General features: G+C 36.8%; 2 annotated features.

The window, feature by feature from the left end:
- Nucleotides 43773-44427: an enhancer, noted in NCBI's record as "OCT4-NANOG hESC enhancer chr8:123139098-123139752 (GRCh37/hg19 assembly coordinates)". NCBI's record gives its function as "activates a minimal SCP1, AML or CMV promoter by ChIP-STARR-seq in naive H9 embryonic stem cells {active_cell/tissue: H9 hESC(naive)}" and the evidence as "EXISTENCE:reporter gene assay evidence [ECO:0000049][PMID:30033119]".
- Nucleotides 64337-64837: an enhancer, noted in NCBI's record as "H3K27ac hESC enhancer chr8:123118688-123119188 (GRCh37/hg19 assembly coordinates)". NCBI's record gives its function as "activates a minimal SCP1, AML or CMV promoter by ChIP-STARR-seq in naive H9 embryonic stem cells {active_cell/tissue: H9 hESC(naive)}" and the evidence as "EXISTENCE:reporter gene assay evidence [ECO:0000049][PMID:30033119]".

Below are 72089 nucleotides of genomic sequence, written 5' to 3'. Positions count from 1 at the left end.
GTAATATATATTACTAAATTCATTTGCGGATTAAAAAGACAGTTTGCATTCAGTTCTGCATATCTATGGCAGAATCTTCTATACCTACCACATAACTATTTTTAATTCTAAACAGAAGTGTGTATGATATCCTGCTATCAAAATTCTTCCTGTAGAATACTTCTTCAAAAAAAAAAAAAAAAAAAGACAAACACCACTTTCTAAATTTTAATGGAAAAATGCAGTGGAAGTTATGTCCTGGTTGTAGAATGAGCTGCACTTTGAACAAGTCAAATTTAAGAAGGCAGAGAAAAAATGTAAAGTATAGATAAAAATTAAGTATTTGGGGACCCAGTAGACAATCATTTGATTAGAGTAGAAAATTAACTGGGGAAATAGTGTGAGACATAGTTGCATTGACTGTGAAAAAAGCAATTAAATACATTTCTCCTGCATACTTGTGTGATTTATTTTCTACCCAAAAAAAGCATAACAGTAATTACAGATATAAAGGTATTCCACAAATCCTAAACAGGGATTACAATCAGTTTGGTATTGGTTTTTCCATTGCAATGATGCCCTCCCACTTTTCATATGGCTATATGTATCATAGGCTGGCAATGTTAGAAATTTCTTACTCTCCACATGGAAATACAGTAGCTACAAATCTTACAGAACAGGTACTCAAAAACCAGATCCTACAGTGAGTTGTAAAAGCCACAGAAATATTAGAAATAGAATTGTGCATCAGTTAAGCTTCTTTATCTCTATTTTGACAGGAGAGTTGTTCTGGGTTTATAGGAGCCTGAAAGTCTAGAAAAGATTAAAAGCCGCTGTTTACCTCTGTTAATCTTCCTAATCAGCAAGTACCAGGTACCTTATGTAATGGAACTGAGATTTCTAAGGCACTGCTTCTAAGTAGGAATCACACTGCAGTGGGTTAGTGACACCCTGCTCAGAAATGGTGCCTGTGCAAAATGTTTCAACTAGCTCCCAGGAGAGCAAAGTCAGCTAGTGTTCACAAACAAACAAAAAAGATTAAAATGTATCCTGAAAGTAGAGCTATGTTTTTCAAAGTCTGGTCTGGGGACCACCTGATTTAGACCTAGAGCAATGGTTCTTAAATTTTTGTTTAGATCCAAAACATGAAGAGAGTTGTAACATCCACCCTTTTCGGGATCCCATCCTCAGAAAAATAATCTACATTTTGGACTATTGTATGATATTAATACAAGTGTGATTTATAGTATCACACTTTGAGAAATACTGGCCTACAGTTAATTGGGGTACTTTGTTCAAAGAGAATCAACACTTTCTGATTCATCAGATCTTAAGCTTGTCCTCAAAATTTAACAACTTAGGAAATACACCCATAACTTATACTAATGCAAGTCAAGTCTTTCATGAAGAGGAAGTTTCTTTTTAAAAGGCAACTCAGTTTTCACCTTAAAATCAATATGTGAGAATGCATTATTAATTCCTTTAAGTCATGATATTTTGAATAAATATTAATCATCTTCACACAAAGAAACAGTTTATGTATATATTTTACATTGATATCAATATTTTGATGTAGGCCTGCAACTCTAGGTAAGTTATTTAAATTATTTGATCCTTAGTATTTTAGGGCAAAATGAGATATTTGAACATTATTGCTGAAAACCCAAACTTTCTTGTTTTTTAATTTATTTTGTTTGCTTTTCAAATTATCTTAAAAGGAAAACATGTTAGAATTCACTTTATAAACTGTTTCTCATTACTGAAAAACAAAACAGATTCGATCAGTGGCAATCAACTCTTGCCACTTATTATAATCATGTGGGGAACTGTTAAAATAATATCTGAGTTTGGGCCTCACACCAGACTAGTTGAATCAGAATCTCTAGAGATGGGATCAGTGTATCATACTTCTTTTGTAAGTCTCTAGATGATTCCAGTGAATGACCTGCATTGAGAATTGCTGGCATGGTTTATTGGCAAGACAACTTTTGGTTCTAAGATTAAAATTTACCTTCTGCATTGAGCATTGTTTACATTTCTATCCCAGCTAAAGCTTGATTTTCAGCTCATCTTTTCTTTAGTTGTATAAAATGGTTCTTTTTTCTCTATTTGCTGGAAATAGACACTAATGAAAGAGAAATATCTAAATCAGTATTTCATAAGTGACAAGCTGCAGTTATATGACAAAATATTTAGAAGCCTACTATGAGAACAGAAAAAACTAGAGTGAAACAGTTGATTTTTCCTGAAATCCATTTTTTTTTTGTCTGAAATAACTTTCTGGTTTTTTTTGTTGTTTGTTTTGTTTTTGAGACAGAGTCTTGCTCTGTCCCAAAGGTTGGAGTGCAGTGGCACAATCATCTTGGCTCACTGCAACCTCCACCTCCCGGGTTCAAGGAATTCTCCTGCCACAGACTTCCGAGTCTGGGATTACAGGTGCCCACCACCACACCCAGCTAATTTTTTTGTACTTTTAGTAGAGACAGGGTTTCACCATATTGGCCAGGTTGAGGTCGAACTCCTGACCTCAAGTTGTCCACCCTCCTTGGACTCCCAAAGTGCTGGGATTACAGATGTGAGCCACAATGCCTGGCCAACTTTCTGTTATTTTGAGATAAGCATTTGTTTTTACTATTTTGATGTTAAAATGTTTTCTTAAGGAATTGATGGTGAAAGTGGATGATTGGTATCTTAATTGCTTAATTTAGCAAAATACACTTTGGCAACTCTATGTAGGTTACTATTTTGTTTGTGAAATTTTCTTTTTCTTTTTTTTTTTTTTTTTTTTTTTTGAGACAGTCTCACTCTGTCACCCAGGCTAGAGTACAGTGGTGGGATCTCTGCTCACTGCAACCTCTGCCTCCTGGATCCGCCTCCCAAGTTCAAGTGATTCTCCTGCCTCAGCCTCCCAAGTAGCTGGGATTATAGGCACGCACCACCACACCCAGCTAATTTTCGTATTTTTAGTAGAGATAGGTTTCACCATGTTGGCCAGGCAAATCTCAAACTCCTGACTTCAGGTGATCCACCTGCCTCATCCTCCCAAAGTGCTGGGATTACAGGTGTGAGCCACTGTACCCGGCCTGCTTGTGAAATTTTCTGATCAATGAAACCCAAAGATTTGAGAAGCATTGACTTAAATAACTGAACCAGCACCCAATCCTAGTTTGACCTGCAGTGATTAGAAAGCTGGGACTAAAATATAAACTGTTCTTATTTATCTATTGTTCTTAAGTATGGTACTTATTTGTTATTCCTGTTTTTTCACTTCACAATAATTAGAATAATATTTTTATAATATATAATACATATAATTATATAGCATGATAATATTCTATTATTAATATATTTCACATGTTTGCATTTTGTGCCAATATAACATTTTCAGTCAACATCCAATTACATATATGTTGTTGCACATACACAAGTATTCATATGAAGTACATTAAAAATATCCCTTTAGAGAGAGACCATTATTTTCAAAAAGTCAGAATTATTTTTTTAACAAGAATTTGTTAAAGTTCTTATTCTCTCAGACCCTTATACTAGATATCACCAAAATTTTTCCTAGAATTCTAACAATTTGATAAAAGAAAATTGCATCCAAAAAATTCATCTCTTGTAATTTATGTATTTGATTATTTGCCATCTTTCCTCTGAGAACCGTATGTTTTTACACTTTTTCCTTTTTGTGATTGTTTTTCTGAATCTGATTATTTTTCTCTACCATTCTGATGAGAAAAGGGATATTTAAGAGATTCATTGCTTCCTCCAATATTATACACATAGCTAGTATATTGCAAAGGTAAGATCTAAGCCCAAGCAGTCTGGCCCATCTTCAGAACCCGTTACCACTCTGCAGTGATATCAGCAACCTCCGGGGCTGGAAAGGGCAAAGCTGACAAGTGGAGATAAAAGAACAAGTTAGACAGTCATAGAAATAAAGATTAGGTTTCAGAACTTGTTCTGGGAGAAGCCGTTTGGTCAGAAATCTAGATAGGAAATGGTGAAATCAGAGACTAATTGGTGCAAAAATTCCTGGGTGACTGTGTTATATTAAAAGTCAACAGGAACAAGAAAATAAATAAACTTGGGAAATGAGGCTTGAGTTTTAGCGAGTTCCCATGGAGTTTGTTTTACTTCTTGCTTATGGAAGACACTTAACTCCATGCAACCCAGCAGGGTTGGGTTAGAAGGATGTGGTTCCGCATCACATTCAGGCACAGTTGATTCTTGCCAAATGGTCCTGTCTGAAGATTTGCTCTTCTCCTTGTGGTTCTGCTGTCACTTCCTTAGTATGTTACTCACCTAATAAATCCACATATCATTTCCTTCTGGGCAATTTTTTAAAAGATTTTACAGTAGGATTCATATTCTGTGGTTGGCTCTGCATGTTTTAAAGAGAAAGATAAAAGGGTTTTACATTTCTAGGTTTGTCCATACCTTACATTTGGTGACATCCAAGCCAAACAATTTAACCTTTAAAAAGCTTCACACAAGAGCTGGACGAAGAGTTGAAAGGAAACCCAAATTCCTGAGTAAACCAGCTCTATGGTTAGGGTCTAGCAGGCTACACCCAGAGTCCCTATTTGAAATGAAAAAGCAATCGGAAATTCTAGCAAGGAAAGAGGCAGTTTGCCTGTCAGAGAGGAAGCCCAAATGAAACACTTGTGAAAAAGATACCTCATTGTCCTCTAATTAATGTCCCCTAATACTAATCTTGGTATTAGGATTTTCATTTTATTATTTTTTCTCTTTATCAACTTAAAAGTTAACACACACTTTCAGCACTGGTACTAGCTGTACTTAAATTTATATTTAACTTAATCAAATTTATATATAACTTTAAAAAACAGTTTTAGTATTATTTCAAATCATACAAGGATATTAGAATAATGTGGGTTGTATTTTCTCCTGACTTAAATGTTACTGGAATTGAGACATTAAGTTCCATCTTATGATATGTGAATCCAAAAATTAGATATCATTATCATATTTATGACTCTTGTTTTAATATCTTGATTTTTCTTGAATTACTCAGGTATACTCTTTTTGCCCTCATCGTCCTTTCTTTTTTTATCTCTTACCTTTACTCTGACATTATTTTTCTTTTTCCCCAAGCATATTTTTAAATTTTTATAGTGGTGCCCGGTATTAGCAAACCTTTCCACGTTTTGTATGTCTGAATTCTTTTTTTTTTTTTTTTTTTGAGACGGAGTCTTGCTCTTTTGCCCAGGCTGGAGTGCAGTGGCGTGATCTCGGCTCATTGCAAGCTCCGCCTCCCAGGTTCACGCCATTCTCCTGTCTCAGCCTCCCTAGTAGCTGAGACTACAGGCGCCCGCCACCACGCTTGGCTAATTTTTTGTATTTTTAGTAGAGACGGGGTTTCACCGTGTTAGCCAGGATGGTCTCGATCTCCTGACCTCGTGATCTGCCCGCCTCGGCCTCCCAGAGTGCTGGGATTACAGGCGTGAGCCACCGCGCCGGCCTGTATGTCTGAATTCTTAATTCACTCTTGAAATGTATCTTAACTGAGAGTTGTTTTTGTGTCTCATATTGTAGACAGTATTAGACTTTTTTAAGGCTTTTTATTTACTGTTGCAAAATTATGTCTCATTCGTGGCAAGTAAACTATTTGTTTTTAATTTTTGACTACTTTTTTGTTCATCTCTTTAATGTCATAATTCTTTGGTTTATTCTAATATTTTGACGCATCAAATTTATAATATCTGTGGTTTCTGAATACAATGAACATATATGTAATCCTGTCTATCTTAAAGAGAGGACAATGTACAACCCTATATCAAATACGTCCTTTACTTCATTATTCTGACTTCTGGGATTTCAATTAGAGAGATGTTTTAAAAATGCATATTCTATTATTATCTAGTTTAATATTTATTCCATAGTGTCTATCACTTAGTCTTTCTGTGCTGCATTGTTTTGTAAAAACCTATCTTCAAATTACTCTTTATTCAATTGTGTTTAAACTGATGCATAACCAATGTGTTGATTTTTTTTTTTTTTTTTTTTTTTTGAGACGGGGTCTTAATCTATTGCTCAGCCTGGAGTACTGTGGCGACCACTCTAGTTCAAGTGACTCCTGCCTCAGCCTCCCAAGTAGCTGGGACTATAGATGCATGCCATCAAGCCTGGTTAATTTTTTTACATCTTATTTTTTGTAGAGACAGGGTCCCACTATATTGCCCAAGCTGGTCTGGAACTCCTAGGCTCAAGGAATCCTCCTGCCTTGGCCTCTCAAAGTGCTGGAATTACATGTGTGCGCCACTGCACCTGGCCTCTAATTTAAATTCTTCTGTACTTTTAAACTTTCTTGACTTTTCTGTTTAGTTTTTCAAAAGGTTAGAGTTGATAGCCTCTGGTTTAGCTAGGTCCCCTGTACAAACTTTTAAAATATTAAAATCAATTATTGTATATCCTGTATCTGATACTTCCAACATCAGTGCGCTTTTATCTCTGATTCTGTCGTTCAATATTAAAACTTAATCTTGGTTCTGTTGGCATGTGTCTTATGTATCTATTGTGAGTTAATAGTCTCTGAGATTTTATCTTTATATTCTGACTTTGAATTTTATTTCCCCACCAGCGATTTGTGTTTGCCTCTCTAGGTTCATATAGGCATATCTCTAGGGTCCCTTTAATCTAAAAGATCTACTTTCTGTATTTTCAACTAGTGACGAGATTGTGAATTCTCTCTCAAAACAGGCATGAAATCAGGTTTATAGTTAGAAAAATCTTAGGGGGGGTGGAAATTTTTATTCTTTATTTCTACTACTATCCACATGCCTAAACATAGTTACATCCTCCTCTGAGAATAAGCCCTTTACTTTTGTTTTTGTGCTTTCTGGTTTATTCTCTATGGGCTGTCTCTCTGAGGGTTCGGGTTTCTTGCAGGGGTCTCTGACCGGAGAGACATCTTATTTTGCATGGGCCTTAGGCTTTATTTCTTATTTCTATTTCCTTATTTATTTTTCTTATTTCTTTATTTCTTATTCTAGATTGATAGTCCGTATAAACCACAGTTCTAAACCACAAAGGACAATCTCACATCCTCAAGAGAAATGTAAGGTTTAACGTCTGTTCACCTGTCTCAATTAGTCCATTTCATAATTTTTTCCCTCTCGAAGCATTTTTTCTGCTAGGTCAGCCATATATTTCAAAATGTATATTTTAAACATTTCAGGTATTCTATAGCTAGAAAGTTTCTCTGAATATCTAGTCTGTATTACTAGAAAATATAACCCCTGATGTATTTGTTTCTGATTTGGAAAATGCAAGTTTCTAAAAATGTCAGTTTACTCTGTCTTTATGCATAAATTAAAAGTAAACTCACTACAGCAAGAAATTTGGAGAGCTATTTGATAACATTATTATTCTAAAATATACTTGTAAAAATAAGTATGAAATTTAAAAAAATGAAGACTTGAAAAAACTAGTAATAAAAGTAGAAGAGCCCTGCCAAATATTGACATATTTCAGAACTTCCATAATTGTGAAATGTAAGGTACTGGCACAGGAAGAAACATGCAAGATCATTAAAACAAAGTGTAGTTAAGCATTAGACCAAAATATATGGATGTGAAAAGCAAAATTCCAATATAATGTAGAAAAAGTGAATTACACAATAATTAATATTATAAATGTTGTCTGGCCATATAAATAAATACAGCTGAATCTACATAAGCCAAAAAATCCATATGCATACAATGATTAAGATAAATATTAATATTTAATTAATATTTTGCCATAGAATAGGAGATTTTTCTAGCATATCTTAAAACCCAGACTTCAAAGACAAAAATGTTAATAAATTTCATTTATATATACAACACGGTGATTAAAAGACCAGAAGAGAAAAAATTATGAGAGCTGGCAACATGGTAGATAGAAGCTAGAAAGAGTTGGAGAAGGTTGGAAAGAAAATATGATAAATAATTAAAACAGGCATATAATAGGCATATAAAAAGTGACTTAACCAAACTTAGGGATCAGCTTCTCCAGGAAAGGTTACTTGATTACTCTGGCTGACTTAAGCATTCATCTTGTTTGATTCCATAGCATAGTGTGTATACTTTATTTCTTAGCATGTATCAGGTTACTTTAAAATAATCTATTTCAAGTTCATTGGGTTTTTGTGGACAAAGAAAGGGTAATGTTTTATTTTTCCAAATATCCTTAATATTTAGGCTGGGAGTCAAGAAACATTTCCCTGTAAATGATCATATGGTAATATTTTAAATTTTGCAGGCCATTCTCAACTCTGCTGTTGTAGTAAGAAAGCGACCAAATACAATATATAAATAAGCAAGTATGGCTGTGTTCCAATAAAACTTTACTTAGAAAAATAGGCTGTGGGCAAGGTTTGGCCTGTGGACTATAACTTGCCTCCTCCTGGCCTATGTGAATGTCTAGCAAAATGTAGACGGTGAATCAGGGCATCTAACCCCCAACATTCTGCCAACTATTCACATCCTTACAGCTCCCTCACTGTACACAAGTTAGAATAAAACTGGTTTTAGTTTGTGAAGAAACGATCTGCTTTCAAATCCCTTCTGCTTCTTTTCTCCCCATCACCATGAAACATACGTACTCTCATCCTAACAAGAGGAGAGTGTATTGTCCCCGCACATTTCTTCTAATGAGATCACCAGTGTCCTGAGGACCATCAGGGTGGTGACAATGCAATGTGAACATGGCCTGTGAAAAGCTGGTTTTCTCTTGAAGCCATGCCTATTTCCTTTCTCCACTTCCATACTTTCTTGACCCATATACATCCAACTTTCTTTTGCCTACAACTCAGGGCCCAGAGAGTATGCAATTTGGGGACAGGTGCTAAATGATGATGGTCACCAAGACCTCTGAATGCATGTTTAACTGCTGTTCTTGAGTAAGTTACATAACTCTGTTCAGAAGAAGGGAGCATTTGGCCCAGTTTCCCAAATGAGGTGACCACAAAAAGGAGAAGTTCCCACATTCTGATATATTTTTATTTCTAGTTCTTTCTGACATGGCCCTTCATCCTCTCTCTCCCCCAAGCACGTCCTTGTTTTGTCCTTCTATGGCATTAAGAAATGCAGTGGCATTTCAGGATACGTGGAATATTTAAGACCCTGCCATAATAGCATCTTTGGGAAAGAGGCCCCAATCAGCTCAGGTGTCTCCTTTCAATACAATCTCGTTTTGAATTAAAACACTAGGGTTTGCTATCCTCAGAAGTCTGTCTCCATGGCACTTGCCCAGATGAATGAGTCAAAATTTGGCAGCTACTAGATCTAAAGTCCCCCAAAGCCAAATCTCTACAAGGGACACAGTGGGAAGTGGAAACTTGGTAGTTTATCCACAGTCCTTTACTGAAAAACCCTGAGAAAAAGTTGTAGTTTTTTTTTTGTTTGTTTGTTTTGCTTTTGTTTTTGTTTTTTGGGAGAATGAAAATAAACATTTTCTCACTTCCTTGATTGGTTCTCACGCTTTCTTTTCTAATATTTAGCTTTGCTTATTCTTATAGAACTGCATTTGTTTAGGTATTCAATTCATGTCAACTTTTTGCAGTTAAGAATCATTTCATGATTTGAACTGAGTATATGAATTTTAAATGTTGTTCAAAGTGCCTTCCTCAGAAAAGACAGTTTATTTTATTCAACAGGTTGTAACTGAAGCCATTTTCTTATGTCTTTAGTCAGAGAAAGCCCAAGCTCTGCATTTAAGCTTTCCAATTGATTAAGTCAGCTCCATCCAGATTATCCAGGATAATCTCCTTTACTTAAAGTCAACTGATTAAGGGCTTTAGTTACATCTGCAAAATCTCTTCTCAGCAACACCTATATTAGTGTTTGGTTGAGTAACTGGAGACTTTAGCCTAACCGAGTTGATACATCCAAAAAGCTGTCACAATTATAATCCTCAATTACTATTTTCACTCTACTCTTCTAGCTCTTTTCTGTCTTCTGTTTTCCTTTCCTCTCTCTCATTTCTTCTCTCTTCCTTTATTCTTCCCATTGAAGTCATTACTTATATTCACAAATACTCTTGTTCCCCTCTTTGGACATGTGATGAGTTTCGCTTCTTGTCCTTCTGATGGTTACACTGGATCCTGGGTCCAGTTCTGGCCAGTGAAATACGATGGTGTCACTGATGAGAAATCCTTTAGCATTATCACAGGTACAAACTATGACTTACATAGGTTGCAGTCAAGATGGGAAGATAAGCTATACAACCATAAACTATTGACCAATAAGTCTAATTAACTTATAATAACTCCTAGAGGGCAGCAGAGTTCAGAGAAGGGAGATATCCCAGTCAAAGTATAGGTGCGGCTTACCTGTGTAATGGAATATCACAAATAAAATGGGGGCAGTGGAGGAGAGAACAGAAAATATGATCACTGTGAAGCACACCTAGTTCCAATTCATTTTATTGACTTCTTCCATTTTTAAGCGTTCATTTCTTCGCATTTTCTGTGCACCTAACTTACTCTAGTTATTCCAAATTAAGACCCCATCCCCATAGAGACTGTGGAATAAAATAATAAATGTATCACATATTGTGATAAGTATTAAGTAACAGGTTGCTGAGAGGGTGAAAACTCTTTTAACCACTTTTTGATAGATAGTTCAAAGAAGGCCCTCTGAAATGTTGGCATGAAACTTAAATTTTGAGTAGGGGGAAGAAGTTGGCTGTATGAAGAGGCAAGAGAAGAGAAGAGAAGATGTAAAGGCTGTAAAGCAGGAAAAGTCTAATGTGGAAAGCTGGTGTAATGTAGTAAGAAAGGTAAACACTGGTATAATAGGACGGGAGACATAGGCAGTGGCCAAATTTATTTAGAATCATGTAGGTCACACAAGTCAAGGTAAAGACATTTATTTTTAAAGGCAAAAGGAATCCTTGCGACTAATATAAGGAGATTCAGTCTCTGAAACTCAGTTTTCGCATATTTAATATAGAAATACCTCTGTAAAATCAATGTAAAAATCAAATGAAAACACCTCTGTATAATCAGTATAAAAATTAAATGAAAATACCTCTGTATAATCAATATAAAAATTAAATAAATGAAAATGCCTCTGTATAATCAATATAAAAATTAAATAAATATGTTACAATGTAAAAATTGTAACACAGTGCTTGACCATTTAAAAGCAAAACTCATACTAGAACCTCGTTGTTTTCCTTAGTAAATATTACCCTTTTATAATTCTAGGGTAGCTTAAAAGAGAAAGTTGATCTAGTTTGTGTGGGAAAATCTTAGGGCTTTTAAAAAAAAAACTATGGTTAAAAAGCATTAACTTTCGTTGTCAGGTAATATCTCAGCTTATAACAAATATAGGAGAACAAAGTCCTTATGAATATTTTAACACTAAAATATTATTGTGTTTTAACTTCTCTTTTTAAGTTGCTGTAGAGCCACATACAAAAAAAAAGAACCTAAATTTTTCATGTCATTTATCTCCACTAATGTTCAGTGATTTGTAAGATCCAATAAGTTCCACATTGTTTATAAAATAAGTAACCTAAATTTTGTGGGTGACTGAGGTGTATTGATCAAAGATAGGAAATGTATAAAAGGGTATAGAATGAAAGCTATATTTTAAATTACTTCAGACAATAAATAGAAAAAAGAGAGAAAAAATCACCATGCAAATATATGACCATTTATAATTTTCAAGGACATTGTGGTTTGGGAAAACAATATTAAAGAATGGAAGCAGACATGAAAATTGTTTTATTTTTCAGAGTTCATTTCTTTTTGTACTTTAACATAATACCTTTATAGAATACCATTATTATGTTTCAATAAGACTCTGCTACAAATCCACTGTGGAATTTGACAGCTGATATTTCAACTCTCTCAGCCCTAGATTCATTATGTGTAAAATGAGACAGTTGGATGAAATGATCTCTAATGTCATAAAAAAATTAGGTCTCTCATTTCGTCAGTTCCCAGAGAGATACGTTCTGCTGCAGTTTAATTTGGGAAGTAATTTGACAGTCAATTCTCTTTGATGATATCTTATCATTGTTGGGGGAGTTCACATAAGAGTGGGAATCTTAAGTGATAGTAGCAAAAGCCAAAATGCACTGATTACTTCCTTCTCCTCCTTCTTTTCCTCTTTGTCTTCCTGTTCTTCCTCCTCCACATTATTTATCTTCTTTTTCCTCTTTTCCCCTTATTGTCATCGTCACCATCACGAATTACACAATTCTATCCATAAATGTTCCATTGCATAGATAAAACTCTAGAGCTAATTCATATCCCTTAAATATGCATAAGCTAAAACAAAATGGAGGACACATTTATTGTCTTTAATATATGTAGGTAGATCTAGGTCTGCCTTCACTGAGATTCAAGAAATACGTGACTGATTTACCAAGAAATGACTTCTAACAATTTCATTTAATTGCCATTCATATTCCAGGTCAGATGTAATTCCCTCTACCAAAAGCCTTTTAGAATGCCCCCAGTACCTCTCTTGTTACATGTTCCTTAGGGACCTCTCTTGAAAAGGTGAAGATCCTGTTTTTTTACCTGTCATAATCACCACCACATCACCCTAATACAATTTCAAGCACAAAGTAGTTTCTCAATAAATATCTAAATGGGCAAATGTTTTACAAGTGAAAACCACCAGTTCACATACCCAGATGATCACACAGACTATGCTCTAAATATAATTGTATTTAATTAATCTTTGTAGACATGAAAATGGGTATCAATTGGAAATAAATTTTCTTTTAAACTTTTTGACTCTTTTTTAATAACACCTAACTAACACATACAGTTGTACAAAATATTTCCTTTCTTTATATTGTTATTCTATTAACATTTTTCCTATTAATTTTTTTTTTTTTTTTGAGATGGAGTCTCGCTGGGTCGCCCAGGCTGGAGTGCAGTGGTGCGATCTTGGCTCACTGCAACCTCCGCCCCCCATGTTCAAGCAATTCTCCTGCCTCAACCTTCAGAGTAGCTGGGACTACAGGCGCATGCCGCCATGCCTGGCTAATTTTTGTATTTTTAGTACAGACGTGTTTCACCAGGCTGGTCTCTAACTCATGACCTCAGGTGATCCATCTGCCTCCACCTCCCAAAGTGCTGGGATTACAGGTGTGAGCCACCACACCTGGCCTTCCTATTAATTTTTTAAAAACCTTTTGGCTAAAAACTAAGGCACACTTACCTGTTAGCCTAAGACTACACAGAGTCAGCATCATCAATATCACACTGGCTTCCATCTCCACATATTGTCCCACTGGAAGGCCTTCAGGGGCCGTAACATGCCATGAAGTTGTCTTCTCCTATGATATAGCAATGCCTTCCTCTGGAACACCTTCTGAAGGACCTTAATGAGGATGTTTCACATTTAACCTCTTTTTTTTTTTTTATGAGTAGAAGGAGTACACTCTAAAATAACAATAGAAGGTATAGTACAGTAAACACATTAACCAGTAACATAGCCATTTATTATCATTATGTACTGTGCCTATTATGTACTGTACCTAATTGCATGTGCTATACTGTACCTAATTACATGTACCTAATTGCATGTGCTATACTTTTATATAACTGGTAGCACAGTAGGTTTGTTTACACCAGCATCACCACAAACACATGAATAATACATTGCATTAAGACGTTATGAAGGCTACGACATTGATAATAAAAAATTGTCAGATCCATGTATTATCTTGTTGGAGATCATATATGTGATCTGTCATTGACTGAAATGTCATTATAGGGCATATGGTTGTATTTATCAGACTAATTAGGACTTACGTAAGTAGACATTTATTATACATGTATATATATTTTTTACCTAATCTTTAACTGCTCTCCACATGAGAGGCTTGGATGCAGAGGCATGGAAACATGAAAAACAGCTCTCTCTTGCTTTTTCTTCAGACGTCTTAGATGCACACTGATTTTCTGAATGTAGCTGAATTGTTTTCTGGGGATTTCTTGTCTTTAGAGACCTAGGAGTGTTCTGAAGAACCAGTCCTAACATTCTGAAGTGTAAACCTTACCCAAATATAGCTATATATTTTGTGAAGGAAAAAATGATTTATTTCACATCATTATCCCCTACTTTCTATTTACCCATGTTAAAACAATCTCTTCAAGAAACTTCTGAGTTTTCTAAAGATTAAGGGGGTTTTACATAATAGGATCCCCAAAACACAAATAAATGTTACTGGCAAATCATACTTAAAAGTACCTTCAGTTAGTCCTTTAACGGAAATTTTCACAGGTGGTTTCCAGAATCTTCTTTCTTGTTAATAATTCTCATTTCTTCTTCTGTATCCCCATTTTCACCCCAGAAACTCCCAAATTCTCACTTTTATTTAAAACCTTTCAGTTCTCTTTAGTATTGCCTGACATGCTTCACTTCAGAATACTTTCTTATATCCAAATCTGTCAAAGTGTACACTAAAACAAACAGCCTTCCTTTTTCCACGATCTGCCTGTTTTAGAAAGTAATGGTATCCAGCAATATATGCCTTTTCAGTTGCACTAAGCTGCTGTTACTCATCTTTGAATTGGAGACAATAATACTTACCTGTCTGTGTTCTGGCATAAATCAGATATGATCATGTTTGCCTAAAACATTGCAGGGGAGGAGATAGACAAAACCCTCAAAAACTAAGAGGATCCTGGCTATGACCGAATCACCTTGAAGATTTTCCCCTCACATAGAGTTCAGGGAATTTTAGATTACAGCCCTCGAGTCTAAAGCATCATTTTCAGGAGCTTTTCACTCCCAAATCAAGTATGGGCAATTATTTATGAGCCTGCTTCATGATATTTCCTCTCCATATGTAAAAGATAGAGGAATCCTCTGTTGTCCAGGGCCTCCTGCGTGCTTACTGATGGACAGCTAGTGTTTCACAGCTTCATGGTAGTTTTGACAATTGGCTCCCAAAGTCTCGTCTGAACGATGCTATACAAATATAAGATCCAAATCTACATTCTTCAGCTCTGCCTGCTGAAGTCTGGAGGGTCTGTGGTCGCATTGGGTTACCTGCCCTCTAGTGAAGGTAAATAACAATCCGGATATGCCCACATCCATGCAGAATGTGTGCTCTCTAGAAGGCTAATTCATGCCCAGTGTAGCTGAAAGGATCCCCGCTATAGAAAGCTTCCTTCACTCCAAGGCCCTCAGGCTGAGAAGCCAGCCTAACATTTTGTTTTCTTTGTCTAAGCAAAATGAAAAGCTTGCTAACTTAGGTCAGACTGTGACAACTCTATTTCTGAAAGAATCTATTCATTACTCACTGAGCCAGTGTTAATGTGAGAATTTCCCAGGAAGTAGAGCAAAAAGAAGCATCAATTCTTTTCTTTCCCTGTACAGCCTTGGATCTGGCACTAACTAGATCTGTGACTGTGGGGAAATCTCTGAACTCTTTGGGCCCCGATGTCCTCATCATTTTTAAGTAAGAACAAAATCACCCATCAAAGGAATGTGGCATAGTTGGAAACATGCTTTGTAATTTACTAAAAGTCTAGAAATGTGAAATGTATTTTGGCTTACCAAAATCTCTAAAGTAAAAATAATATGTTTCTATAGACTAAAACAGCAGATATGAGAAAAAGCAAGGTGTCTGAGGAAGAATTAAGCTCTGAACTCTGACTTTTAAAAAATATTATAAATTTTAAAATGTATGCTTCTACCCCAAATTAGGCACACAATATGTGTTGCATTCATTACTTGATTTTTCTTTTTTTGTTGTTTCTTTTTTTTTTTTTTTTGAGATGGAGTCTCACTCTGTCACCCAGGCTGGGGTGCAGTGGTGTGATCTTGGCTCACTGCAACCTCCGCCTCCTGGATTCAAGCAGTTCTCCTGCCTCAGCCTCCCGAGTAGCTGGGATTACAGGCACACGCCACTACGCCCGGCCAATATTTTTGTATTTTTAGTAGAGACGGGGTTTCACCATATTGGCCAGGCTGGTCTCTAACTCCTGATCTTGTGATCCACCTGCCTTGGCCTCCCAAAGTGCTGGGATAACAGGTGTGATCCACCGTGCCCGGCCGATTTCTATCTTAATTATCTTCTATCCAAACCCATCCTTATGTTTTCTTTTACATATCCATGCATGAAATATAATAACAATTTGGTGCTATTTTTGCTTATCAAATGGATGAGAAGTTAACAAGCCAAAATGGCCAGTGTTGTGCAAAAAACATGCATTCTGAAACATGGCTGTTAGGAGTGAAAATTAATGCAACTTGCCAGCAATCGAATTCGACTCTATGGACCTGTAAATTTTATACTCTTTGATGTGGCACTTCTAGAACATTATTCAAAGGCCAGAATAGGGGTTAGTTTAAAAAGATTCAGCTAGCAGGAGAGTGATCACAACATCATATAGAATAGAATAGGGTGGTAAGGGAATGGGCGGGAGGGCGGGATGGGGTGGGGAGAGAGAGAACCAAAATGTTGGGAATTTAATATTGGTTAAGCAAAGCAGTAGCATACAAGTTAACCAAAAATTTTGTTGAGACAATTATGTATGAGGGAGAAAATAGCAGGTGAACAGGAAACTTCTCAGGTAGTCAAGGAAAAACCTAGGAAGTATGAAAAAAAAGTTATTTGAAATCATTCTAATTGAAATCAGAAAGTATTATGAATTCACCTTGAGCACTGAGAGACAGAGTGTGTGTGTAGATGGGAAATATGATGAAAATGTCTCCTTGGGTCAGAGTTATTACTTTGCAAAAAAATTAGGGTGAAATTGTGTTAATTAGACACAATTTATTGTATCATGTCAGTTAGGTACATTTTAGAAGACATGTAAGGCTGTAAGATACATGGTTTCAGTAACTTTAGGAAAATGTACAACACTTCCCAGAGTGGAAACTCCCCCACAGATTCGTCCCACATTGATGAAACACTGCACCTAACTTTACCTCATTCCCTGCACAAAACCAGCAGAAACTGGGCAGAAGAAGTCATTGATTTTCAGAGAATTCCAGCAGCTCTGAAGATTAAAATTTTGAAAAATGAATAGTAAGTGGCAACTGGAATAGTATTTTTTTCTGACCGAAGATGTGGCACATCTCAAAAGAGACTCTAATACAAGACACCAAATAGGAAAGAAAATATCAGAAGACTGCAGGTCATGATGAATGAAGGGAGAGAGTTAGGGACCAGGAGATCCCCCGTGTGGACCTCCTCCAAGGATTTAAGCAATAGACATTCTCACTTTGTGGGGTAACAACTAATAAGATAATTAGACCAGAGAGTTAATATCTTATTTCCTTCCCCTATCCTGCTGGTAGTACTATTTGAACTTTCTTTCCTTTTTTTCTTTTTTTCTTTTTTTGAGACAGAGTCTTGCTGTGTTGCCTAGGCTGGAGTACAGTGGCATGATCTTGGCTGACTGCAACCTCCGCCTCCCGGATTCTCCTGCCTCAGCCTACTGAGTAGCTGGACTTAACAGGCACCCGCCACCACGCCCAGCTATCTTTTTTTTTTTTTTTTTTTTTTTTGGATTTTTAGCAGAGACAGGTTTTCACCATGTTGGATAGGCTGGTCTTGAACTCCTGACCTCAAGTGATCCACTTACCTCGGCTTCCCAAAGTGCTGGGATTACAGGCGTGAGCCACTGCGCTCAGCCTGAACTTTCAATAAAAGACTGCTTTAACCATCATCAGAATCCTATTTATCTTTCCGGGAAGGAGAAGAAAATAGTATTAAAAAGTAATAATTGGCTGGGTGTGGTGACTCATACCTATAATCTCAGCACTTTGGGAGGCCAAGATGGTGGGATCACTTGAAGCCAGGAGTTGGAGGCTGCAGTAAGCTGTGAGTATGCCACTATACTCTAACCTAGGTTTCAGAGTGAGACCCTGTCTCAAAAAAACAAACAAACAAACAAACAAAAGTAGAAAAAGAGAAAAAAAAGTAGTAAGTGGTAACTAGGACTTCCGGATGTCAGTAGCAGTGCCATTGTCAACCTAAATATATATATAACTGGTATTTCTAATTAATAACATGAGTGATTTTATTATTATGTGCTCTCATTTCCATTTCTTACCATTTTTGCCTGTATTTTTTTTAATGACCATGTACAACATTGTATTAAGAAAAAAACATGGTCAGTTTTACTCTAGGGTTATGTTCCCAATTAAGGTTGTAGGTTAGAGAGAAAATGTAGAAGGGGAAGTCACAATACTCAGTTATAGCCAAGATTGAGGCAGGGCACATGGAAGAATGGGGGGGTGCCTTATAGATGACCAATGATATCAGTGGTGACAGCATGTTTAAAATGATTGTGTCAACAGGATATGTGAGTTAGAATGGAACTTACATTCCTCAACTTTAAAACTTATACTTTTAATAAAATCTGAAATTTACCCCAGGATATTGCCCTTCCTTATATTTGGTCTCTCATACACTATCTGGCAAAGAAGCATTTAGAGCCTGTGTAGTGGAGGTTTCTGCCAACCACTGGCACTGCGAGAAACAGCCAGGACTCTCCTTCCCGTGTGAGTTTTGTAGCAGAAATCTGGGAGGCCTGAGAAGAAATATTTTGTGCTCCCCATATACTTCACTTTGTCCAAACTTCACAACCTACTTTGTACCTCAAGGATACCCTGGCAGGAGGTCTGAAAAACTGGCAGATTTACCTAGATTGCCTCCCAGGGAAAGGTTCCCACTTCATTTACCATGAGCACGTGGCTTCTGTCTGAATTAACCCCGCCCCTTTATTCCCATGTGGGAAAGATGGGGTGTGTGTATGGTGGGGGGTGGAGAGGGAGGGTACTTGGAAATGCTCAGTTCAGGCCCAGTCACAACCTTTTCCTCTATTTATTTTCACATAAGAGGACTGCTCCGGGTGAAGATGCTAACATTTAGGTGGTCTCTGCTTTTCTTCTCCCAGCCTTTGTGTAGTTGTGAGTGGTTGGACTGAGGTGGGTTCCTTGCATAAGGAGAAGAGACAATGCTTGAGTTGATTTTCCTTTTCCTTGGGAAGGGGGTGACATGAATATGACTATACATACCATGTAAAATGGAAATCACACATCCTACTGGATTGCTTATATCCAAAGTAACATGGCACAGATCAACAGAACTGATTTTTCTAATAGTTTTTTGGAATGGACACTTGGTAATTCTATTGTTCAAGTTTTGGATGTTTGCTTTTCAAAATTACTTTCAAGTTTGCCGTGTGTGTCTTTTCCTTTCTGAGCCTTTTATTTCTTTTCTACTAATTGACTATATTTAAAAAACTTCTACTTGCCTGGATTGTTTTAAGGAATAGATGAAAGAATCTTTGTTAACTGCAATATAGAAGCTCACCATAGTCGCTTCAATAGACTTCTCATGGTTTGTTCCTTGGGAATTTTCTCCTGATCCCCAGATTGGCCTGAAGTTTGGTCTTTTTTAAAGGACCATGACTCTTAATGATCTTTTAGGAGAAACACATGCCTTGTGGTATCTGTGACCACGTCCATGCTTTATCTTGTTTACTGTCTTCCTTACTGTTAGATTAGAAGCTCTTTGAGGATATGTGTCTGTTTTAATTCTGGCACATAGTAGACACACAGTAAATATGTTTAATAAGTAGATGAAAAGATGCATTTAGATTCAATGTGATGACTGCACTGTAATAGATGTAAGCAGAAAGTGCTCCAGGAACCCAAGGGAGGAAGAATTAACTCAGCATATGAGAATCAGAGTATTCCTGCATATTATTTTGGGTTATTTTGTTCTAGGACTCTATCACCCTGTGATTGCAAAGAAAGTGCTCTCCTTTCCTAAAGACTGATAAGAAGAAATGTGCCAGGTGGAGGGATCGGTAAAGCATCCGGAGTATATGTGGTCCTATTGTCACACTGGGCTATTTTCAGTATTCAGGAAGCTGTATTAGCTCACCTTCTGATTGGAAAAGCTGCCTCAATAATAAGAGAGGTGCTGTGATACTAGATAAGGAGAGGGTAAGAAGCCTGTGAATGGAGCTAAAAGTAACACAAGCTAAAAAGCAAAAGGAAGAGTAGAAAAGATAGTAGTGAAGGGCATATGTTTTGTTGTTATTAGAATGAAAGTGGTAAATTATGTGCATGCAAACACACACACACACACACCAACGTGGTCAAAAAAAAGAACATTATCTTGAACATTTAATTTTAAAAGGCCTGTGAAATGTAATTTTCTCACTGAAGATAGGTTAGGGAATCTCAACTTTGGTAAAAATTGGCTTCGAAGAGCGTGATACTGGATAAGGCATGGTACTTAGAAGAAAATTTCCCATTATGCTTTTGACGGGCCTTGGGAGCTTAGACTAAATCTCAGCCTGAAGGCCTGTGAGAAAAATTAAAATGAAGTAACAGAAATTAATGTTATGTTTTTAAAAGCACATCAAAAATCAATAGAATATTTCTTTTCAAACTGAGTGCTATATAAAGGAAGTATAATATAGGGTGGATATAAGTGGATAGAACATTATTTTTAATATTGCACTTATGAGAAGGTGCCTCACAAAAATCAGTCAGATTATATCAAATATTAGGGGCTCCAGCCAGAATTAGAATACTGAGGCCACATATATCCAGCAAAATTAGTCAACAGTATGAATTCATGAACCCGTTGCTTTGGAAACTATTACGAAATGGAAACAGACAATGCGGGTTAAATTCCCACTGCATCATAAGCAGGAACTATACAAAAGGGCTGCGTATTGTTTGCTCTGATACTTGGATGTGATTGCAGTAAACCTAGCCAAAAAGTCTTATCATATTGCAGTAACTTTTGCTCAAAAAACCAAACTTCTGTATCAGCAAACATTTTTTTCTCATGTACTTAAATTTTAGAAGGAAAAAAAAGTATGTGTACTATAAAACAGGCTGTCAGAAAATTATTTAATTATAATAAAATTTGCCCAGCAAATCCAGATGCAACTTTTACCTGAAGCCAGGGTCTTACACATTGAAGTTACTAATCAGAAGCTGAACCATGATCACCTCAAGATTCTAAACCAGCTAATGGCTAAAATTGTTGAGTATTCTCTTAGGCAGAAAAAAATAGTGATGAGCTGAAACAAAAAGTAGATTTGGAAAAACACTAAATTAAAATTTTAAGTTAATCAGTAACTTCCCATAATAATCATTATTTCAACTATTTTATTTTTCATGTTTATTAGTTGATTTTTACAAGTATTTAATGTTAAAAGAAGTTTTTCCTAACAAAGTATGTGATTTTTTTCTCAGGCTTTAGAAGTGTGGTAAAGGTGATTTTAGTGAAAAAAGACTTATTTGTTTTAAAATGCCTAGTTAATTAGGTGAATTTGGTGAGAATAAATCTTAATTTGAAAATAAATTCAACTGAAATAGAACCCTACATTTTAATTTAGGAGAGGAAGATGGCATGATATTATAAGTTTACATACGATAGAAAAAAAACCCATACAATCTTAGAGGTGAAAGTCTAAGAAATAACAGAGATTAAAAATGAGAAAAACTGATTACAAGAATATGTATAGCAAAGGAACAAGTTCTACCATGTGCAAGGCAAATTAAGAATCAGGACATTTATCTAATAGGAGTTTCATTGCCCAAGTATGATTTTGTTTTAAGATGAGTGACATTTTAATTCACTTAGAATCCCAGTCATCCAAGAGAACTTGCCAGCATCAGTGACTGGCCCAAGAGTCATCTCGTCCATCAAGTCCAGACTCAATGCTCTCTGTAGCTTGGCATCTCAAATGGAACAGCTGGCTGGGGCCTGACCATGCTCTCTCTCTCTCTCTATGTCTATCTCTATCTCTATCTCTATCTCTGCATAGCCTATGTCTATGGCTACCTTGGGTTTCTGCAGAGCATTACAGTCTTAGAGGAGTTAGACTTCCCTGACAGCAAGTGTTCCAAGAGATCCAGGTATAAGTTGCAAGGCAACCTAAGACCTAGTTTCAGAAATCATGCCTTATCTATTCCACCACACTCCATTGTTAAAATCAGAAGACCAGTCAAGATTCAAGCGAGGGAGACTATACAAGGATATAAATATAGCATGGATGGTTCATTGGGTGAACATCTTCAGAGACAGCTGCCTCACTGCCCATCATACTTTATTGTATTAAACTGCTTTTTACAGATTACTGAAACACGTCTCCTTTCGTTTTACTTATAACATTGGTTTCCATTGAATTCAGTAGCTTTTCAAATGTCTATGGCTATAATACCTCATATTGGAGATATATCATTGCTCTTAGTTTCCCTTTTATTTTGGCATCTTTTGTTCATTAATTAATTTATTAACCAACAAATGATTTATGGGTACCTGTTATTCTGGGATTGGAGTTACAAAGATAAATATGTGAAGACCTCTGCCCAGTATAATGTACAGAATCAACATGTCAATAAACAATTACAGTTATTGTAAGATAAAAACAATTTTGATGCTCATATTGTCAGTGATATGTAAGAAGCAGTTTGAACAAAAGGATAAGGTTTCTAGGTGATTGAATATAGAATGTGAAAGTTATATTTCGGGAGTTTGGATTTTGGAAGAGGAAAAAAATGAGGGACAAAATATTCAAGGGCTGTTAGTGTGATGCTGCCCTATTTCTCTTCAGCTTCTCAGTAAAATTACTGAACTAGTGAAATGTTAAGCAGGATTCTGATGAAAGACAGAGAGAGGGCCAGATCTGCATTTATACTGACTTGAGACTCAACCAATATGGGAAGCCAGAACATTAGAACAATGAAGCTGAAAGAAGCATGAAGAAATCTGGAATCCATAAGGAGGGCTTTCGGCTGCCTCAGAACCTGGAATTGAAGTTTGGGTCAATTTTACCAAACCTTCAAGCATTAAAGACACTCTCAGTCAATCATTGGAGTACCTTGTGATGGGGGACATGGAGAGTACAAAACATAAGAAGAGAGTGCCTGAGACAACGTTGTCACTCTCCTTCCGAGGCACATCTTATCTGTCTAGCTTATGTATATTAATGGTCTATAAAACAGTTCTGGCTTAGATTTATTTCTCAATAAAAACTGCAATATATTTTCAAAAGCCAAATAAACCAAGTTGCTTCTAAGTATGTTTATCTAAGTGCTTCAGGGGCCATGAGTAATGCTTTTATCTCAGACCCTTATCTGTTCTTGTGCAAGAACACCACCCCAAGGAGTGAAGGAAGGGGACAAAAAGGAAAAAGGAAAGGAGGCCAAGAGAAATGCTGATGAGAACTTTAAAAAAGAAAATACTCCCTTCCCCTCCCCAAAAAAAGATTAAAATGCAGAATAGGCTGATATACCTAATTGTTCTAGTTTTGGATTTTCTACAAATCTGTTTCAAGGGGAGTCATGGCAGAATGGGCAACCAGTATCCTGGCAGTGTAACATTGTTCTTCCAATCCCCAGAGTCGACGAATTTACTGTGCTAAAGTGAGAATCCCAGGAAGGTCACCATGATGCCATTTTTCTCACCTAAGAAATTTCTTTCGGTGTGTGTGTGTGTGTGTGTGTGTGTGTGTGTGTGTGTGTGTGTGTGGAGGATGGGGAAAGGTAGAGTTCAGGGCTTAAATCCAACAGGTCAACTATGTTTCTGGTATTTTGGGTCTGCACAAGGACTCTCCTTTGTTTATGTGTTGATTTGCTTTAGTTTCCCTACTTTGTTCCTTCTCATTAGTCCCATTTCCTCTTAAGAGACAACTACTCAAATGTTATAAGTGTGTGTGTATGCACATGTGTGCGTGTTTATCTATATGTACGTATACATATATAATGTTGGTATATGTATATAGCTTTTAATATGCACAGAAAGTATTTTGTTATATATTTCTCGCTGGTTTTTGACTCAGCACTGTATTTTTTAGTTTTATTACTGTATGAACATCTGGTATCTCCAACCTCCACATGATATTCTGCTTAAAAACCCCCCACATTTGCCTACTAGTAGTTTGCCTCTAAGTCCCCGCTACGTAAGCAAAGTCATGGTGAATGTATGTGTCTGTTTCCCTTAAATGACTTATGTCTTTAAGAGTGGTAGCACTGGGCTTCAGGGTTTATGCGTGTTATTTATACTAAATTTTGCCAGATCACTTATCAGTTTGATTGCTAAAATTTACACTGCCACCATGATATAGTTTGGATCTGTGTCTCCACCCAATCTCACGTTGAATTATAATCCTCAGTATTGGAGGTGGGGCCTGGTGGGAAGTGATTGGATCATGCAGGTAGTTTCTAATGGTTTAGCACCATTAGAAACCATAGTGCTGTCTCATGATAGTTTTCACAAGATCCAGTTGTTTAAAGGTGTGTAGCACCTCCCCATTCACTCTCTCTCTCCTGCTCCGCCATGTGAAGATGCGCCTGCTTCCCCTTCACCTTCTGCCATGATTTTAAGTTTCCTGAGACCTCCCCAGTCATGCTTCCTGTACAGCCTGTGGAACTGTGAGTCAATTAAACTTCTTTTATTCATGAATTACCCAGTCTCAGGTGGTTCTTACAGCAATGTGAGAATGAACTAATACATACCAAAGTGTAAGAGAATACTTGTCTTCCCAGATCCCTGGCAATACATGGTGGTAACCAGCATCTTAATTTTTTTCCTTTTGGATGAAGAAAAATAATATTTAACCCTCTTTTTTTTTTTTCATTGCTGCATCATCTTTTACTCCGGACAGAGCCTAGAATTTAGCAGATACTTATACATGTATATTAAACAAATACATGTTACTAAAAGGTAAAGCCCTTCAATCTGAAATAAATACTTATATTTGGGATATGAGCTTAGTGTGATTAAATTATTAAATTTGGTGTGTTGAAGGACTTCAATATTCTGGAAAGTTACATCTTTCTGGGCCAGCTCTTTGGAGCTTCCTGGCAGAAAGGTCAAGTTGAAGAGAGGTCAATTGCCATTTGAATCCAACATTTTATACACTTTTGACTTTCTTAACATCTTAACGTTTCTGCTAAAGGTTTATTTTCAATACTCGAAATAGCTGTGATTTAATATTAGATTTATTTGTGTGTGTAGTAGACCTTTTTTGGCTGTCTTGCTAACCTATGCCCCACCTTTCTGAGAAGTGGCTTTTCATGTTCTCAGAAGCATAGCTATCCAGAGGGTTTTCATCTGCAGCAAGTGATATTGTCCATCTGTCCACTGCTACTTAAACCAAGTATAGACACATAATTTAATCAAAGTGTTTCAGTGATGGCCAAAAGTCTATACAGTACTCAGATTTCACACTTTGAATATTAAGGGGATGGGAGGGGTCTTGCCAGCCAGAGGGAAGCCCCAGAAATTCCCTCATCTTTTAGTAGCTGACACAGACTAATGGAGGAGAAAGTGTTAAAGTCTATCTTAGTAGCATGTGAGTCTTGTGGGGAACTATTTCAATCTTCTTCTAGTTAGAAGAGAGAAAACGCTTCTGAGCATGTGCAGCTGAAACCATTTGGTGAGAGCAACTGTTTCTGTTGCACAGAGCTTTCCCGAAGAGTAAATGCAGTGCTTATTTCTTACGAGGCTAACTTAGCATTACTGTATTTTTTTTTAATTGCCACTGGATAGACTGTAAGTTTTACCATCCTGTTCATACTAAATATTAAAAATTTACTCTTACAACATCAGCCAATCTACAACATTGTTCAAGAGTATGCTGATCACCTTCTACTAATTTACCTGGTAGTCAGAGAATCACCCACAAAGAGAGCCATTAATGGTAGCATGTAAATTTGGAAAAGCTGGGCTGAAAGCACTTCATCTCACAGCTTCCTCAGGATGAATTTAATTAATTGCATTCTTCTCTAGCTGTATAGAATCTAGACATCCCAGTTTTAGCCAGTCTCTATAAAGAGTGTGACTTTGGTGGAAGACACATGAATTCAGGAGCTATAGGGCATCCAAGTTCAGCAGAAGATATGGAAGAAAGCTAGTTTTATAAAAAGGGAGCCAAAGGAGGTAAATATAAAAAGAGAAGTTATACCAGAAAGCATATGGAGACGGGGGAGAAAAAACAACAGAAAGACACAGCCACTGCCTTAGAATCTGCATCTGTTCTTTATACATGTGGAGGCAGATACACAAACACTAACATGTACATGTTTATTTTACTACACTACTTTGTGAGAATTTTTGTTATTTGCAACCCACCCCAAAAAAAATTAACCAAGATCATTTTCTTACAATCATGTGTACAAATTGATTGCTCAGTTAATGTAATAAAAAAAGGATAGAACAGATCACACAGCAACCTAAGTTATATCCCTTATTTCTAAGACATCCTGATTCACTCTATGTGTGTACGTATACATGTATGTGTACACACAGCTATCATTGCACAATCAATTTTGTGAATTTGAGAAATATGGGTTGCTATAGTTTTGGAAGTTTTTTGTAAGCAATACAAATTTCTAACAAAGTTTCTTTGACTGTCATATGAGATTTTATTAAATTTAGTTATTTGTAATCAGATATGTAATTCACATATTTACAAACCCTGAAGATACTGACATCTTTTTTGCATACCAAATATATTCCAAAAAGATTTTTTTCAAACCAAAAAGCAAGAGTTAATTAATGGTGACTTCTTGAGAAAGGTAAATGGTGAGCTGGAACAAACTTATTAAGAAAATGGCAAGGGAGTATAAGCGTCAAAAAAAGTAAAGAAAATGATAGAATATTCAGCAATATAATGGAATAGATTGGCAGAAGAAAATAAAAGCAGACATACAGAAAAAAAGATAATTTGGAAATTAAATAATTATGTGTATCAGTTGATTCAAAAAACAATACGAATGATAGTTACCAGAATGTGTAAGTATACAAAGTAGAAAAAATCACTAATAATTATGTATTGATTTTTAGAAAGATACACAAAGAAAATTAAACTGCATTAGAACAAAATGGTTAAGAATTTTGTCATAAAGTATATGTTTCCTATCTGAGCACTCCTCTATGGGAGCTGTAGCATTCTTTAGGAGAACTGAAGAGAAATATCTGCCTAGGATACCAAACTTCAATGCTGTCTAAAGAAATTCATTATCTCTTAGACTGAGGTTGGCTCAGGAATGTGTAAATTCCAGAGGAGCGTAAGACTCAGAGAAGGCAAGAGAAATGCCAAAGTCACACTGAAACTAAGTGTCAGAATGGGTTCTCGAGCCCAGTTAATCTTATTTGCAAATTTGATGCTAGAAGCAAGAAGGAAAGATAGACAGGCCCACAGGAAAATGTGATTCCAGGAACATACAAAGGAATAATGAGTGTTACGTGTGATAAATGACATAAATCTGTTAGCCAGATTAAAAGTTCTAGTTGGGATTTAAGTGAGAAATATATCAACTAACAAACAATTTGATTGTCAAATTCCGAAGTTTGTTCTTCCCTGCATCTAAATGAAGCTTTAGTTATGAGCAATGAATATATTACATAAAGAACTCAGTATCATGAAGGAAAAATAGAGCCTAGACAACTGGCTATGCTAGCCCTGAATGAACCAACAGAAGCATATTCTTTAGAATTCACTGGAATGCCCAACCAATTAGAAATTCTAGTTTGGGTTCACTTCTTGTCTGTTTCTAAAAGTCACAGCTACTGTATACCCAGAGAAAGCCTGTAAGTCAGAAAATGCAATGATAACAACAATCTTAAAAGCTATCACTCTGATATCTGCTCAGATATGCCGGTGGTGGGTGCCACTGAACCGAAACTATTTTGAAATTTAAATGATGCAAAGATCATTCCATGATGTCATAAAACTCAACTTTTATTGATTTGTGCTCTTCCAAAATATCACAGATCTTTTTGTGAATGTGTTTCTAAAAATAAGCTATTAATACAAATATTATGTGACAATTGGTAAGACAGATACATCTGTGGGAAATTTACCTGGAGTTCATAAATAGGTAACTTTGTAAACTATTCATAAATAGATAACTTGCTTACTTTTCCCAACATTCCATTCAAAAAGGCTGAAATTTGAACTGAAGCCTTCCAACATGAAGTCCATCTCTTCCCAAGGTAGGTCATTGGCAATATTAGCAATTTTTTTTTGTATTTAATAGACCATACTGCACATTCCCTTTAACAAAGAGGGACAATTATTTTGCTGTTCCACCAACAGAAGTCTCTATATATAATTATTGAGGAAATTAATTTTTTTTAAATAATGGTAAAACATAAGGCAGTCATGGCACATTTTCTTTTAGATTTGTATAAGTATTAACGTTAATTTAACTCACCACATTATAAACACATATGCAGGCTTTAGGCTCAGTTTCCTTATAGAAGGCACACTTTCCCTCAGGAATGGTCCATTATACTTACAGATTAATGAACTTGTGTGTGTGTCTATGTTCACGAGAAACTGGACTGTAGTTTCCTTTTCTTGTGATATCTTTTTCTGGTTTTGTACAATGAATTAAGAGGTGTTCTTTACTCCTTTGTTTTCTGAAAAAGAAGTTTAGTAGGATTTGGTACTAGTTCTTATTTAAGTGTTGTGTACTGTTACTACACTCTTAGAAACTATCCCTCCATACTTCCTGCATGAAGATGATGCAGAAACCTATTTCTTACAAAAGACTGTGAGCCACCTCCAGAATCTGCCTCCACTTTCCCATCTTGCCACTACAGCAGAAACTAAGACTGTCACAACATAATTTGTCTAGGAAATTGCTGGGTCTGGTAAAGCACCAAAAGGCACACATCCAAAGAATCTTCAGGATCTATGTGTACCATATAGTTGGACCTTGGGGAGTACAGGTGGGCCTGGACTTTGGGGGTACAGGATCAAGAGGAGTAGAACATAAAACTTAATATGGAAGTTTTTATTGATATGAGATCAATCAGATTTAATTCTTGGCAAAAGTCTTTTGAGATGGGAGTTTCACATTGTTAGGATGGCTCTTAAAAGTTTGGAGACAATGCACAGCTCACAGTGCATTAGGTAGAAATGTCAGAATGGCCATGACAGATGATGGGATAAATAAAAAAGTACTGAGCAGGAGAAGTGCTCAGCATCATGTCTAGGCCACAATACAAGTATCTCTGCGCTTGCACCGTCAATCTGGCAGAAGCTACAGGATTGAATACATCTGTAGCAGTAAAAAGCACCCTAATAGGAAAATCACAATGCAAACGCCTATTTTTCTTGGGCAATGCTGTGCCATCTGTAGTCAAAGATTATAAACCTTTTTTGAAAAATATCCCCCAGGATGTTAAGGTCCCCTGACATTAACATTAATGCCTGAGCAATTACTAGAACTGCCCATGAAAAGCTGGGTTCTGTCAGACCCAACATATACAAAATATACAACCAGAAACCAAGGTGTGAAAGCAAGAATAGTCACCTTTATCATCATTCCAATGACTTAGGTAGGAAATCTGTGCTTCTCATTTTCACAAATGGCTCTTTCAGTTTAAAGGCCCTGGTTCCCAAAGGAGGAATGCTTCTACTAGGCAAAACAACAAAAATCCTATTTAAAATTATTGTTTCTGCCTGGGTCCTCCTCCTCACCCTAAGAGAATAGAGCCCAAGAAGAGAAGTCACCCTATTAGCAAGGATAATTGACCATGATCTGGAGGCTGCTCACACAAAAAGGGAACAGAAAGGATACATTTGACACAGAGGTAATCCATTTCAGCGTCTCTTGTTACACTCTTGGCCAGTTTTTATGGCAAATGAATGAATGAATGCAGTAATTACAGTCTGAGAATGGCGTTGTGACCAGAGGCTCATACACCTCAGGGATGAGCATCTGTGTCACACCACAAGCCACCTAGACCTGTAAAGGTGCTAACTAAGGGGGAGATTAACCTGAAATTGATGAAAAAGGAAGGAGATAATGAACATCATGAAGCCAGCTTCAGTGGGACAAGGAAATTTAAGTAGAAAAAAAGAGCTCCAGGTTGCCCTACTAACTTGGTTTTATTTATTTTTCCCCATCAAGATGCCCACCAGAATACTGGAGGAGCTGCTCCAGAAGTTACTCAAAGAAGTCGATCTGGATGGTGCAAGGGGTAGACTATAGTGGACCCTGTGCTTCATTTCGCAGGTTCAGCCTGCAAGATTAAAGGATCCATTCCCCCAGTTGCTGGGAGTGCAGCTGAATGATAGCCCTCATATGTTAGCTCTCTCTCTGAAAGTTGCCCTGGCTTAAAAAGAGCTACCTTATAAAGATCACATGCACCTCCACGGGCAGCCTGCATCTCATGGTGGCTTGATGTAGGGATGTAAAACACCACTCCAGACCCCATCTCAGGAGGATTAACAATAGCAATTCCATCTTCACAGTTCTCTCTGGGTTTGGCTGAGGCCTTCAGAGTGACTGTATCATTGCCCAACTTCCCTCTCATCCCAGATATGCTTCCCTTCTCCCGGTTTAATCCCAACAGTACTCTCAGTAAGCTTCCTGCATGCTAATATCCATCTCAGAGTCTGCTTCCCCAGGAACAAAATCTTCCATATTAGCTAATTCTAAATCAATCACTCAATCGATCAATGTTCAAATGTTATTTTAAAAACATATCAAAATCCCCATCCTACTGGGAAATGCCAGCTTTGAAATAACCATATCAAAAGATCCCCTATTTCAAAAAATCTCCATAAAAATGTTACAGATTTTTCTTTATGGAACTACTTCAAAGACTCCTCTTAACATTTTTTCATCTTTTAAAATCAATTGTTGATATCTACATAAAACAGAAAAAGAAGGGTGGGAGATGAAATAAAAATTTATTTAAATGAATGCTAACTGTGCTCTAGGTGATATATTATCACATTTAATTTTCCTCACAGGTGCGCTAGATGGACATTCAACCCATATATTTCTTCCTTCTTTATGTATGTGTCTCTCAGAAGTGGCTACACTGTGAAGTGAAAAAAGGTTAATCTTCAGATCTGTAAATTATATGCACTCTTTCCAAGATCCTTTGAGGGACCATAGCACTGTGTGTGGCTGATTGGACATGTACATTTTACAAAAGTAAAGTTTTTAAAAATTAATTTCCTAAAGGAGAGACTTACAAATTAAATAAGCTTCAGACTTCGCAAAACCTGGATCTGCCTCTGGTACTGTTTGTTGCTTTGGGTTTCCTCGTATTGGTCCTATGTTCAGTCCAAATTCGGCATGGGCTTTAGTGAGAGCCAGCATTAATTTTACTCCGTTTATTTTTCCCGTAATTCGATCAAAGTCTTGAGTGAAAGCTGAGTTTCTTTCATTGGGCTTGGATGGCTGTTCCTCTAAGACTTTCATTATTTCTCAGAACAGAAATACTGGGCCTTCTTGTTATCAGCATTTCCAGGTTTTCAGCCTCAACATTTTGTAGCCTCATCACCATGCTGGAAGCAGGTTTGACAGGATGTAGAAAAAATTGGCCGGCACACCAAAGGAATGTTGCCAATAACTTCCCACTGACCTGAGGGGTGTGGGAGCAAGCGTTTGAAGTGATTCTCTCTGAGTATTGGTCATACTCCACATGAGAAACCATAGCTTTAAGGCAAATTTTTCTTCCAATGCTGTTTGTTCTTGGAAGCTTTACTTTCTGGTCCAGCAATTTCCCCTGTTCCTTGCCACTGGGATATGCAGTCATTTATACTTAAAAGTGCAGCTTTGATTGTAATGGCAATATAATAAAAGCTGTTTTGAAGTCTCTAATTAAGATACATAGATTTTTATGTTACCAAAATTTAAAAAAATAGTAATTCACATCGCATTCTTTTAAAGCAGTTATACATTTGGAACAGGCTTCCTGGTATGGTACAAGATATGATGATGAGTATAATGAAGACTATTGTTGAATTTCTAAGATAAAAATAACATTTTTCCTTAAAAAGAAAGTTTTTGATTAGGTTTTGAAACATGATGTACAATAGCTGGACTGACATTTTCTCATCGTTTTCAAAGTGTTCATTTTCAAAGCAAATGAATATGGTTAAAACAACTTGTTTTAAAACTAATGTTCTTTTTTAGGGGGAGAAATTTGGGGGAACACTATGGTCTGAGTTCTCAATGACAGGTCCTGCTCATCACCAGACCCCCTTCCAGTTTTCACAAGATGCTATAATCATTTCGCACTGGGGTCGGGCCTGTCTCCACCATTTTTACCTGCAGCTAATAGTTATAAATCTAATCTTAGACAAAATATATCATGGTTTCCTAATCTGGCATCCACCAACCCTTAGTCCAAGAACAGACATCAAGGTCTCAGTGAAACGGTTCAAATTAAATCCGAAACCATCTATATCTATGCATTATCCTTAAGTGTCTGTGAACCAGTTAATAATCTATTAAAAAAAATCTATGAAAATATTAATTCAATTCTCAAGCAATATGGAGATAACTCATTAACTCTTTCCAGAGACCATAATGCTTTGGTGTTGATGTTGAAACTCAGACATAGTTTATTGGTTCAGAGAAAAATAATACGTGTGTTTTTCTCTCTTAATCATATTTTACTCAAAATTTTAAAATTGATTATAATCACTATTTCCCGCAGAAATGGCTGATTTCAAAGGTCATGCCCCTGTGAGGTGGGTAGAAACATGGTCTCTCAACAGGGAATACGTTTTTCAACACTAATTTATCCCTTTAATGCACTCTAAATCAGGGAGTCTTAACTTTTTGTTTTTAGACTTTAGAAGGCATAAGGTATGTAGAAAGATGAGTGTGACAAGGGTTAGGAAAACACACAATAACAGTGAATATCACTGGAAAATACATTTTCTGTCTTGAGGCTACACAGTCTTTATTACAATAACTACAGAAGCAGGCATTATGTTTGTACAGGGTCACTCTATGATCTTATCCCTATACTCCAACCCCAATAATATTTTAAGGACAAGAAATCCAAACAATTATCAAGACAAAATAAATTGCATGATGGAAACATGGAAAATGAATATATGTGAGAAAGCACAAACACAACACACTTTTCTTGGTCAAATTAGAGAAAAGTGGGTTCATTCAGTGGGATAAGCCTGTAGACTGAGACTAAATATTTGCAAGATATCCATTCACTCCAAGTTAATTTATAAATGTAATATAATCCTATTTAAATTTCCAATGGGGTATTTGAGCGAAATGTTGCTGAATGGTATTCTAATTACTTTTAATTCAATAAAGGTAAAATAACATGATACAGGTAAAAGGTAAGGGAAGGTAAAATAACACGATACAATTGTGTATCATGTTATTTTCCCTGAGATAAGGCTTCAAATGTACACTACCAGCTTTCTTTTTTTTTTTAAGTACACCATCTTTATGATTTACTGAGTACTGTTCACAGGTTGTATTTTTTTCTGTAAAGCTTCAGGTAGTTTCTCCCAAATGGAAGTAATTGTTCTTCTATTTTTTGACCTCTTGGGAAATTTATCTGTGCCTTTCTTTCTGCATGCACTTCTTCCTATCAAGGTGATATTTCTGTGCATTTTACTTTCCAACTCTACTAAAAAGTCTATAATGTCAATGTCTCTCTCTGGCTGAGAGAGATTCTAATGAAGCTTTTATCATCTGTTCTCATCTGTTCCAAGTGCACTCCCGTCTCCTGGCATTTGCTTTTCTTGAAGATTGTCCTTCTGCAGTTCGCTTCCTGAAGTCCAGCTCTGCAAGAGACCTCCTGTTAGAACTTGTGCTTTCATCAAGAGCATAGAAGTCTTCCAAAAGCCCGTCCCCACAGAATGCTTTTCAGTTTACTTAAAATGCCGAAAGGCAGAGGTGTGGTTTTAGAACATTCCCCCAGCTCCCCTGCCTCGCAACTCTGCTCTATCCCGTTAAAGAGCTGGGTGTTCCAAGCAGGCAGAGCTTCCCCTACCCCACCCGCTGGTCACGGTGGGACAGGCATGTACAAATCTTGGATGTTATGCTTTGTGTCTCGCAGGGAGACAAGCCCAAATAATATCAATTTCCAGCAAGTCTCCTACTGCCATGAGGAAGCAGAGACTGGCAACTTGTTGCTTCTCCCAGATGATGCCAGAAATGTGTGTAGAGTGAGATGTCCCGGGGGTGCTCAGTGGGCTGGTGTGCACTCAGTGTGGTGAGGAACAACATGTGCCCAGGCCTTGGTGATGACTTCCTCCTCCCTGTGATGTTCTCATTTCATCAACTCCATTCTTCTGTGGCCTCCCGCGTTTGCTGGGCAATTACTCACAAGTGAATGCATCTAGGAGCTACTGGTATAGACAGGAAAATTATCCTAAAATCTGCTGATTTCACCAGGAAGGAAACTTAGCTACATTTTTAAAAGTTCACATATTCAAAATTGAATGTAAAAATTAAATTTTGTGAGTTTGTTAGAATTGAAGTTGAAACAGAAAAGTATAATGGCAAATTAAGTTCAAATGAGTTAGTCAACTAATACATTAATTCCTTTGTTCATTTAGTTAAGAAATATTTTTTGAGCCGACTCCATGTATAGGGTTACAGAGACCTCCTTATCTTATCTGTTGCAATATTTTGTAAGACAATGTCTGAGCCCTGGTGATATATAATTCATTATTATAGCTGGCTTTTTCTGTCTTATGTCAATATACAACCAATGCCACCATTTAAACTGAGAAATAGGGTCATAAGTGAGGCTTAACATTTTCTCTGGTGTTGTGAGACTTTCCTTATGTTGTTCAGTTTAACATATTTGTAGTGTGTCATTGAACTAAAAAAACCATACACACATTTTCTCAATAAATATTAACATAGTCTACCATGATGTCTAGGAGATCAGAGCAATTTTTACATGTTACTCAGGCCAACTACTTTAAAATTGTTTAATATCTAAGTCTCCCTCCCCACAAAGTTGATATCACGTTAAATACCATTATTTATACATTGATTCTGGGGACTAAAGCCAGGTTCATTTATTTCTGATCATCTTCCAATTCATGCAACATCATCCATCTATTACCTATATTACCCTGGATTCTTCACTAAGTGGTACAAGAGTTCCCTGAGGGTTTCTCATCAGTTTCCTACCTTTGAGTCTACAAAGAAGCATAATAATGACTATAAAATCGTACTAATTGCAGCATAACTCTAAAACATATTAAATGGAAGGGAGAAATTACACCAATATCAGCAGTGATAAAATTAACATTAACCAAATTTATCATTGTTGTTTGTTTTCAGACTAACACTACATTGAATACTTTATTATAGCATTATATTCAATCTTCATCATAATCTCTGTATTATGCAGGCATCGTTATTATCACTATTTTAAAGTTAAGAAAATTGGGGATTGGAGATTTTGAGTAACTTCCCCATGGTTACACATCTAGTGTCAAAGATGAAATTTGAATCTATCTGATTACATCTAACTCTGAAGCAATAGTTTTACATTGTATGTTGTATTGACTTCTCTATCCAGTGAGTCTCTTTGTTAAACTCTTCAATTTCCATAAAAGGATGTCAGCACTCCCAAATGTGTATGATCAAATATAAAAATGTACTGTAATTCCAAGATAAAAATTCACTAGAACATCAAACTGAGATAGGGATATAAAGTTCAGCTATTACCCTTTTTAAGAAAAGACAAAATAAAAGACTTTATTTTTATTTATTTATTTGTTATTTGGAGACAGAGTTTCGCTTGTCACCTAGGCTGGAGTGCAATGGTGCATATCTCTGCTCACTGCAACCCCTGCTTCCCAGGTTCAAGCGATTCTCCTGCCTCAGCCTCCAGAGTAGCTGGGATTACAGGCAGGTGCCACCACACCTGGCTAATTTTTGTATTATTAGTAGAGATGGGGTTTCACTATGTTGGCCAGCCTGGTCTTGAACCCCTGACTCAGGTGATCCACCCACCTTGGCCTCCCTAAGTGCTGGGATTACAGGTGTGAGTCACCACATCTGGACAAAAGACTATTTTTTTGGAGGATCATTTGAAAAGCATGCAGTCTACTCATTGTTTTATCTTTTCTACCATTTAACTATGTATTAAGCAAGAGTAGCTGAAATATAAGACTGCAATAAAACAGAGGTTTTGCACCTAAACACTTTGGAGAAAATCTATCATTAATTAAAATCGTACATAAAGAGAGACAGTTGAGTTGTCTTTTATGTTTAGTTTTGGTTTTGATTATGCTATAAATACGCTGAATTTGAAGCTAGGGTATAGTATGCATGTGAAAATTTCCAAGAGGTCTTTGAGTTATGTGTTTTGAAATTAGAGTAAGCAGCTCAGAGTTGAGGTTTGGGATTTGATAGGATTTGTATGGATGTGACAAATAAAGCTATCAAGGTAGAGCTTTCAGGGAAAACTAGAGAACAAAAAGCTAATTAACATATAATATATCCAAAACTTCTTTGCCTGAGATTGGAAAGGAAGTAGAGAAATGTAAGACTCCTTCCTGCTGCAGTTTCTGTTGACAAGCAATAGCATGAAATATGAGTGTTTAGAAACAGCTTAGTCATCAGATTTGGTTTTCTCATGGCTAGGCCACAGGTGGGAATGGATGCGAATGGTATTTGTAGTGGTGAAAAGTTGCAAGGGCAGAAGCCACATCCTGACCTCTGAGTCATATCATTGAGGAAGTGCTCTGGATGCAATAGTAAGGCGATGTCCTTCCTGACTTGCACTCCTCTAACCCCTCAGATACTTTTGTAAGAAACTAATTCCCAGTATTCAATCCCATTCTTCTTGAATTATGTAGGTGATTTCTGTTTATGCACTGGACTTTTACTGACACGGTGGTCACCAGGACCACGTTTTAAAAATGCGAATTTAAGAAAATAAAAGTTAACAAATTTCCACTGATTCTAAAAATTATGAGTTACCTAAGTGTTATTGATAATATAGCTTTGGTAGAATGGTGAGAATGCATATAATAATGATGGTGATAATGAGCATCTACTGCAGAAAATCACTCTTTTATTATTTATTTTATTTTACTTTTTTGAGACAGGATCTCACTCCGTCTGAGTACAGTGGCGCTATAATGGCCCAATGCAGCCTCAACCTCCCAGGCTCAAGGGATCCTCCTGCCTCAGCCTCCCAAGTAGCCGGGACTGCAGGCATGTACCACCACGCCTAGCTAATTTTGGATTTTTGGTAGAGCTGGGGTCTCACTATGTTGCCCAGGCTGGTTTTGAACTCCTGGACACAAGTGATCCTCCTACTTTGGCATCCCAAAGTGCTGGAAGTGCACTATATATGCATTATATTCCTGTTTCACAGGTGGAAAAACTGAACATCAATGATTCAGTGCCTGATCTCACACAAGTATGAAGAGCTGAGGCTGTAATGGAAAATCCAGCAATCTGGCACCAGAATTTGTGTTTTTAATCACTATGCTATCCTGCCTCCAAATTCCTTTACACAGCATGTAAAAGAATAAAATAAATCATGAGAAAGCAAAGATGAGAATAAACACAAGAGTTTGTATAATGACAGTAAAAGAAATAGAAACGTAAGCCATAGTGAGAGGAGATGTAGAAGAGTAACTTTTTAAAAATTTAATTGTTACTGGCCCGGCATGGTGGCTCACGCCTGTAAATCCCAAGACTTTGGGAGGCGGGAGCGGGCGGATCATGAGGTCAAGAGATCGAGACCATCCTGGCCAACATGGGGAAACGCTGTCTCTACTAAAAATACAAAAATTAGCTGGGTGTGGTGGCACACGCTTATAATCCCAGCTACTCAGGAGGCTGAGTCAGGAGAATCACTTGAACCCAGGAGGCGGAGGTTGCAGTGAGCCAAGATTGTGCCATTGTACTCCACCCTGGTGACAGAATGAGACTCTGTCTCAAAAAAAAAAATTGTTATTGTCATTTATTCAGCATATTTGAAGGTATTGTGTGACAAGGCAGTGCAATGGGAAGGATCCAAGCAAGAGAAGAGAGAAAAATACTGGATCCATAACAAAAAGGGAGCAGCCTGTGGGAACCAGGGCTTATTGTTATGGAAAAGAAATGGTAACTCCTCTCAGAGTGGATAAAAACATGAATAATATGAGTGATTAATGGGAAGATAAACATATATCAAACACTGAGGACAAAAGACAAATAATTCATACATAATGGACTCAAGTAAGAGGCTGCTGAAACTTACCTTACTTACTCTTGTGAAAATCCAAAATATCCCAGTCACTTTCTTGCCTCAATAGGCAGAGTATAGGAAATAACAGTGATCCTTTGTTGAATGATTGTGGATATATTACAGTGACTTGTGGGAGGAAGGGTCACAGTTAAGAACTTAAATTTCTTCATACAGTTCTGCAGCCACTGAATTTAAAGCCCTAGGAAATTGAATTAAAGGCGTGCAGCAATCAGGGTAGCCCAGGAGGTTTACTTTCAAGTACATTTGCCTGCTTTTTGTATTGCCATTCTTCTTTGGTGGGTAAATGGATAACAGGAGAAACCACTTTCTCCCAGACATTTGCTTAATAGAAGTTTCCAATTCAACTTTTGTTGATAAAGGTTTTAGAAGTAAAATTGCAGACAACTGAAATGCTTTGCCAAGATCACCCAGACTGTGATTAGATATTCATATAGAATATCCCTATTTATTTTCAGATGCCTAAGCAAGAGAGTACTGGTAGAAAGGCAAAAAATAATAATTTTCTAAATTTCTTCATTGTATGGTCAGTGTATGTACATATTTTTTTATTCATGACATTGAATACCTGCTATGTGCTAGGTCTGCTCTAGGCAGTTGGAATGCAGTGGGGATTCTAAGCTTGTCTTGAAAAATTACCAACACTGATGTGGTGATGATGTCAGTAGTCACACTTAAAGGCAATGATTGTGTAATGCCAGACATCAATAATTTAAGCATTAGATTCAGCCAACACAGTTTTATACGACTTATACATTTACCTCCTCATTTCAATTTAAATATCCCAGTCAGAAATTTGAAGCTGACCTAACATTGTCTGGCAGGTAGGACTGCCTTTAAATTCATATTTCATGAGAGTACCAATAGCTGATTCAAATTATTTGCAGTGTCCTTTTGGGACAAGTCATACCAGAGCAGAAAGAAGAGTTTGAAGGTCAATAGAATCCAGAGCACCAACTTAAGATAACAAATCAAAGCAAACCCATGATGGTTTAAGGGGAAAATGTGCATAAGAAAAGAGAAAAGACCAATAATACTCACAGGTATTGCATAGCAATATTTTATGCTGCACATGGGCTGGTATGCAGTCTTAACACAGATTCATATAGGGTGGCAAATTAATGACTGCTTAAATTTGTTGATCTCTTCTCTTCCCTACCCAGAATATTTTCAAAGAATGTGTCATTTATATTTCCATCAGTAGGTAATTTTTCTAGAGCAGCATTTGCTGAGTGCAGTCTGAAAATCACCAGCACTGGAAACATGTAGGTGTTTAAAAACAAACAAACAAAAAACCTGCATTTTTTTTTTTTTTTTTTTTTGAGATGGAATCTTGCTCTGTCACCCAGGCTGGAGTGCAGTGGCGCCATCTCGGTTCACTGCAACCTCCACCTCCTGGGATCAAGCAATTCTCCTGCCTCAGCCTCCCGAGTAGCTGGGATTACAGGCTCCTGCCACCATGCCCAGCTAATTTTTGTATTTTTTTAGTAGAGACGGGGTTTCACCATGTTGGTCAGGCTGGTCTTGAACTCCTGACCTCGTGATCTGCCCACTTCGGCCTCCCAAAGTGCTGGGATTACAGGCGTGAGCCACCACGCCTGGCCTGAGAAACTGCATTTTAACCAGAAAATTTGAAGAATCATTGGAATTTTTAACTTAGACATATAAAATATATGGTCATCAAGAAAGGTTTTATAAAACCTTATGCAAATTTTGTGTCTGTGAATATTTCTAATTTTTAGAAAAAAAGAGTTATACATTCCCTCTTTTTTAAGTTGTATCTTTTTTAAAGTTAATAACATTTTTAATGGACAAATCATAATTGTATACATTTATGGGGTACAATGTGATGTCTTAATATACGTGTACATTGTGGAATGATTAAATCAAGCTAGTTAACATATCTGTCACCTAGCATACCTATCATATTTTATGATGAGACATTTGGAATTTATTCTCTTATTTTAAAACATATAATACATTCACTGTAGTCATCCTGCTGTGTAATTGATCTTACAACTTCTCTGTTCTATTTGAAACTTTGTACCCTTTGAGCAACATTTCCCGTTTCTTCTCTCCCTACATCCTCTGGTAACCATCATTCTACTCTCTGCTTCTATGCATTTAACTTTTTTAGATTTTACATGGTATTGAAATCATATAATATTTGTCTTTCTTTGCCTGGCTTATTTCACTTAGCATATTTCACTTAACATGAATCTCAAGGTTCATCCATGTTGTTGCAAATAACAGGCTTTCTTCTCATTTTAAGGCTGAATAGTATTCCATTATGTATATACTACATTTTCTTTATCCATTCATTTGTTGACTGACATATAGGTTACTTCCTTATCTTAGCTAGTGTGCATAATGCTACAATGAACATAGGAGCCCAGGTGGTCTTTTGACATAGTGATTTTAATTCCTTTGGATACGTATAACAGAAGTAAGATTGCTGGATCATATGATAGTTGTAGTCTTAGTTTTTGGAGGAAATTCTATAATGTTTTTTTCCATAAGAGCTATACTCATTTACATTCCTACCAACAATGTACATGAGTTCCTTTTTCTCTGCATCCTCTCTAACACTTGTTATTTTTCATCTTTTTGATCAAAGCTATTCTAACAGGTGTGAGGTGATATCTCATTGTGGTTTTAATTTGCATTTTCCTTATGATTAAACTTGCTAAGTATTTTTTAGTTACCTGTTGGTAATGTGCATGTCTTCTTTTGAGAAATATCTATTCAGGTTTCTTCTAACTGTTCTGTGGCACCAAAAGATTAATAAATTGAAAACAAATCTAAGCCTTTGACCTTAAGTTCACAGTTTCGCTAACAATCTACTTCTGTTATTTCTTGTTCACTTTAATTCAGTCTCAAAATAATCTGATTTAATCTAAGGAGTCAAGAATGGTTTTTTTTTTTTTAAGTGATTGTAGACCTAAAGAAGTGGTCAGTCTTAAGATTTAAAAAAACAATTCAGGCCGGACACAGTGGCTCACGCCTGTAATCCTAGCATTTTGGGAGGCCGAGGTGGGTGGATCACCTGAGGTCAGGAGTTGAAGATCAGCTTGGCCAATGTGACGAAACCCCATCTGTACTAAAAATATAAAAATTAGCCGGTTGTGGTGGCACACACCTGTAACCCCAGCTACTCCAGAGGCTGAGGCAGGAGAATCACTTGAACTCAGGAGGTGGAGGTTGCAGTGAGCCAAGATTGTGCCACTGCCCTCCAGCCTGGGGACAGAGTGAGAATCCATCTCAAAACAACAACAATAAAAACAATTCAGGGTCACCTGAGGTAACTAGGAGAAGGTCTCCCCAAGTAGAGGAAGTATTATGTTTTTTATGTGGAAAGAAACACAACTCATCTCTTTTGAAAAAATAGCGGGGCATGCTGGCTCATGCCTGTAATCCCAGCACTTTGGGAGGCCAAGACGGGCAGATCACGAGGTCAGGAGTTCAAGACCAGTCTGGCCAACATAGTGAAACTCCATCTCTACTAAAAATACAAAAAATTAGCCAGGTGTGGTTGTGTGCACCTGTAATCACAGCTACTGAGGAAGCTGAGGCAGGAGAATTGCGTGAACCCAGAAGGCGGAGGTTGCAGTGAGCCGAGATCGTGCCATTGCACTTAGGCTTGTGCGACAGTGCAAGGCTCTGTCTCAAAAAAAAAAAAAAAAAAAAAATTAAAAAGAAAAGAAAAAAGAAAAGACCAGAGAAGCTGAAACGCCTTGAAAAATAAAAGACCAGAGAAGCTGAAACACCTCAAGGCAGGGGTTCAGAGGCATCAGGCGACTCTGGAAATGGAGGCCATACCAGATAATTTGTCACTTCTGAAGAATGTTAAGGTTTCCTCTGAGAAGCCACTTAAGTATTTTTGGCAGAGCTATATATGTAAGTGTAAAGGCATTGTGATGAGGAGAGCTTTTAGGGTTGAATGTGTCTAATTTTCATTTAAATAAAAACCCCAAACTGTTGCCACACTATTTAACATTTTAGAGGAAGGCAAGTGTGAATATATGAGGAACAATCAGAAGGTGATTTCGGTGTTCCATGCAAGATATGATTGTAACTTGAATTAGGAAATTTATGAATGGGTGATGAATAAGAGTAAGAAATAGAAGGACACTAGAAATCTTTAGGTGCTGTAGGATCACACACAGAGAGAAAAGTGCCAATTTTGATGACTGGCTTTTTGGCTTGTGCAACTAAAGTGAAGACAGTGCCTTTATAAACACAAGGAACTCTGACAGAGTTCTGTGATACAGAAAGGAGAATGAAGTGTTTGGTCCTGGGTACACTGAGTTTTAATTTCCTTTGAGAAAATAAAATATACACATGTAGTAAACAGATATGTATGTATGAAAATAAAAGAGAACATCAGAACTGAAGTTACACAATTTGGAAACCATGTGGACCTCTAATTTTGTCTTAATCATACCTCATTAATTACACCAACTGCAAAAGTGTCCAGTCATTTCCCTCCCCAGTACTGCTAGAGCCCTCACAATACTTTCTATCCAGTGTGCTAAATAAAAATCTATATTCTTCCAAAGTCATCTGGTGAGGCATCATTTCTTTTTAAGTTTTCCAGTTTAAGCTCAGTCTCAGAGCACCATCAAATTTACTGTGAATTCCAATAATCAAAAGTTCCAGAATCCATACTACCAATGTGTGTGTATGTGTGTGTGTGTAAATAATTTTCCCCACACTCTATTAGATATCATTTTCTGCCTCTCCAGTGAGATTTTAAAACCTCTAATGAAAAAAAAAAAAAAACAACCTTGCATCTTTTCCTTCTACAGCATCTGTCATAAAAGTGGTTTCAAAGCAGATGCCTGAGATGGTGATTCTAGTTTCATGTCACTAGCACAGCAGGCATTGACTATGCAGATATTAAGAAATACTTAATATAAAATGTAGTCAGTATGTGAAGTGTGATCAGAATCAGAAGAAAATAGTAAATGTTGAGCCAGATTTAGGAAGACACAGTATAAACAGTGGACCATAAATGGCTACAGTCCATATCAAATAAAGTTAGTAGGGATGTGCTTTGGAGAGAATGAAGTGAATTCAGTATGATGGAGCACAGACTATATGGTCAAATCAGCCTAGATTTAAACCGGGCTCCTATTCCCTATCATCTGCATTATCTTGGGTTTGTGAGTCAACTTTATGGGTCTATTGGGAGCAGCAGTTCTTCCTGGCCCCTGGATGTACTGGTAAGTCCTTGCTGAGTATTCCAAACTGCAAAGCCTAACTGTCCTCTGACCTTAAATTGTTATTTTATCTAGCTGTGTGGGCTATTCTGAAAAGTAGGTGAAAAACCCCAAACTGTTGCCACACTATTTATCATTTTAGAGGAAGGCAAGTGTGAATATATGAGGCACAATCAGAAGGTGATTTCAGTGTTCCATGCAAGATATGATTGTAACTTGAATTAGGAGATGTATGAATGGGTGATGAATAAGAATAAGAAATAGAAGGACACTAGAAATCTTTAGGTGCTGTAGGATCACACACAGAGACTGGGAGAGAAAAGTGCCAATTTTTCTTTTATCTAGTTGTGTGGGCTACTAGTACTGTATTACTACTGTATTACTACTTGTTCCCATCATCTGTCAAATGGATGTAATAATTCTACCTCATAGTATTGTAAAAATGACACAGTGCCTAACATTTTGGTAGTCTTTACAGAAATTCTGGTTTTAAGAAATGCAACTTTCCCACATAATTATAGCAGAGGTGTCCTTCCATGAAGTTCAAACATAATCAGCTGGGAGAGTCTAGGCATTTATTTGCTTTTACTTCAAGAAAGATTGGCAGTAGAATGTTGAGCACTGGAGCCTACGAAGCAGAGAAAGGAAGAATGAGTTTGGAAAATGCTGTTTTTAAAAGGAAAGGCTTTTTGCAAAGGCAGAGGCTTTGAGTGACTCATTTTATAATTGTTCACACATTACATCACTGTTGGGTGCTGTGTGCATGCTGGGCTTTAGTGATGTTAGTTAAAGATGGCTTCTGAGAATAGATGAGCATTTATCCCTGATGAATGACACTTAGCCTAATTTACAGAAATAATCAAGTGAGAGCATGGATTTCATTTCCAGAGTCAAAGAAAGAAGTTTACCTGGCTAAGGCATGACACCGCTTCCCTTTCAGATTCCGGTGCAGTCCTCTGACCATATTGGGAAGGATATGTAAAATGATACGAGTTTCAGGGAATAAGAATGGGGGTGAGAGGAATCACTGAGGATGCCCAAGGACAAAGCAGCCGGAACAAGGTAATCACAAGTTACCAAACAAACACCACCTTGAAACCTTTGTCTACCTGACTGCAAAGCTTTCTTTTTGTAATCGTTGACTTCACAAATGCCTAAGCATTTATATACTATGCCCTTAGTCATTTTTAGTTCTTATAAGAATACGATTCACTTCAACAAGATCTCCTAAAATCTATGTTTTCTAAAAACCCTCACTTATAATTTTCCTCTCCCAATTCATTTGCTTTAATTTCAGAGCTTAAAACACATGTGTTTTCCAGGTGGCTTACTTATTTCCTTAATTTGGAAACTTTAAACTATTTTTCCTTCTACTTGAAGACTCAATGAGTTGTACTCTATTTCTCATTATTAAAATTCCCTGAAATATCATATCTCATCCTTTATTCTCAAAGATGATTGTGCCTGTGGGCAAGCAGTAAGAAAAACATGTGTCCTATAACTGTTTTTCCAAAAATAAGGTGAAGCAATTCTATAGAGCTCTCTACACTTTCTTACCTAGAGATTTGCACTCAGTAGAACTTTCTAGGCAAGGTAAGGAGACTGTCCTATTTTTAAAAGATAATTAGTTTTTTTGAAGAATCATTATAAAATTTAACCTAGTCATAACTTGAAGATTCCAAGAGAAAATTAATCCATTTATTCAACAATGATTTATACAATGACTTCTATATCATAGCTCTATTCAAAGCATTGATTATAAAATTAATTATACAACCAGTTCTCAAAAAAATGTGAGACAGTAGAAGAGATAATCATCAAAACATATGTTACTATGTGGTGAGAGTAATGATAGTGGGATATACAAGTTATTGACAGATATTAAGAATAGAAGAATATAGAACTGAGAATTAAGAGTTATTAAGATTTCACCAAGATTAAAAATGCATAAATTGAGTTATAAAGCATGCAAAATAAATAGCTCAGAAGAAGAGTCTCTTCCAAACAGAGATGAATAAGTACCTATGTCAAGAAGCACTGGCAATCGTGTGGAGGTGGGAGTGGACGCAGAGTGAGTGAGGAACAGTTGCATGCTTCAAGAGTGAGCTATAAACCTGGAAAGGTAGGCAGAGGCTGTATCTTGGAGAACCCCACAAGCTACCTTAAGGGGCTTAACTTGTTTATGGCAGGTGATGGGAAGTCATCATGAGGTTCTGAGGAAAAATGACACATTTTGATTTGCATTTTAATTTAAATGCAGTTTATTGTGGATGATATAGTTTGGATGTTTGTCCCCTCAAAATTGCATGTTGAAATGTGATCCCCAGTGTTGGAGATAGGGCCTAATGGGAGGTGTTTTGGTCATGGGGGTGGATCCTTCATGAATGGCTTGGTGCCCTCCCCATGGTAATGGGTGAATTCTCACTCTATTAGTTCATGTGAGAACCGATTGTTAAGAAGAGCCTGGCACCTCCTCCACTCTCTCTTGCTCCCTCTCTCACCATGTGACATGTCTGCTCCCCCTTTACCTTCTGCCATGAGTAAAAGCTTCCTGAGGCCTCACCAGAAGCTGAGCAGATGCTGGTACCACGCTTGTGCAACCTGCGGAACTGTCAGCCAACTAAACCTCTTTTCTTATAAATTACCCAGTCTCAGATTTTTTTTATAGCAAAGCAAAACAGATTAGCACAGTGGGGCACCAAATTAAAGGTAAGGTGGTTGAAGGCAATCTATAAAAGAATTGATGGTAACATTTAATCTTTAATATTGTTTGGTACATATACTTATAACACAAGCTTAGTATAGTGGTTCATCTCTATTTGAGATTCAATTTAAGAAAATATATTACAGTGGAAGAAAACAACAACAATTGAATTTGGGTAATCACTTAATAGCTAAGCTTCTAATTTCTTATATGTAATTTGAGGATGATACCTACCTTAATTTATTTATGAAGGTTTAAGAAACCAATGTATAGACAGCTCCTGTTCAGTGGTCACTGGACTGAATAATCAAAAGACATAGCAGAGTCAAGAGGGTAAGTGTTCTCAGAATGTAAATGTTGGATATGATAAGCTAAAGTCAGTGTGGCTACAGGAGAAAATGAGAACAACACTTAGAAGGAGGAAGTTTATTACATTCGTAGACCCCAGAATGGGAGTCATACATGCCATGCAGGGCTACAGGGAAAGTGCCAGGTTTTGATCGGAGAGCTGTTAAAAGAAAAACTTCAGCTGAATTAAATTTAAAGGAGTTTAATGGAGCAATGAACGATTCGTGAATTGGGCGGCCCTCAGAATCACAGCAGAGTCACAGAGACGCCAGTGCAGCCATGTGGTGGAAGAAAGTTTATAGACACAAAAAGGGAGATGACAAGCAGAAATTGGAAGTGAGGTGCAGAATAACTGGATGGGTTACAGCTCGGCGTACGCCTTATTTGAACACAGTCTGAACACTCAGCAGTGTATGAAGGGTTGAAGTATGGCCACAGGGACTGACCAAGACTTAGCTATTGTTACAGGTGCATACTCCTAAGTTAGGTTTGCAATCTTGTCTATCTATTAAGCTAGGCTGCAGTTCGTCCACAAAAACTCAAATATAGAAGTAAGAAGTCATTCTCAGGCCATATTTAGTTTGCTTTAACAAAGCAGAAGACAAGAGCCAGGGGAAAGTCTATGCCAGAGCCTTTATTGAGTTTTCTGCAGGAAAAGCAAGGTAGGGCAGAGTAAACAGCTTAGGGCTGGCTAGTTTGAATAATTCCAGCATGATTTGGGCTATAGGGGTAGTCTAGTTGCCTGGTACCTGACCCTGAGATGATTTAGGGCAAAGGAAATATTGCCTTGGTGCATGAGAGTCAGATAAAGAGGCAACTGGGGCTATCGGCTAGGGATTGACAGGTTTGTATATGAGAGATGTACCCTTAGCCAAGTCCTTTCTTGTCTCTAAGAAAGGACTATCTCTGACAGCAGCAGTCTATCTCTGGTCAGTAAGCTTTGTAAAATGTCAAGACCTCATAACATACAGAAAGCAAAAACAATAAGTCTCAGGATCACACCATGTCAAGGAGTGCAGCCCATCTGTTAGAATTATACGTATTGGAATTTCACACAAAATTTTACATAGTGGACTGCCATGTATAATTTGTGTTGAATGAAGGTTCATCTATTGAAGCAAAGAAGAAAAAAAGAAAGGGAGGAAGGGAAAAACAAATAAAAAGAGGGAGGGTTGGAGAGAGCAAGGAAGGAAGGAAGGAAGGGAGGGAGGGAGGGGAACAGAAGAACAAGAGCAAAATGAGCCAAAACTCTAAAATCTCTTCATTAGATTGTTCCTTCAATAGTTTAATTACATAAAATTGTATTTTTACATTTAGATTAGTTGTTCTCATTACTCCCACCAGGGGACATTTGATACTCTGGGGACATTTTTGATTATCACAACTTGGGGGCTACTAATAACATTTGGTGGCCAGGGATGTTGGTAAACATCCTATTATACACAGGACAACCTCTTACAAAGAATGATCTGGCCCCAAATGCGAGTAGTGCCAAGGTTGGAAAACCCTGGTTTACATTAATATTATTTTAGATTAGAGTGGGATGGCATTTTGTAAAACAGTTATTCGTCTTTACCTGCTGCAACTGAAGAAATTAAGGCCAAAATAATGAATTATAGAAGCATTCATATATATTAGAATGTTTTGCTTCTAAAAACACATTTAGTCAGAACAAAAATTTATTTCTTAGTTTACATTATTTTTCATAATTTGTTGAAGTCCTAGTGCCATTTGATTTTCAATTTTCTAATCAGATTGGTCACATGTTTAGCTGCTTTTCTTGCTCTTATTTGAAAGGAGTAGGATTTTTAAAAAATGTTGGGGAGAAAAACCCAAAGTCGGCTTTCTCCATAAAACTGTAGGCTTCTGAGGACCCAGTTCACCAACCGGGCAACTAACAGCTTCCCCCATCATATGTGAAATTTATGGTTGTAAAGAGAGAAATGAGTAAGAGTAAGATTTAAGAGGTGGACAGTTTTATTGCTCACTATAGATTGAAACAACAGGAAGGCAAGATTACTACGGGGCAACATTCCTTTTGATTCTGTTATCATGGAAAACAATATTTTAAGCGTAAAAAATAAAAGGGAATGTTGTAATCTTAAAACAAATTTTGGTCATCGTTCAACAAATATAGCCAGTTTGGGCATGTTCTGAGTCAGATGTAAAGGATAAAAAGTGGCCTGATGAAAACAAAGATTTCACTTTTGGGTAGCCTGCAGTAATAATGGATACAGATAAGGAATATGATATTCTGAATAAATTGTGTGTTAAAAATAGTGCTTGGGTGGCTTGGCTGTGTAAATGTAATAATGACAATGTATTAATTTATATTCACAGAAATGTGATGAAAATATGGTTAAATGCATTTTGTAAATTCACCCAAAGAAGTCTCACATTACACTTCTTTTTGCAAAGTAATGTAAAAAGTTTGAGGTTGGTTTTCCTCCTCTTCCTCTTTAATTTTCGACTTTCAATCTTTTGCTCAAATTCTACACCCATCCTAGCAAATACAAAGCACTCAGGGAAAAATCAGTTAGTTGAATTGAATTGACTTGCACACACTGTCTTCTTCTGGCTATTTGTAACTTTCTTAAATAATCCATAGGCTTTTCACTTTTTTCTACTCCTGTAGGTTAAATTACCATTTATCTGCCATTGATTCTTAAAATTGCATTTCTTTCTGGTATAAATCACTATTTATAACATCTTTCTGTGAACTCAACACCTCCTCCATTATTTCATCTAGGCAAATGACTTCCAAACTCTCAGTAATTTGTAAAGGAAACCTTGACTATCCTTGGTTTCCTGAAAGTTAAGTTTAAACTGTCCATATAAAGAGAGATGAAAGTTCTATAACACAATACAGTGACTATAGTTAACAATAATTTATTGTATATTTCAAAATAGCTAGAAGAAAAGATTTGAAATGTCCCCAACCCAAAGAAATGATAACTGTTTGCAGTGATGGATATCCTAATTACCCAAATTTAATCATTATACATTGTATGCATGCATCAAAACATCACTTGCACTCCATAAATAGGTACAATTATTATATATTAGTAAAACAGAGAGAGAAAGGAAAAGAGGGATGGAAGGATGATTTTAAGGTCTTTAGAATGTGGGTCCATCCAGTCTATATATGTGTCAATATGCTCAAAATTTGCCAAAAGAACAAATAAGATACAAGACAGTACAGTGTTCAGGGCATTTATCAGCAATGATCTTGGCAGGAGCTGCTTTGCTTTAATCGTGTGTTGAGGAAAACAATCAGACATCACAAGCGGGAACAAGAATGGAAGAACAGAGGTAATTCAATTTCTATAGTGTTTTTTATTTTACTACCTTGCAAAGAACCTGGTATATAATAGACGCTTATTAAAGATTTTTTGAATAAATGACTAAGCTGGAACTCTGTAGTTCCAGTCTCTTTAAAAGATTAGCAAATATTTATCCAAAAAGGTCCAAACAGTAGATATTTTAGGCTTTGAGGATCATATTATCTCTATCATGTAGGGCAAAGACAGCCATAAAACACCGGTTTCTCATACAGTCATTCATAACAGAATTTCCATAAACTCCTACTTCTGTATCTGTTTAGTTTATAATATCAATGTCTGCATAATCTGCTTTCTCCCACTTTAGAGTGGATAAGCCATTCATACCCCTAGTTAAGCTTTGCCTCTTCCTCTCTTAGCGATTACTTTTTACATACGCAAGAATGCTGCCCTATCAACTGCCCCCCACCTTGTATCTCAATTTTATCTCTTGAATTAATCCTATCAGCATACACACACTGTTATTTCTCACATTTTATTACAAGGGAACTTCTCTTGATTTCACTTCCATCCTCCTGACATCATCTCAATTCTTCTGCTCTCTTTAAAGCCAAGTTCTTTTAAAGAATCATCCATATTGACAGTCTCCAGCTCCTCATTTCCTATTCTCTCCTAAATCCACCACTACAAACAGAATTTTGCCTTTCTTACTGCATCACAAAAAAATTACCCTTGTCAGTGTCACCAATGACTTCGATATTGCTGATGTAATTCTCACTCCTCACATGTTTATCTATCAAAATCATTTAACACTCCACCCTGAAACACTCCTTCCTTGGTGTCCAGGACATCACACTGTCCTTATTTATTTATTTTTTTTCCTACAGTGTTAGCTCTTAATTCTCAGTCTCTTCTCCTTTTCCTTTTTCATGCCTTAAAAGATGAGGTGAGACTTTAACAACTAAGTGCTCTGAAGCATTTCCTTACGCTTCTTAACTTGTCTTTCTTCATATACTTCCTTAATGATCTCATCAAATTTCACGTCTTTAGATAATATATATTTACTGAAAGCTTCCAAATGCATGTTTATAATGAGAACCTCTCTGTTATTCTTGAGACTTATATATTCAATATATAAACAATATCTCCACTCTTTTGTCTAATAGAATCTCATACTAAACTGAACTCCTGATTCCTTCTCATACCCATGCCACACCAAAAAAGAAAAATCCTTACTGTGTTCATCAAATTTATAACAAGTCCATCCTTTCACAAAACTTGGAGTCACATCATCTTTGACTTCTATCTTTGTCCAATATCTCATATCCAATCTATCCTTATTATTGCTTAAGTTTACATTCAAAAGAAATGCATAATGCAATCACTTTTTGTTACTTACAATGCTTCCACTTTGGCCACATCATCATTCTGTTTCACCTAGATTACTACAAATATTGCCCATGTAGAACACCTTCTTCTGTCCTTTCCCTATTCTGCCACAGTCTAATTTCAACAGAGGAGCTAAATTGATCTCTTTAAAATCTCTAATCTAAAACTCTATAATGCTTCTTTCTTTCTGTTGCTTAGAATAAAATCCAAAGTCATTACAATGTACTCCAAGCTCTATATGATCTGGCTCCTGTTAATGGCCAAATGATCATCTTTCTTAATACTTCCCTACTTTCTCAATCCATTCTAACCACATTTGATCTGCATACTCTTCCCAACTATTACATTTCAAATGTATATTTGAAATACTCTTCCCAACTATTCCCAACTCTTCCCATATTCCCAACTATTCCCATACTATTACATTTCATGCTATTTCATCCCATGCTATTACATTTCAACTCTTCCCATCTTCTCAACTATTCCCATACTCTTCCCAACTATTACATTTCAAATGTATACTATTACATTTCCCATGCTATTACATTTCAAACTCAGGGTCTTTATACTTGCAGCTTCCCTTGCCTTCAATTACGCACTTCCCCCGCCCAAGGAACACATACACATCTATATGACTCACTTTCTTATTTCAGGTGTTTGCTCAAATGATACTTTCTGATTAAGACTCTTCCTTATCACCGTATTTAAATTTGCAATCCAGGATCTAGAACTTTGCCAAAAACATAGGGAGTGATGAATTAATATTCATAATAAGTGAAAGAATATGTGCATGTTTGGAAGGAATCAATTAAATTGAACAGAATACTAGTCATGACATGATCTGACATTCCTCCTCCAAATATAGGCTTTTCCCTGTAACTTTTTTGTACTCTTAAGTTTTTAAAATTTTATTTTATTTTAGGATACATGGACATGTTTGTTACGTGAGATGTTGCATACTAGTAGAAATTGGGCATCTAGGGTACCCGTCACCCAAATAGTGAGCCTTGTACCCAAAAGGTTATTTTTCAACCCTCACCCCTTCCCACCCTCCTTCCTTTTGTAATCCCCAGTGTCTTTCAATCTATATGTTCATGCATATCCATTGTTTGCCTCCCACTTATAAGTGAGAACAACTAGTATTTTATGTTCTGTTTCTGAATCAGTCCATTTAGGGTAATAGCCTTCAGTTCCATGCATGTTGCTGCAAAGAACATGATTTTGTTCGTTTTTATTATTGAATAGGGTATCCTTTCTCCATTGTTTATTTTTGCCAACTTTGTTGAAGATCAGTTGGTTGTACGCATGTGGTTTTATTTCTGCGTTCTCTATTCTGTTCCATTGATCTATTTGTCTATTTTTGTACAAATACCATTGCTGTTTTAGTTATTACAGCCTCATAGTATGATTTGAAGTCAGGCAATATGTTACCTCCAGCTTTGTTCTTTTTTATTGCTTTGGCTAATCAGCCTCTTTTTTTGTAGGGGACTTTATACTTGTTTTTTTCTTTTTTCTAATCCTGTGAAAAATGAATGAATTGGGCATTTTAATAGGGATTACCAGTCCCTGTCTAAATGGCTTTGGGAAGTATGGTCATTTTAATGATATTGATTCTTCCAGACTATGAGCACGGGATGTTTTGCCATTTGTTTGTGTCACCTATGAGTTCTTTCATCAGTAGTTTGTAGTTCTCATTATGGAGATCTTTCATCTCCTTAATTAAATGCACTCCTGGATATTTTTTGGTGGCTATTGTAAATGCAGTTGAATTTTTGATTTGGTTCTCAGCTTGAACATTATGAGTATACATAAATTAAAAATCAGAAAGGCTACTGATTTTTGTAGATTGATTTTGTATAATGAAACTTTACTGAAGTTGTTTATCAAGTCTAGGGGTGTTCTGGAAGAGGCTTTAGAGTTTTCTAGGCATATAATTATGTCATCAGCAAACAGAGATAATTTGACTTCCTCTTTTCCAATCTGGATGCCTTTTATTTCTTTCTCTTGTGTGATTGTTCGGACTAGGACTGTCAGTACTATATTGAACAGGAGTGGTGAGAGTGAACATCCTTGTCTTGTTTCAACTCTTCAGGAGAATGTTATCAACTTTTCTCTAGTAAGCACAATGTTGGCCGTGGGTTTATCTTATATGGCTCTTATTTTGATGTGTGTGTGTGTGTGTGTTTTTTTGTTGTTGTTGTTTGTTTTTCTTTGAGATGGAGTCTTTTTTTTTTTTTTTTTTTTTTTTTTTGAGATTGAGTCTCACTCTGTCACCCAGGCTATAGTGCAGTGGCGTGACTCACTATGCTCACTTGGCTCACTGCAAACTCTGCCTCCCAGGTCCAAGTGATTCTCCTGCCTCAGCCTCCCGAGTAGCTGGGATTACAGGTGTGCGCCACCACACCTGGCTAATTTTTGTGTTTTTAGTAGAGGTGGGGTTTTGCCATGTTGGCCAGGCTGGTCTTAAACTCCTGACCTCAAGTGATCCACCTTCCTCAGCCTCCCAAAGTGCTGGGATTACAGGTGTGAGCTACCACGCCAAGCCAGATGTATGTTTTTTTGATGCCTAATTTTTTGAGGATTTTTATCATGAAGGGATGTTGGATTTCATAGAATGCCTTTTCTGCATCTATTGAGATGATCATATGGTTTTTATTTTTAGTTCTGTTTATGTGGTGAATCACATTTATTGATTTGCAAATGTTAAACTATCCTTGAATCCCTGGAATAAAACCCACTTCATTGTGAATAATTATCTTTTTGGTTTGCTAGTATTGAGAATTTCTACATCTATGTTCATCATGGCTATTGGCGTGCAGTCTTGTTTTTTAGTTGTGTCTGCTTTTGGTATCAGCATGATTCCGGTTTTATAGAATGAGTTAGGGAGGAATGTCTCCTCTTTGATTTTTTTGTAATAGTTTCAGTAAGATTGATACCAGCTCTTCTTTGTGCACTTGGTAAAATGTGGCTGTGAATTCATGTGATTCTGGGCTTATTTTTTGTTGGACAATTTTTTATTATGGATTAAATTGCATTATTTATAATTGATCTGTTCAGGGTTTCTATTTCTTCCTGGTTCAATCTTTGGAGGTTGTGTATTGCCAGGAATTTATCCATTTCCTCTAAGTTTTCTAGTTTGTGTATACAGAGGTGTCCATAGTAGTCTCTGATGATCTTTTATATTTCTTTAGTTTCAGTTGTAAGATCACTGTTATAATTTCTGATTGTACTAATTTAAATTTTATCTTTCTTTTCTTGGTTACTCTAGCTAGTGGTCTGTCAATTTTGCTTATCCTTTTAAAGAACCAACTTCTTGATTGGTTGGTCCTTAAATATTTTTTTGGCCTCAATCTCATTTAGTTCTGCCCTGATCTTTGTTATTTCTTTTATTTTGCTAGCTTCAGGTTTGATATTTTTCTAGTTCCTTGAGGTGCAATATTAGGTTGTTAAATGCCTATCTTTTTGATGTAGGCATTTAATGTTATAAACTTTCCTCTTAGCACCGCTTTTGCTGTATCCCAGAAGTTTCCATGTGTTTCTGTTTTCAAAAAAGTTTTATTTCTCCCTGAATTTCATTGTTTACCTAAAAGTCATTCAGGAGCAAATTGCTTAGTTTCCAGGTACTTGTGTAGTTTGGAGAGTTCTTCTTGGTGTTCTTTTATATTTTATTTTGCTGTTGTCTGAGGAGATACTTGATATGGTTTCAATTTTTTAAATTTATTGAGATGTGCTTAATGGCCAAACATATGATCAATTTTTGTGAAGATTACGTGTGCAGATAAGAAGAATGTATATTCTATAGTTCTTGCATGGAATGTTCTGTAAATGTCCTTTAGGTCCATTTGGTCTATAGCTCAGTTTAAGTTCAGAGTTTCTTTACTGACTTTCTGCCTTGATGCTCAGTCTAGTTACCTCAGTGGGGTAATGATGTCCACCACTATTCACAGTATTGATTTCAGTCTCTTTTCTTAGGTTTAGTAGTATTTATTTTATGAGTCAGGATGCTCCAATTTGGGGAACATATATATTTACAATAGTTAAATCTTGTTGTATTGAACCTTTCATCATTCATTATATGATACCCTTTTTAATCTTTTTTTTAACTGTTGTTTGTTTTAAGTCTGTTTTCTCTGAGATGAGGATGTCTACTCCTGCTTGCTTTTGTTTTCCATTTGTGTGATATATCTTTTTCCACTCCTTTATTTTAGTCTATAGCTGCTTTAGCCAACAGGTAGGTCTCTTGTAGGTAGCAGATGATTGGGTCTTACTTTTCTATCCAATTTGCCACTCTGTATCTTTTAAGTGGAGCACTTAGGCCACTTACATTCAAAATTAATATCAATATATGAGGTTTGATTTCTGTCATTGAGTTGTTAGATAGTTGCCTTAGACTTTTAATTGTATAATTGCTGTATAAAATCTGTGAGCTTTGTATTTATGGGTCACTTTATGACGGCAGGTATTGTCTTTTCTATGTTTAGAACTCCTTTGAGCATTTCTTGTAGTGCAGGTCTAGTGGTGATGAGTTCCCTTAGCATTTATTTGTCTGGGAAAGACCTCTTTTCTCCTTCAGTTATGAAGCTTAGTTTGGCAAGATATAAAATTCTTGGCTGGCATTTTCTTTCTTTAAGGTGGCTACTATAGTCTTCTGTTCTACCAGCTGTGCTATTGATGGAAGCTATAGTCTTAAATCTTTAAAAAATGTTAGTTGTTCCCCAAAATGTTTCAACAGAAACCAAGAATAAAATATGTACGGTGCTGTGTTTCTACACCACTCTTAGTTATAGAGCTCATTATAAAATCAAATTCCTTAACATCTTGATTATATTTAGCATTAATTTTTTGTAATAATTATATAACTATAAAATCACAAAGGCTCTAAGTAATATTTTACAGCCTATAACAGATTCAAGTACTAACACTGGATTTCATAAGCTTCTAAATATTGAATATTCAATCTTTTCAATTCAGTAGTGTAGAAAATTAGTTTTTCTTTTGAAGTCATTGCCCCTTGGGTGGAAAATAAGTATATCTGCCTGATGGCAGTTTAGTAGAAAGGCAAGATAAATGCATCTTGAACGGCACCAGTAGTTGTTTCCTTCTCTAGAGAGTAATTCATCTCTAATAACCTCCAACTCCTGTTGCTATTTGAATCAGAGTAGGACCAGAGAGGACCTGGGTTTGAGGTTTAATATTATTTTGATAGGGACCTTAAAAACAAATCTTTTCAGAGATTCTCTTCATCTATAATTATGCTGTTTGTACATTTTCCAGACAGAGTTCCATTAATCTAAATGTTGCCCTACAGTAACCAGAGATTGGATAAATTATCAGCAAGTGCCAGATGGATCTGAGTTTGAATTTTTATCTCTAACAGCCAGATATATGATCCTGAGCAAAACAAATTTTCTCTCTCAACCTCAGACTCCTCATTTGAAAAATACATAGTATAGCCACTTCACAGTGTCTTTATGAGCATTAAGTACAATTTATGTCATGTACTGACCACATGACTTTTTAGAATATTTGTTAATTTAATTCTTTCCTTATATTTACAAAGAAAGGTGAGTGGTTTAGGCCTAAAACCCAGAAGTTAGCATTGGTCCATAGAGGAAGAAATGGTAGAGATTGAAAGTTTTTGTTCTCACCAAAATGTATATAACAGCTTGAATTTTTGTCTATTGTTTTCAATATGAGGGAACAGAGTTCCCAGAGCAAAAGATTCACATTCCCATCATATTAGTTTTCTAAACCAAAGCTTATTTATCATTTCAGTACATGTTATATTTCCTCTTTGCTAATTTTTTCCCTAACACACAAAATTAATAAAGGATCAAAGTAAAGATTTATATGCACATTTTAACAAAAGCTGATGTATATGGAATTCTTAGGTAATGATCAGTTATATTCATTCTTTGATCCTCATAACAATTGAAAATGGATATTAGTATTATTACTTCCATTAATAGTTTTAGGAAATGGTGAAAAATATCAGGAGACATGCAAGATCCTAGTCACACTGTCACAGAACTGAAGTTTGAACCAGTATTTTGTTTCTAAGGAAATATCTCATTTAAATTATATGATTATCTTTCAGTAACCTAAATTACTGTTCATTACTACAGATAAACAGCAACCTAAAATGAGGAATGCTATGTAAGACATGACTGGTTTTAAACCCACTGTCCAACAAACCTTGTTTAATATATTTTCTGAGGTCAACAAGTATCTCTGAAAAGTTCCCACATGTGTATTTTGAAAAAATTAATTCTGAGTTAATATAATTGTAGGATTATAAGATGCTAGAACAGAAAGAATCCTGAGAGAATATCTGGACCAATATCCTAATTTTACAGATGGAAAAGCTAATGCCCAGTGATAGCAACTATCTTGCCTAGGATGTCCCAGCCAGTTAGAGGCAGAAGCAAGAAAAAAGCATGGATTTACTGCCACTTAAACATTGCCTCCATCATAGCCCACTTGTATCTGTGAATCTGTTCAACATACGTCTAATGCTATATTCTCAGGAAAGCTCTACAGCACAAAGAAAAGAGATTTGTGTCCACCTACTACTTATCTATCTGCGTGAAATTGGGCACGTTCCCTACAAACTATTTTCCGCACAGCAAAAAATTATATAAAATATAAAATACATTAAAATAATACCAATTTAAGAAATGCTTTAATTTAGGGTCTTTAAAAATCGGACCCCAGGACCAGAGTTTGTGTACATGTAGATCTTAGCGAAGGTGATCCTGGGAAGCATAATGAGGAAGTAGGGACCTAAAAGCAGGAAGGGAGGTGCAATACACCACAGCTCTAAATGGTGTATTAATGGAGAGTTTACCAGAGTGGGTGACTAGGTCTCCATCTCTGGGCTAGTCTGAGAAATCATATGGAAAATAGCTTAGAATTGTCCCACAAGATGGCAAGAAAGTTGGGGATTTATACAGCAATTCTCATAGTTTATTGTCTGCATTCTCTCTTTACCTCTGGCTTTTTAAGCCTGCCCCATGTGATAACTGATCATGTCCCTGCAACCAAGGAAAACCCTAAGGCAGCAAAATGCAGGGGCATAAGGTACAAATCCACTTGAATATATAGAAACTGCAACAAATTCGTAAGTGACCTAGAGGATTTGCTGACCTGCATGGTTAGAACTGCATGGTGTTGTGTTGAATATTGACAACACAATCTTTAATAAGTTATGTCTATGTTCTTGGAATAACTTGTACTTATCATAGTATAACATACATAAAATTTTACAGTAGTGGCTTCTTAGAATCTATATTCTCCATAAGATCTGAACCTATCAGGACCATTCCGTCTTACTAACCTATCACCTGTATCTTGGATAGTTCATGTTAGATGCTCAGTAGATATTTATTGGTTAAATGGAAGAAATCTGACATTTCTTTAACGGGTTTCTTGAGATACAATCGACATACAATGAATTGCATATCACATACATTCTTAACTGTTGATATATATTCTCATGAAATTACTGCTATAATCAAAATAAAGGTCCTTGAGACCTATTCACTGCAAGCTGTGACTTTAATTATTACTCTCCTCTTCTGAGAGGCATTTCCATTTTAAATGAAAACCTGAAAAGGCTTACTTAACATAAAGCAATGGGTTACATATGGTTAAATGACAACTAGTATTACATCTTAGTAGAATGTGGGTTGATTTGGGGAAGGAGGTCTCCAGGGGTCATTTTCATTGATCAACAAGTAACATAGTCTTTTCTAAAGTTGGCTTTGAGTCTTATTAATAACAATGAGTTATATTTGTATAGGATACTAATGATTACAAAGTGCTTTCACATTATCTCATTCAGACTTGCAAAGAGCTTTTAAGGTGAAATTAGCGCCAATTTACCAATAATAAAGTTGACATTAAGGCTGGTCAACAACTTGTTTTCTATTAAAAGCCAGAAGTGGAATTTGAGCTGAACTATTTGACTTTCAGTTCAACAATCTGTCCTTGAAACATAGCTGCATCTAGTTTAAATAACAAATTCCTTGAGAGCAATGAACTCTTGCCTCTTCTTACATAAAACCTTCCTGAAGTAATCATCAACACTGCCTGATTTATGGATGGGAATTTTGTGCATTTTAAATAAACATTTAATTTCAAGCGTTCAGAATGGAGAGAAAAAACCTTGTAAAATAATATAGTGGCTTTTAAAGAAAAAAATGCCATCAAACCCTTGGTCTGAACCACTAGGATTCATGTTTGATTTCTTGTCCTGTTGAACAAAGAAGAGGTGACACAAAGCACTGTGTCTTATTCAAGAGTGTAGTCACATCCCAACATTCTTGACATCCCTTGAGCCTGGATTAGTTTAATAATTTGCTTACACATCATTGATCATTCCCTTCAATACCTTCTTGGAAGACTCAAACCTCCTTCAGTGTCTTCACAACTTCTATGCTGGAGTTTGTGGCTCCTGTTGTAAGGGTAGCAAAATTAGCCCCTGTCTTTAAGAGGCTACCAATCTAATTAGGAAAGAAAGATTCACAAATTGTTAGAAAGAAACAGACATACCAGTATTTTGTATCTGCTAGACACAAAAAGAATTGATGTATCTTACTTGTTTCACAGACTTTTTTTAAAAAACCTCAAAAGTCACATATTATACTCACCTTTTCCTAGATCAGGACACAGATTTATGATAAACGGACTTGGAAAAACAGCTAGAAAATGATAGAGACAGGGTTTAAATTCTAATATAATTCCAAAATTTTGATCTCTCCACTAATCCAAAATGAAAGGTAAAAACCTGTACATATATATTCTATTGTTTTACAAAAAATAGGTACCAAGGTAATTCAAAGGGGGAAGAATGGTTTTAAGCACTAAATAGTACTGAAACAAATAGTACTGAAACAACTGGACATCATGTACAAAAAAATGAGCCTCAGCCCTTAACTCATGTCTTAGACAGGGAACAACTAAATGGATGATTAACTTGAATATATAAGAGCTGAATTTACAATAGTTCTAAAACAAAACATGGGGGAAACTTTCATGGCTACTGATTAGGCAGAGGTTTCTTAAACAGGATATGAACATAAATAACTTAGAAAAAAATAAATTGTGCTTCTTCAAAAGTAAAAATTTCTGCTTCCCAAAATATACTGTTAATAGATTGAAAAGACAAGCTATAGACTAGGAGAGAAAAATGGGCAAAACACCTATTTAATAAAGGCATTTTAGAATATATACATACTTTTAGGAATTAATATGAAGATAATTCTTAAAATAAGCAATAGATTTGAATAGACACTCCACCAAAGAGTATGAATGGCATGAAAAGATGCTCAAAATCATTAGTCATTAGGAAAATGCAAATTAAAACCACAATGACATGTCACTACATACCTACTTGATATCTAAAGTTTGAAAAATATCATTGACAATACCAAGTTTGGTGAATATGTGGTGCAACTACAACACTCATACATTGCTTGTGGTAATGCAAAATGGTACAGGCATTTTGGAAAAATGATTGGCATTTCCATATCCTGTTACACATACACCTACTTTGTAACCCAGCACTCTAATTCAGAATTATTTCCAAAGAAAAATTTCTCCATAAAATGATCTGAATGTAAATACATAAACCTTATTCATAGGAGCCAAAATCTGGAGCAAAGCTGAATAGCCATCGGTTTTGTAAATATATAAACAAATTGTGGCATTTTTGTATAATGAAATGCTACTTAACCATTAAAATAAACTATCAATACATAGAACAATATGGAAACATCCAAAAGGCATAATGCCAGAAGACACATATATTGTACAGTTCCATTTAAATGACATCTGAACAAGGCAAAAACTATGGAGACAGAAAATAGGTTCAAGGTCAGGTGTTGGGGTGGGAGAGTACAGGAGTAACTACAAAGAGTCATAAGGAAACTTTCTTTTGTGGTGAGGGAAATGTTCTATAACTTGATGGTAGTGTTAGTTAAAGGACAGTGTAAATTTGTCAAAGTTCATCAAATGGTACAATCAGAAGTAGAATTTTACTATATATAAATTACTCCCAAACATCTGATTTAAAAAAGAGGATACAATGTATTAGTAAATGCTAAAAGACTTCAGAGAATATAAAGAAATACAGGAAATGAAATAATGCATAGACCCCTTGTGTGCAAAAGGGATAAAAGACATTCAGATGTGGCTCTATAAGAAGGAGGTGACCATTCATTTCCTGGAGTAGACTAGTGTGGACCGTCATACTTCGTGGCTGGAAGGAGAAATTGATGTGGCAAGCATAGGAAAGTGAATAGACCATGGCCACTACAATTGAGGATATGTTAGAAAGTCATTAATTCAAAGTTGGTTAGGAAGTCATAAATTCAAAGTTTGTTAGGGAGAGTAAGGCCAGATTGGTCATGAATATGGTCATTATGTGGCTATGGATGTCTGATCTTACAGAGTGGCCAATTTAAACTAACAATTGACATTCATTGTACAAAGTTGAGGCCATAATGATCATTTTTGTAGTTAATTCATGGCTTATTCATATCAGTCTCCAAGCTGGATTCAGGCATTAAAGCTCACATAGAGGAATTTGCAGTAGGCAACTTGAATTCAACAAGCAGTGACCACATGATAAACATTAAGAAAAGCACTTAGCACATCTTAATTTATTCACACAATCATAACACAAGGTTAATATTATGTGCACTTAGGAAGAAACTGAGGATCATGTAGCTAGTACTGCTGGCTATTTCATGCCTCCTGCTCTTCAGGGCTATTGTATGAATTTTCCTTTTATTAAATTACTTATTCAGGAAACATTTTAAAATTATCAATTATATACTGCATCCAGTTAATAGTACAGGCCCATTTTAAACTCAAATCTTTGACTAAAACCCACAACTTCAAAAATTATCTGTGCTAATAAAGTAGAAAATAAGAGTCAAGAGGTCAAGAAAAAGTCTACATCATTTTGATTTTAATCCTGTATATATTTTATGTCCTTAAAAATATACTTAATGTTAATGCATCAATCAAATGAGGACGTGGAATTAAATAATCTCCAAGGTTCTGTCATGCTATGTTGTTCTATGATTTCAACTTTACTCAGAATAGAAAAAAATTGGTGAAAATTATTCTAGATTTAACAGAGATTGGCTGGGTATGCTATATAGATTCTTCCTCTGGACTGTGATCTATTTTTCTCTCTCTGCCAGAAATATAGGCTACTGTTAAGCAAAAGCCGAGTCCCTCCCAGGTATTTAGGTTGGTGCAAAATTAACTGCGTTTTTGCCATTAAAAGTGGCAAAATACCTTTTGCGATTACTTTTGCACCAATCTAATAATACTTTTACCTGAAGGGAGCCCCCTCCCTGGATTGTATATTCCCACCCTCACATCTGTGTTCATTCCTGGACTGTATATTCCCACCCTCACATCTGTGTTCATTCCTGGATTGTATATTCCCACCCTCACATCTGTGTTCATTCCTGGATTGTATATTCCCACCCTCACATCTGTGTTCATTCCTGGATTGTATATTCCCACCCTCACATCTGCGATCATTCCTGGATTGTATATTCCCACCCTCACATCTGTGTTCACAGAGTGGCTGGTTGATGCTGAAATATAAGTGGGCCTTGTACTTCCACTTAAACTATCTCTGAACAGTCACTCCAGTTTCAGAGCTTCCCATGGATTTCTGAGGCTTCCTTTTAACTTGCATTGCAGTTCACCTTCTCTTTCTTCCCAGTCCCACTTCTCTCACATGAATTCAGGTGGAATCCCCTGGTTCATTCCACTCTAAAGTCCTTGCATCCAGATCTCCATCCAAAGTCCATGTTCCAAAAACTTGGGCAAGGATCTACGGCATAGATCAAATAATAATTAATTAATTATACGTAAGCACCATTTAAAACATGGTACAATTTAATCATTATATAGGAAAAGTAGAACTGATCTGAATTTGTCATCTTTTTCCATATATATCTTTATTTAAAACATTACGTAAGATAGTATGTCATATTTTTAAGCTAATATTGAGAACAATTGGTCAAAAATAACTAAACACCAATATCCATTTGTATACTGCTCTATAGTTTACTTATGTGCAAAGCATTTTACAAGTGTAGTAAGAGATATCATGAATTGCATCATATAGCCTCCTGAGAACTCTCAAAAATAAAATAATCAGAGAGGGAGGCAGAGAAAGATGGCCAAATAGAAGCCTCCAATGATTGCCACCCCCACCCCCACAGGAACATCAAATCCAACAACTATCCACACAAAAAAGCATCCTCATAAGAACAGAAACCCAGATGAGCAATCGCAATATCTGATTTTTAGCATCATATTAAAGAAAGAGGCACTGCAGAGGATAGGAAAGACAGTCTTGAATTGCCTACATCACCCTCCCCTCCACCCCACAGCAGATATGTGGCATGGAGTGAGAATCTGTGCACCTGGGGGAGGAAGAGCACAGGGATTGTGACATGTTGCCTCGGAGCTCAGCTATTGTGTAACAGTGGAAAGCAATACAGTGAAGAACTCGGTTGGTGGCTGACAGAACATTTAGACCAGTCCTAGTCGGAGGCAAATCATCCATGCCAGTGAGTGGAACTTGAGTTTGGGCAAGCCCTGCCATCATGGGCTAAAGTGCTCTGGGGTCCTAAATAAACTTGAAATGGCAGTCTAGGCCATATGGATTACAATTCCTGGACGAGTCCTGGTGCTGTGCTGGTCTCAAAGGCGGTGCACTTGGGGTACATTTGACCTAGTGAGGCACCAGCTAGGGCAGCCAAGGGAGTGTCTGCATCACCCCTCCCCCAACCCCAGGCAGTGCAACTCACAGCTCTGGGAGAGACTCCATCCCTCTGCTTGAAGAGAGGAGAAGTGGGAGTAAAGGGGACTTTGTCTTGCAACTTGGGTCAGCTCACTGACAGTAGAATAGGGTACCAGACAGAGTTCTAAGGCCCACATTCCAGGCCCTAGCTCCCAGATAGCACGTCTAGACACACCCTGGGCCAGAAGAGCACGTGTAGACACACCCTGGGCTTCCCTGAAGGAAAAGACCCAGTGCTGGCAAGATTCATCATCTGCACATTAAAGAGCCCTTGGGCCCTGAATAATCAGCAGTGGTAGCCAGGCAGTACTTGCTTTGGGCCCTGGCTCAGAGACTCAAAGAGACCCAGAGCCTTGCTGGCTTCAGGTGTGACCCAGCACATTCCCAGCTGTGGTGGTTATGGGGAGAGACTCCTGCTTGAGGAAAGGAGAGGGAAGAGTAAAGGAGACTTTTGCAGCTTGTGTACCAGCTTGGCCACAGTGGAGTACAGCACAAAGCAGACTCCTTTGGTTTCCCAGTTTCAGACTTTGGCTCCTGGATGGCATTTCTAGACCTGCCCTGGGCCGGAGGGAAGCCCACTGTTCTGAAGGAAGAGATCCAGGCCTGAAGGCATTTACCACAAGCTGATTAAAGAGCCCTCTGGCCTTAAGTGAATATCGGAGTAGCCAGGCAATGCTCACTGTGGGCCTGGGGCAGTGGTGGCCATGGAACAAGACTCTTCAATTGAGAAAAGGGGAAGGAAGAGTAGGAGGGACTTTGTCTTGTGCGTTGGGTGCCAGCTCAGCTGCAGTCGAATAGAGTACCAGGTAGATTCCTAAGGTTTCCAACTCCAGGCCTGGGCTCCTTGACAGGATCTCTGGACCTTCCCAGGGCTGAGAGGAACTCACTGCCCTGAAGGGAAGGACCCAAGCCTGTCTGGATTCACCACCTGCTAACTGGAGAGCCCTTGGGCCTTGAGTGAAGATAGACAGGCAGTGGTCACTGCGGGCTGTGGGCAAGACTCAGTGCTGTGCTGGCTTCAGGTCTGATGCAGCACAGTCCCAGTGGTGGTGGTGGACACAGGAGAGCTTATGTCACCCTTTTCCCAGACCCAGGCAGCTCAGCATAGAGAGAAGACTCCATTTGTTTGGAGGAAAGTAAGGAGACAGAATAAGCGTCTCTGCCTAACAAGAAATTGATAACCAGAATATATAAGGAGCTCAAACAACTAAGTTTGAAAAACTCTGTGAATTGGATTTAGAAATGAGCAAAAGATCTAAAATAGACATTTCTCAAAAATGGCAAACAAGTATATGAAAAGGTGCTCCACATCACTGATCATCAGAGACATGCAAATTTAAACTACAAGGAGATGTCATCTCACCCCAGTTAAAATGGCTTTCATCCAAAAGACAGGCAATAATGAATGCTGGTAAGGATGTGGTGAAAAGGGAAACCTCATACACTGTTGGTGGGAATGTCAATTAGTACAAGCACTATGGAGAACAGTATAAACAATAAGGAGTTTCCTTGAAAAACTAAAAGGAAATCAGTATATTGAAGAGATATCTACACTCTCATGTTTATTGCAACACTATTCACAATAGCCACTGTTAAGCAACCTAAGTGTCCATCAACAGATGAATAAAGAAAATGTGGTACATATACACAGTGGAATACTATTCAGCCATAAAAAGTACGAGATCCTGTCATTTGCAACAACACTGTACTGGGTACAGTGTGATGGCATTTGAAGCTCTAAAAAAACACAGTCAAATAGGATGCCTCTCCTACCTTCAAATATTCACCAAAAAAAACTATGTGTAGAAGGTTAAGATAACTGTTGTTATACTGTTTAATTTTACCTGGGATCCAAGGATAAGGATTTTATCATGAGCTAAATATTAACAACATGATAAAAAGAATATCATTGTAAAATACACTGTTGAAAGGTAGGATCCCCAAAATACTTCCTAGCACAATATAGTATTTTCTATTCCTCTACCAATAAAACTCATATTTAGACTACAAAGGAATCAAAGCAAGTGAAAATCAAGCTCTAAAAATTATCTTATTCAATTTTTAAAAGCATATTGAGAAAATATTTGTGGCTAAGAATCATAAGCATGAAAACATGAATAAAATAGGAGTCATAAAAATGCTTTTATTTTTAGACCATCATTGTCATATCCATATTCAGTTAAAACAGCTGGAAGATTCCAATGCAATTAGAAGTGGAAGAAAGAATGTACAGGTCTGGGCCGAGTCAGGATGATGTAGTTCATTATTAGCTTCAGTAACTGGTAATTCATTCATTCAACAGCATCCATTTGTTGATCTCTTTCAAAGTGTCAGGTTTTTTACCAGAAGTTATTTCCATCATAATCTTATGGAATCTGGGCCACAAATTTTTTTCAAGCAGGATGCTATGGAAGCATACTTACTTTCAGAGCCTTAAATAGCATTATGTACTAAGAAAAGATAGAAAGAATTTGGCTAACAATATTTTAAAGTGACAAGAAATTACTATTGATTTTTAAACATTTCCATATTTGAGTGTTTTTATATTTAGCTCAATTCAACTAACAACTATTGGCATTTATTATATGCAAAGTGTGATGAATAGGCTGTTAGATGTTCAAATGTGATTAAGACAAAGGTTATTCAAAGTTTATTATTTTTGAGGAAATAAAAATATATAATTTTATTAAAATATAGAATGTGATGAATATTCTTAAAACCTATATATGTAGACGTGCCTGAAATGGTTTCAAATGCCAACCCTGGAGAGATAGAATGATTAATGATGCAAAAGAAAAAGTAGGCAGAGAAAAATTTTGTTTTGTTGTTGTTCTGTTTCGTGTGTGTGTGTGACTAAGTGCAAGTATAATAAATCAAGACTTAATATCTGAAAATGCCTCTTTTCCTTACAAAAGCCAAGGAAGGTAATAAAGTCCACTCTTTTAGCAGAAATTCAAAAGCTGCTTCTGAATTTTTGGGTATCTGCTAAGAGCTATAGCTAACAATTTTGTAGAAAATAAAGGATCATATTTTTTCACATTGAAAAGATTTGAACTTAAGATGAAATTGACATCTATTGAGGGGAAATGTATATACAGAGTCTAAATTTTAGCTTTCTGTATAAAAAGGCTGAAAAATCTTGGCAACTATATTATTTATGATATAAACAAGTAATAATTCCAATACAGAAAGGTATGGAATATGGTAACAAACAAACTATAGTAACACACAAGCAAGTGAAACCAAACCAAGGAGTCTGGAAAAAACAAGTATAAAGAAAACAACTGTGTGTGTGTGTGTGTGACGGAGTCTCACTTTGTCACCCAGGCTGGAGTACAATAGTGTGATCCCAGCTCACTCCAATCTCCACCTCCTGGGTTTAAGCAATTCTCCTGCCTTAGCCTCCTGAGTAGCTGGAATTGCAAGCGCCCGCCACAAACACCTGGCTAATTTTTTGTATTTTTGGTAGAGATGGGGTTTTACCATGTTGGCCAGGCTGGTCTCAAACTCCTAACCTCAGGTGATCTGCCCACCTTGGCCTCCCAAAGGTCTGGGATTACAGGCGTGAGCCACTGAGCCTGGCCCCCGAAAGAAAATAACTTTAGGAAAAATCAAGGAGAGTGTGGAAAAAAAAAAAAGACAGAGAGATAGAGAAGAATCAAGACTGAATAAGGGAAATACGTTTGCCTTTAGACCATCGTTATGATATCCATATTCAGTTCAGATCAGCTGGAAGTTTCCAGTGCAGCTAGAGGTAGAAGACATACAGGCCTAGGACCAGTCAGGAAAACACAGTTCATAGCCATAGTGTGGTGGAAGACATTTAACACCAAGAATAGCTATACAAGTACTGGAAATGCCAAAAAGCCAGAGGAGAGTGAAACAACCCAAAGATTAACAACAGAAGAGAGCTGGTAACACTCCTAGCACTGGAGTGTTAAAAGAGGTGGAGGTGACAGTGACCATGAGCCAGCACCCTCTAAAAGCCAGACTCATGAAGCTGACTCAGCCACTGTTGGAACTGCTGCATGGAGCCTAGGGGAAGCAGTTCCCTGGACGGTCCCTTCCTTCCTGTCTCCAACCTATGGCTAACACTTCCCATTTGCTAGTTAAAACTATTCAGGAGCCAGAGAAATATAGTTTGCAGAGATCAGACTTCCGTGACACAGAGCAAAGCAAGGAAAGAGTGGGAAATGGATGTCAAAGCAGAGAAGAAGAGGAACACCACAGGACCAAAGACACCAAAACTCAGCAACGATCAGCAGTCCAATAACAAGTCTCTCTGGCCTTTGTGAGGAAACCAATCCGAAGGAGAAAGGATGAGTACAAAATGGATAGTTCTTAGAATAAAGTGACGAGTCAGGGTACAAAAATCTAGATATGTCCAAAAAAGCAGATACTTAAAGAATATCCCAGCCTACTTCGGGTAAGGGCAAGGTAACCTGAAATTAACCTAAGATAACTTCAGTTTATCAAGGAGAATTAGAAAGAGAACCAGGGGGCCCAATAAACAATCCCCATGAGCAAGAGTATGGGAATACAGAATTTAAATTGTGAAGAGACCATTCAAATAGCATTACCTTAAAAATAGGATATAGACAGGAAGTCAGAAATGTTAGTCTGAAGATTTCTTCAAACAGGAGATAGGGCATGAAAGCAACAAGATCTTTGTTAACCTTGCTCACTGTTGGAGAACTAACTTTCCATAGACCACCGTGTCAGGATTTCACGGATGAAGATTCAGCAGCAGTGGGAGCAAGAAGATGGCCCTTCGGCCGGGTGCGGTGGCTCACGCCTGTAATCCCTGCACTTTGGGAGGCCGAGGCGGGCGGATCACGAGGTCAGGAGATCGAGAACATCCTGGCAAACACTGTGAAACCCCGTCTCTACTAAAAATACAAAAAAAAAAAAAAAAAAATTAGCTGGGCGTGGTGGCAGGAGCCTGTAGTCCCAGCTACTCAGGAGGCTGAGGCAGGAGAATGGCGTGAACCCGGGAGGCGGAGCTTGCAGTGAGCCGAAATCGCGCCACTGCACTCCAGCCTGGGAGACAGCGAGACTCCGTCTAAAAAAAAAGACGGCTCTTCTTGCTGTGTGGTCTCAGTATACAGAGGGGCAGAGAATACATTGAGGTTAGGTGTCTATGAGTTGGAGCTTACTTTGGTTAACTGCTTGTATATGTGTCTATATTTATATTTAATAGTACCATTTTGGGCATCCGTTGTAGCTAGCTTAACATAAAATAATTAAAATATGAACTTTGGCGGCCAATATCTAGTGTGATACTAGACATATGGTAATCATTAATACATGTAAATTAATCACATAGTCTCAGGAAACTTTATATGTAATTTGATTCCATCCTTGGATTTCTAATCAAATGAGGATCCTTTATTTTATGTATTTGAGCTGCTGTAAAGTGGGACTACTATTGAGTTTCAGGGTAGATTAAATGACATAAAAAGAAAATGATTTAAAATAATGCCTTGTTGATAGTTAAGTACTTGACTGTGTATATTAGGTTTTTTTAGATTTTATATCACCTTTTTGGTATTTTACTAAAATTAAATATATCTGTTCCAAATAGAGAACTCCTTGATATATTTGATCCCAACTTGGTGCCCAAACTAGAAAAGGCAAATGAGATAAACGGCACCCTTTTTAGCATCCTGCCTAAACAAGGCTCCATTCAAGCATCTGTGTATTCATTCAGCAGCTGCTCCATTTATACTCATGACACTTAAGTGTCTATGTTTCCTGAACCTCTGGCATGTACATTAAACTGCCCATGAGACATCTTCCCATTTGGATGTATCCACCTCACACCCATCATTTCCAAATTGAAACTTAACCCCTGTGTTATCAACTCAGGAAAGAACAGCATCATAAACTAGTTCTCAAGTCAGAGTTACTGAATTATTCTTGATTTCTAAAATAGTCACTTCTACTTCCAATTGTTAACCATATACTTTAACTCTACTTGCTGTATAATTTCAAACAGCAAGCAACTCACCTTTATGTACCCCATTGCCAATACTTTAATGCGGAATACCATAATGACTTGACTAGATTACTGATGCAGACTTTCAAATTATCTCCTATTCTTTGTACTGTACTGGTTTCCCTATGCACTATTATATTTTCTTCACTTTATAACCTGAGTGTGGTGTTTGAGGATCCATATTTGATTATGCCATTTTCATATGTAAAGCTCTTAAAATGCCCTTGCTTTTAGAATAAAGTTCATGCCTTCAGGATAAATCTTCCTTGGCATAGAATATAAATAGCTATATGCCCGCTGCTTTCATCTTTAGCCTCATCTCATACAACTCCTTATCTTCTACTCCAATCTCCAGTAACACTGAACAAGAATACTCCAAGCTGGCATTCTCTTTCTCTGGAACATTCTTTTTATTTGACCAATCCCTTGTAACTGTCTAACTCCTGAACACAATCTAAAAGGAGAAGAGAACATAGCTAGGGAGAACATCTGAAAATTTATGGAAGTAATCTAGGCAGGTGGAAAGGATTTGTGGTCTAGAATGCTAGTGCCAGAGATGGAGTATAAAGAAGAAATCCTATGAGAGCTCAGTGGATTCTACTGAAAAGTAATGAAGAGATGAACTTCCAAGGGAACACTAAGGTCCTCTGCTTGGGAAAAATACTGGTGACATTAGGAGCAATATGGAAATTGAGACAGGAACTCTATGCTGGTCTTCCTATCTGTAAAATGAGAATGATACTGTCTGCTTTACACGTATCCTACAGGGTCATTGTGAAAATAATATAACAACTGTGAAAGTGCTTTGAAATAACACATTTCTATAAAATTTGAAAAGGCTTGATTTCGTGAATTGGCCAGGCCCACACCATGCTCTTAGGACTCTGGCATTCTTCCCCCTCTCTCTTCCCCTTTCCATGAGAATCTTCTTCTAGAATGTAGCACCAGTAGTAAGTTCTGCATAGACACAGAGGGTAGCTGCTGCCAGAGAAATTACGCGAGCTCTTAAACTTTTCCAATTGGTACTCTTTACCAGAAATGATGGTATTATGGGTATATTGACAAATGGAGTTTTTTCTGGGCAAAAGAGTTTTTTTCTTTTAGGTGATTAAATAATACTTGGTGCTAAAGTACAATCCTGCAGAGTATACCTGAAGCGAGAGTACAGGACAGTTAAATAAGCTGCTCAACTGCTGTACCAGCCTTCAGAGGCAAGAGCAGAAAACTTATGCCAGATTATTCATTTGGCTACTTTTCAGCCAGTTGAGAGACTACAAAAGAAAAATTATGTCACCTAGTGGCTCTGTATTACAGACACACAACTATGACAAAAGAGAGCAAGGAATTAAGGAACTATTTATTCATAGGTAAAGATTTTTAAATTGTGGAATGCACTGTTTTAACTCTGTTTCTGATACTTCATCCTTGGGGGCTAAAACATGCAGTGAGCTTCTAAAAACAAATCTGAGATTTTTTCAAGCTACGTATCTATGGATCGATTTGTTAAAACACCGATTTAAAAGCAAAAGATATAAAGTAGATGTCTCTTTGAAGATATTATATTTTAGAGTCTCATAATTTCTCCTTTCTATTCAAAAGAAAGTGAAAAGTGTAGCTAATTATAATTAAGTAGACAGAAGAAAATACGAACTATAGAGGAAACTAATCAGACATTTAATTCATGACCATCGCAATAAAAGCTCAAAATTAAAGATACTTCAAATAAAGGCAAAACCTGAAACAAACAAAACAACTCTATTCAGTATTTTCTATTGTACAGTAGCATTATCTTTCATTGTATTATGCCAAAATTAAATCAGACAATTTGAGTGAGAGATTTATTGAGTTCCTACGGCAACAGGTATTACTCTTGGATTTGAGGAAAGTGAGAACAATGCAGACGTGGTTTCACTATTCACAGAAATCACTTCCAGCAAGAGAAACATAATAAACAAATTGAAGACCAACAGGAAATATCTATGCTGTTCTAGATGAAAAATATAAATGTCTGTTAGTGTAGCAGTGGAAATACAGTGATCAGATTCAGGATCTATTATCCTGGATTTTCCAATTTATTAAATGTACAAATGAGAGAAATACATTAGTCAAAGATGATAGAAGTTCATAAACAAAGAAGAAAATATGGAAAAAATTCAAATTATAGTGAGAACACAAAAGAAAATCCAATTAAGCACAAGAACAACATAGATGTTTCCTATTGGTCTCTGTGCCATATTGCAGCCCTTTATTCTATCATCCATGTAGGAGCCATGGCATCTTTAAAAAACAATCATTAAATCATAAGCAGTACTGATTAAAATATAATGGTATT

The sequence above is a fragment of the Homo sapiens genome, chromosome 8, assembly GCF_000001405.40.
Source record: "Homo sapiens chromosome 8, GRCh38.p14 Primary Assembly".
Taxonomy (NCBI): domain Eukaryota; kingdom Metazoa; phylum Chordata; class Mammalia; order Primates; family Hominidae; genus Homo; species Homo sapiens.
Note: the sequence above shows the minus strand (reverse complement) of the source record. Positions and strands in the feature narration are given on the sequence as shown.